This window comes from Bufo gargarizans, chromosome 4 (assembly GCF_014858855.1).
Source record: "Bufo gargarizans isolate SCDJY-AF-19 chromosome 4, ASM1485885v1, whole genome shotgun sequence".
NCBI lineage: Eukaryota > Metazoa > Chordata > Amphibia > Anura > Bufonidae > Bufo > Bufo gargarizans.
Genome location: NC_058083.1, coordinates 190,642,007 through 190,714,095, shown reverse-complemented (window position 1 = coordinate 190,714,095; position 72,089 = coordinate 190,642,007). Strand labels below are relative to the sequence as shown.

Here is a 72,089-nt window from a genome sequence, read left to right as displayed (position 1 = left end):
GGAGCTGGCCGTGACACAGCTGCCTTGGCGACCTCTTGCTCCTCCTCTGCCTTGGCCTTGGGCTTCCACTTGTTCCCCTGTGACATTTGGGAATGCTCTCAGTAGCGCGTCTACCAACGTGCGCTTGTACTCGCGCATCTTCCTATCACGCTCCAGTGCAGGAAGTAAGGTGGGCACATTGTCTTTGTAGCGTGGATCCAGCAGGGTGGCAACCCAGTAGTCCGCACAGGTTAAAATGTGGGCAACTCTGCTGTCGTTGCGCAGGCACTGCAGCATGTAGTCGCTCATGTGTGCCAGGCTGCCCAGGGGTAAGGACAAGCTGTCCTCTGTGGGAGGCGTATCGTCATCGTCCTGCCTTTCCCCCCAGCCACGCACCAGTGATGGACCCGAGCTGCGTTGGGTGCCACCCCGCTGTGACCATGCTTCATCCTCATCCTCCTCCACCTCCTCCTCATCCTCGTCCTCCTCGTCCTCCAGTAGTGGGCCCTGGCTGGCCACATTTGTACCTGGCCTCTGCTGTTGCAAAAAACCTCCCTCTGAGTCACTTCGAAGAGACTGGCCTGAAAGTGCTAAAAATGACCCCTCTTCCTCATCCTCCTCCTCCTCCTCCTGGGCCACCTCCTGTTCCATCATCGCCCTAAGTGTTTTCTCAAGGAGACATAGAAGTGGTATTGTAACGCTGATAACGGTGTCATCGCCACTGGCCATGTTGGTGGAGTACTCGAAACAGCGCAACAGGGCACACAGGTCTCGCATGGAGGCCCAGTCATTGGTGGTGAAGTGGTGCTGTTCTGTAGTGCGACTGACCCGTGCGTGCTGCAGCTGAAACTCCACTATGGCCTGCTGCTGCTCGCACAGTCTGTCCAGCATGTGCAAGGTGGAGTTCCACCTGGTGGGCACGTCGCATATGAGGCGGTGAGCGGGAAGGCCGAAGTTACGCTGTAGCGCAGACAGGCGAGCAGCGGCAGGATGTGAACGCCGGAAGCGCGAACAGACGGCCCGCACTTTATGCAGCAGCTCTGACATGTCGGGGTAGTTGTGAATGAACTTCTGCACCACCAAATTCAGCACATGCGCCAAGCAAGGGATGTGCGTCAAATTGGCTAGTCCCAGAGCTGCAACGAGATTTCGCCCATTATCACACACCACCAGGCCGGGCTTGAGGCTCACCGGCAGCAACCACTCGTCGGTCTGTTGTTCAATACCCCGCCACAACTCCTGTGCGGTGTGGGGCCTGTCCCCCAAACATATGAGTTTCAGAATGGCCTGCTGACGTTTACCCCGGGCTGTGCTGAAGTTGGTGGTGAAGGTGTGTGGCTGACTGGATGAGCAGGTGGAAGAAGAGGAGGAGGAAGCCGAGAAGGAGGAGGTGGCAACAGGAGGCAAAGAATGTTGCCCTGCGATCCTTGGCGGCGGCAGGACGTGCGCCAAACAGCTCTCCGCCTGGGGCCCAGCTGCCACTACATTTACCCAGTGTGCAGTTAGGGAGATATAGCGTCCCTGGCCGTGCTTACTGGTCCACGTATCTGTGGTTAGGTGGACCTTGCTACAGATGGCGTTGCGCAGTGCACACTTGATTTTATCGGATACTTGGTTGTGCAGGGAAGGCACGGCTCTCTTGGAGAAGTAGTGCCGGCTGGGAACAACATACTGTGGGACAGCAAGCGACATGAGCTGTTTGAAGCTGTCTGTGTCCACCAGCCTAAATGACAGCATTTCATAGGCCAGTAGTTTAGAAATGCTGGCATTCAGGGCCAGGGATCGAGGGTGGCTAGGTGGGAATTTACGCTTTCTATCAAATGTTTGTGAGATGGAGAGCTGAACGCTGGCGTGTGACATGGTTGAGACGCTTGGTGACGGAGGTGGTGGTGGTGGTGTTGGTGGTACATCCCCTGTTTGCTGGGCGGCAGGTGCCAACGTTCCTCCAGAGGCGGAGGAAGAGGCCGAGGCGGCAGCAGCAGAATAGGCCGAGGCGGCAGCAGCAGAAGAGGTAGCAGGGGGAGCCTGAGTGACTTCCTTGGTTTTAAGGTGTTTACTCCACTGCAGTTCATGCTTTGCATGCAGGTGCCTGGTCATGCAGGTTGTGCTCAGGTTCAGAACGTTAATGCCTCGCTTCAGGCTCTGATGGCACAGCGTGCAAACCACTCGGGTCTTGTCGTCAGCACATTGTTTGAAGAAGTGCCATGCCAGGGAACTCCTTGAAGCTGCCTTTGGGGTGCTCGGTCCCAGATGGCGGCGGTCAGTAGCAGGCGGAGTCTCTTGGCGGCGGGTGTTCTGCTTTTGCCCACTGCTCCCTCTTTTGCTACGCTGTTGGCTCGGTCTCACCACTGCCTCTTCCTCCGAACTGTGAAAGTCAGTGGCACGACCTTCATTCCATGTGGGGTCTAGGACCTCATCGTCCCCTGCATCGTCTTCCACCCAGTCTTGATCCCTGACCTCCTGTTCAGTCTGCACACTGCAGAAAGACGCAGCAGTTGGCACCTGTGTTTCGTCATCATCAGAGACATGCTGAGGTGGTATTCCCATGTCCTCATCATCAGGAAACATAAGTGGTTGTGCGTCAGTGCATTCTATGTCTTTCACCGCTGGGGAAGGGCTAGGTGGATGCCCTTGGGAAACCCTGCCAGCGGAGTCTTCAAACAGCATAAGAGACTGCTGCATAACTTGAGGCTGAGACAGTTTCCCTGGTATGCATGGGGGTGATGTGACAGACTGATGGGGTTGGTTTTCAGGCGCCATCTGTGCGCTTTCTGCAGAAGACTGGGTGGGAGATAATGTGAACGTGCTGGATCCACTGTCGGCCACCCAATTGACTAATGCCTGTACCTGCTCAGGCCTTACCATCCTTAGAACGGCATTGGGCCCCACCATATATCGCTGTAAATTCTGGCGGCTACTGGGACCTGAGGTAGTTGGTACACTAGGACGTGTGGATGTGGCAGAACGGCCACGTCCTCTCCCAGCACCAGAGGGTCCACTAACACCACCACGACCATGTCCACGTCCGCGTCCCTTACTAGATGTTTTTCTCATTGTTATGGTTCACCACAACAACAAATATATTATTTGGCCCAATGTATTGTATTCAAATTCAGCGGGATATAAATTTGAGGCCTAGTATTTAGGCGCTGGGTGACCGGTATGGATTTAGTGACAGAATTAGACTTGGAAATGCACAGAAGCGTGTGTGTGAAGTTATTCTGAATGACCCTATGTGCACCTTCAATATTATATACCCTTTTAGGGATAGATTTCAAATAGCTCTGATATAGCAGAAACCACTAAATTATGAAATTGCTAAATTGGGAATTGTACTTCAACCCAGAACAAAAATGTGCTTTGACGGACACTAAATATCTTGCCCAGCAACAACAGTACAGCGGTGGGTAACGAGAGATTTAGAGGGATTTAAATTTGAGGCCTAGTATTTAGGCGCTGGGTCACCGGTATGGATTTAGTGACAGAATTAGACTTGGAAATGCACAGAAGCGTGTGTGTGAAGTTATTCTGAATGACCCTATGTGCACCTTCAATATTATATACCCTTTTAGGGATAGATTTCAAATAGCTCTGATATAGCAGAAACCACTAAATTATGAAATTGCTAAATTGGGAATTGTACTTCAACCCAGAACAAAAAATGTGCTTTGACGGACACTAAATATCTTGCCCAGCAACAACAGTACAGCGGTGGGTAACGAGAGATTTAGAGGGATTTAAATTTGAGGCCTAGTATTTAGGCGCTGGGTGACAGGTATGGGTTTAGTGACAGAATTAGACTTGAAAATACACAGTAGCGGGTGTGTGTGAAGTTATTCTGAATGACCCAATGTGCACCTTCAATATTATATACCCTTTTTGGGATAGATTTCAAATAGCTCTGATATAGCAGGAACCACTAAATTATGAAATTGCTAAATTGGGAATTGTACTTCAACCCAGAACAAAAAATGTGCTTTGACGGACACTAAATATCTTGCCCAGCAACAACAGTACAGCGGTGGGTAACGAGAGATTTAGAGGGATTTAAATTTGAGGCCTAGTATTTAGGCGCTGGGTCACCGGTATGGATTTAGTGACAGAATTAGACTTGGAAATGCACAGAAGCGTGTGTGTGAAGTTATTCTGAATGACCCTATGTGCACCTTCAATATTATATACCCTTTTTGGGATAGATTTCAAATAGCTCTGATATAGCAGAAACCACTAAATTATGAAATTGCTAAATTGGGAATTGTACTTCAACCCAGAACAAAAAATGTGCTTTGACGGACACTAAATATCTTGCCCAGCAACAACAGTACAGTGGTGGGTAACGAGAGATTTAGAGGGATTTAAATTTGAGGCCTAGTATTTAGGCGCTGGGTCACCGGTATGGATTTAGTGACAGAATTAGACTTGGAAATGCACAGAAGCGTGTGTGTGAAGTTATTCTGAATGACCCTATGTGCACCTTCAATATTATATACCCTTTTAGGGATAGATTTCAAATAGCTCTGATATAGCAGAAACCACTAAATTATGAAATTGCTAAATTGGGAATTGTACTTCAACCCAGAACAAAAAATGTGCTTTGACGGACACTAAATATCTTGCCCAGCAACAACAGTACACCGGTGGGTAACGAGAGATTTAGAGGGAATTAAATTTGAGGCCTAGTATTTAGGCGCTGGGTCACCGGTATGGATTTAGTGACAGAATTAGACTTGGAAATACACAGTAGCGGGTGTGTGTGAAGTTATTCTGAATGACCCTATGTGCACCTTCAATATTATATACCCTTTTAGGGATAGATTTCAAATAGCTCTGATATAGCAGAAACCACTAAATTATGAAATTGCTAAATTGGGAATTGTACTTCAACCCAGAACAAAAAATGTGCTTTGACGGACACTAAATATCTTGCCCAGCAACAACAGTACAGCGGTGGGTAACGAGAGATTTAGAGGGAATTAAATTTGAGGCCTAGTATTTAGGCGCTGGGTCACCGGTATGGATTTAGTGACAGAATTAGACTTGGAAATGCACAGAAGCGTGTGTGTGAAGTTATTCTGAATGACCCTATGTGCACCTTCAATATTATATACCCTTTTTGGGATAGATTTCAAATAGCTCTGATATAGCAGGAACCACTAAATTATGAAATTGCTAAATTGGGAATTGTACTTCAACCCAGAACAAAAAATGTGCTTTGACGGGCACTAAATAACTTTCCCAGCTACAACAGGACAACGGTAACGAGAGATTTAGAGGGATTTAAATTTGAGGCCTAGTATTTAGGCGCTGGGTGACAGGTATGGGTTTAGTGACAGAATTAGACTTGGAAATACACAGTAGCGGGTGTGTGTGAAGTTATTCTGAATGACCCTATGTGCACCTTCAATATTATATACCCTTTTAGGGATAGATTTCAAATAGCTCTGATATAGCAGAAACCACTAAATTATGAAATTGCTAAATTGGGAATTGTACTTCAACCCAGAACAAAAAATGTGCTTTGACGGACACTAAATATCTTGCCCAGCAACAACAGTACACCGGTGGGTAACGAGAGATTTAGAGGGAATTAAATTTGAGGCCTAGTATTTAGGCGCTGGGTCACCGGTATGGATTTAGTGACAGAATTAGACTTGGAAATACACAGTAGCGGGTGTGTGTGAAGTTATTCTGAATGACCCTATGTGCACCTTCAATATTATATACCCTTTTAGGGATAGATTTCAAATAGCTCTGATATAGCAGAAACCACTAAATTATGAAATTGCTAAATTGGGAATTGTACTTCAACCCAGAACAAAAAATGTGCTTTGACGGACACTAAATAACTTGCCCAGCAACAACAGTACAGCGGTGGGTAACGAGAGATTTAGAGGGAATTAAATTTGAGGCCTAGTATTTAGGCGCTGGGTCACCGGTATGGATTTAGTGACAGAATTAGACTTGGAAATACACAGTAGCGGGTGTGTGTGAAGTTATTCTGAATGACCCTATGTGCACCTTCAATATTATATACCCTTTTTGGGATAGATTTCAAATAGCTCTGATATAGCAGAAACCACTAAATTATGAAATTGCTAAATTGGGAATTGTACTTCAACCCAGAACAAAAAATGTGCTTTGACGGACACTAAATATCTTGCCCAGCAACAACAGTACAGCGGTGGGTAACGAGAGATTTAGAGGGAATTAAATTTGAGGCCTAGTATTTAGGCGCTGGGTCACCGGTATGGATTTAGTGACAGAATTAGACTTGGAAATACACAGTAGCGGGTGTGTGTGAAGTTACTCTGAATGACCCTATGTGCACCTTCAATATTATATACCCTTTTTGGGATAGATTTCAAAGAGCTCTGATATAGCAGGAACCACTAAATTATGAAATTGCTAAATTGGGAATTGTATTTCAACCCAGAACAAGAAATGTGCTTGAACGGACACTAAATAACTCGCCCAGCTACAGCACTAGGGACAGATTTAGCTGGATATAAATTTGAGGCCTAGTATTTAGGCGCTGGGTGACCGGTATGGATTTAGTGACAGAATTAGACTGGGATATGGCCAAAAAATGAACAGACTATTGCTGGTTAAATGCACTTGGTGTGACAGCTTCACCCTGATGTAGGCTTTAGCCAAAAAACAACCACACCATTGAGGGTTAAATGCACTTGGTGACAGGCGCAGCTTGCCCCTGATTTTGTATATGGCCAAAAAATGAACAGACTATTGCTGGTTAAATGCACTTGGTGTGACAGCTTCACCCTGATGTAGGCTTTAGCCAAAAAACAACCACACCATTGAGGGTTAAATGCACTTGGTGACAGGCGCAGCTTGCCCCTGATTTTGTATATGGCCAAAAAATGAACAGACTATTGCTGGTTAAATGCACTTGGTGTGACAGCTTCACCCTGATGTAGGCTTTAGCCAAAAAACAACCACACCATTGAGGGTTAAATGCACTTGGTGACAGGCGCAGCTTGCCCCTGATTTTGTATATGGCCAAAAAATGAACAGACTATTGCTGGTTAAATGCACTTGGTGTGACAGCTTCACCCTGATGTAGGCTTTAGCCAAAAAACAACCACACCATTGAGGGTTAAATGCACTTGGTCGCAGCTTGTGCTGGCGCACCACAAGACACAAAATGGCCGCCGATCACCCCAGAAAAATGAGACTGACAAACGGTCTGTGCAGCCTAAAAACAGTGAGCAATTGAGGATCAGCAGCTCAATGATCCACAGCTGCAGATCGATCAGTTAATCAAGTCCTTTGGAGGAGTTAATCTGCCTAATCTCGCCCTACTGTCGCAGCCGCAACCTCTCCCTACGCTAATCAGAGCAGAGTGACGGGCGGCGCTATGTGACTCCAGCTTAAATAGAGGCTGGGTCACATGGTGCTCTGGCCAATCACAGCCATGCCAATAGTAGGCATGGCTGTGATGGCCTCTTGGGGCAAGTAGTATGACGCTTGTTGATTGGCTGCTTTGCAGCCTTTCAAAAAGCGCCAAGAAAGCGTCACAAAAGCGCGAAGAAAGCGACGAACACCGAACCCGAACCCGGACTTTTACGAAAATGTCCGGGTTCGGGTCCGTGTCACGGACACCCCAAAATTCGGTACGAACCCGAACTATACAGTTCGAGTTCGCTCATCCCTAGTCTTGTATCTGCACCGATAATGCAAATGCTTGTATCTCTTCATAACGGATCTGTTTGCATTATTCATAAAAAAAAAAAAGTCTAAGTCAAAATGGATCCGTCTTGACTTGCATTGAAAGTCAATGGGGGACGGATCCATTTTCAATTGCACCATATTGTGTCAGTGAAAATCATTTCCGTCACAGGGGCTTAATACCGGAAGAAAACAAATCAGTTTTTTCATAATGCATTCTGAATGGAGAGCATTCCGTTCAGGATGTATCAGTTCAGTCCCTCTTACGTTTTTTGGACGGAGAAAATAGACAGCATGCTGCAGTTTTCTCTCCGGCCAAAAATACTGATCACTTGCCGGCATTAAAGGATTTTGTGTATAGAGCTGAGAACATGGGTTGCTAGATGGCCACTAGCACATCCGCAATATCCAGTCCCCATAGCTCTGTGTGCTTTTATAGTGTATAAAAAACGATTTGATACATATGCAAATTAACCTAAGATGAGTCAGAGCTTGAAAATATGACTCTTCTCTGGTCACACAAGTAAGATATGACTCTTTTATGTTAATTTGCATATGGATCAAATCGTTTTTTTCACACAATAAAAGCACACAGAGCTATGGGGACTGGGTATTGCGGATGTGCTAGCGGCGATCTAGCAACCCATGTCCTCAGCTCTATACACAAAATCCTGGTGACAGGTTCCCTTTAATGCCGGCAAGTGATCAGTATTTTTGGCCGGAGAGAAAACTGCAGCACTAAAAAGGTACCTAGGTAGAAGGTATGGTACCCTCTCCAGAGGCCCTTGACTGATTTCGAGAAGTTAATACAATCGCCACTCATCGCTGCTAAAAAAGTTTCAAAACTCTACCCGGTGGTGGGAGGCGAGGGTGAACTTCGGAAGCCAATTTACATCAGAGAGTGGGAGAAAGAATTAGATAGGACTATAACAAATACTGAAATGAGGCATATATTGAGATGCTCTCACGGCTTCTCCCGCTGCATTCGCCTACAGGAGAGTCACTATAAGCTCCTGCAGGGCTCCAGATGGCGACCAAAATGGTCGCCAATGCGACTAAGAATTTACAAATGGCGACAAGACTTTTTAGTCTTGTCGCCATTTGCGACTAGACCCTCCGCGGCAGCTCTGCAGTAGAACAGCGGCGGGCACAGGAGCTGATAGTTCTCTGCCCCGCCGCCGCCGATGTTCTCAGTCTGAGTCAGCTCGGTCACAGCACACAGAGACGCTGGCAGCAGGGAGGGGAGGGGCTCGGGAGCAGTGTAATCTGATCCTAGAGTGGAAGCTGCTTCTGCCAGCCCCTCCCCTCCCCGCCCACCAACCAATCAGAGCTGAGGCAAGGTAAGCACTAGCAGCTCTGAGTCACTGACACAAGTACAGGGAGAAAGAATCGAATGAGTCACAGGTGAAAAGAACTAAAGATCCGACTTGTGACTCATTCGATTCTTTCTTAGACTCCCTGTACAGTGTGCTTCCCCCCCCCCCCCCACCAACACCCCAGTATAAGAAACATTGGTGGCACAGTGTGCCGCCCCCCCCCCTACTAAGGTTTGGAGCCCTTGGAGAGCCTTGACGTAGATGGATCCTAGCCAAACGGTAGCGATGTCACCTATATTTGTGACGTAGTTACCCAGTAGCAGCCCCCCCTCTTCTTCCCTTCTCCCCCCCCCCCCCTATCTATCTCTGTTTTCTGCCTTCTTCTTTTATTTTTGCTTCTCTTATTCTCCTTCTTCTTCTATTAAGTGTTTCCATGGTACTGCAAAATATATGAGACCAGTTCAGAGAACGCTGGAGGCGGTCCTAATATACACTTATCTAGCAAAGACTGGTACTATTTCAACTTGAATGCTGACATTTCCATGTATTGTTACCTTTTGTTCTCATCTATGTATCATCCTAATGCTTCTTTGTTACGTGATTATACAAAGAAAATTGAAAAATAAAGAATATATATAAAAAAAAAGGTACCTAGGTACAGGTTACGTAGAGCTTAGATTAGGCAGGGATACTCAGGGAAAGTTTAGGGGAAAAAAAGTTTTATTTTTGCATCCCCCTGATCAGGTGTTTGGGGTCCACAGCACACTCAGCTGTGTGACCCTAGACCCCCCTCCCCCCAGGGGTGCTGAAGCTTGTTCCCCTTCACCCCCTCCACACACACTTTTGGGGGAGCAAGCACTTTTTTTTTTTTGTGTGCGTGCCCTGACTGTGGCCGGCACTCTTAGCGCATCGCCCACCCCAACGCTGATCAGTGAGTTTGAATCTTTTTTTTTTTTTTCTGTTTTAGGTTTAGGTTTTTGTATACGCGAACACCTGTGCCCCCACGCACACTAAATAAAGTTTTCCACACACGCGCTGCGCACACACACTCCCCTATGGCCCGCCAGACGTTCTTGGCCAAGGAGGCATACGCCCTTCTTTCCTCACACTCAGAGCCCCAGTGAGGATGAGGAGGACCCCACTTTGCTCTTGTCATCCGTGTCCTCCTCATCGTCTAGTGATGATGAGCCCCCAAGGCGGCAGAGCAAGGGGACCCCCATGAGCAAGGGGACCCTGTGGCCCACACTAGTACAAGCAGCTCTGGGGCTCGTACTAGTTTTCCGGCCCACAAGATAAGTCCACCGGAACCCCCTACTGGTGAACTTGAATGGTGTACCCCAGAGGATTTTGAGCCTGTGATTCCTGATTTTGTTAGCTAATCAGGCACCCACTGCTAGATGGGGGTTACCTCCTGTACGTGGATAACTTTTATACTAGTATCCCCTTGTTCCAGTCCCTTGCCGCCAGATACACGTCCGCTTGTAGGACCGTGTGGAAATATCAACGCGGCCTCACTACCCTCCCCCTCCAGGCACCTATCCCCAAGAGTGAGACCCGTGCCCTTACCAGTGGAAACCTGTTGCTGGTCAGATATAAGGACACAAGAGGGATGTCCTTGTACTGTCCACAAATCACGGTAACGGCATCACCCCTGTCCTTGTGCGAGGTACCGCCGGAACGGTCCTCAAGCCTGATTGTTTCGTCGACTACAATCGGTATATGGGAGGAGTTGATCTCTGATCAAGTCCTCAAGCCTTATAGCGCCATGCTCAAAACCCGGGCATGGTACAAAAAAGTTGCGGTCTACTTGGTACAGGTTGCCTTGTACAACTCTTTTGTGCTGTCCCGGAGCGCTGGCAACACAGGGAAATTCCTGCAGTTCTATGAGGCAGTCCTCAAGGCCCTGATCTTTTCTGATCGGGAAAGAGCACCTTGGGAACTGGAGGCGCCCAGATCGTCCCTGGCCAACACTTTCCAGGTGTGGTCCCCCATACTGGAAAGAAGGGACGGTCCCCAACAAAGTGCAGTGTGTGTCACAGGAGAGGGATACAGAAGGACACCACCACTCAGTGTGACACGTGCCTCGATCATCCGGGCCTCTGCATTGACGGTTGCTTTAGGGAGTACAACACTTCCATGGAGTATTCAATTTATAATCCCCTTCCCCAATTTTAATTCTATTTGGCCACAGACAATCGCCCAAAAGAAAAAAACTATAGCTCTCTCATGACCTAACCCCTCAGGTGAACACAGTCAAAAAAATTCCTTTTTTTTTTTTGTCACCTTACATCACAAAAAGTGTAATAGCAAGCAATCAAAAAGTCATATGCACCCCAAAATAGTGCAACTAAAACCGTCCTCTCATCCTGCAAAAAAAAAAATGAGCCCCTACTTAAGACAATAGGCTAAAAACTAAAAAAAAATTACTGACTATGGAGATACTAAAATGCTTTTTTTTTTTTTTGTTTAAAAAAGGATTTTATAGTGTAAAACCTAAATGCATTTTAAAAAGTAGACCTATTAGGTATTGCCACGTCCGTACGAATCTGCTCTATAAAGATATTACATGGCCTAACCCCTCAAATGAACACAGTCAAAAACAAAAAAAAGTGCCAAAACAGCTTTTTTTGGCCTAATTTTCAATTTTAATCCATTTTTTCCATTAACAAAACAAGGGTTAACAATCAAATAAAACTCTATTTATTGCCCTGATTCTGTAGTTTTCAGAAACACCCCATATGTGCTCGTAAAATGCTGTATGGCCAAACGGCGGGGCGCAGAAGGAAAGAAACGCCATATGGTTTTTGGAACGCAGATTTTGCTGGACTGGTTTTTTGGACACCATGTCCCATTTGAAGCCCCCCTGATGCACCCCTAGAGTAGAAACTCCTTAAGAAATCTAAGAAACTACACCACACAAGGTATTCAAAACTGATTTTAATAACTTTTTTTAACCCTTTAGGTGTTCCACAAGAGTTATTGGCAAATGGAGATGACATTTCAGAATTTCTATTTTTTTGTAACCTTACCTCACAAAAATTTAATATAGAGCAACCAAAAATCATATGTACCCTCAAAATAGTCCCAACTAAACTGCCACCTTATCCCGTTGTTTTCAAAATGGGGTCACTTTTTTGGAGTTTCTACTCTAGGGGTGCATCAGGGGGGCTTCAAATAGGACATGGTGTAAATAAACCAGTCCAGCAAAATCTTCCTTCCAGAAACCATATGGTGTTCCTTTCCTTCTGCACCCTGCCGTGTGCCCGTACAGTAGTTTACGACCGCATATGGGGTGTTTCTATAAACTACAGAATCAGGGCAATAAATATTGAGTTTAGTTTGGCTGTTAACCCTTGCTTTGTTACTGGAAAAAATGGATTAAAGTGGACAATTTGCCAAACAAATTGAAATTCTGAAATTTCATCTCCATTTGTCAATAACTCTTGTGGAACACCTAGAGGGTTAACAAAGTTTGTAAAATCAGTTTTGAATACCTTGAGGGGTGTAGTTTCCAAAATGGGGTCATTTTTGGGTGGTTTCTATTATGTAAGCCTCACAAAGTGACTTCAGACCTGAACTGGTCCTTAAAAAGTGGGTTTTGGAAAATTTCAAGATTTGCTTCTAAACTACTAAGCCTTGTAACGTCCTCAAAAAATAAAATGGCATTCCCAAAATGATCCAAACATGAAGTAGACATATGGGGAATGTAAAGTAATAACTATTTTTGGAGCTATTACTATGTATTATAGAAGTAGAGACATGTAAACATTGAAATTTGCATATTTTTGTAAAATTTATTTGTTTTTTGGTCACATATTGTACATCATGACACTGGTAAAAAAAAAAAAAAAAAATCTCGGAATGGCCTAGATAAACGTTTTTCAAGTTATTCATACATAAAGTGACACTGGTCAGATTTGCAAAAAATGACCTGGTCCTTAAGGGGTTAAGGAAAGGCTTCTTATGGGTTAAATAATAAAATAAGTAAATACTCACTTTACCTCCTCTTCCACCACTCCTGACAATTCACGGTTCCCGTCTGTCTCTACTTCTTGATCTCCTCAGTGTGCAGGACAAGACTGCTCAGCCAGTGATTAGCAGAACCGTGAATTGTTTTTTTAATTTGCGCAGTGTGGGGACTTTGTAAGTTATGTCAATATGACAACTCTTTTAAAAGATATCCGGTCAGTTTAAAGGGGTTGTCTCACTTCAGTAAGTGGCATTTATCATGTAGAGGAAGTTAATACAAGCCACTTACTAATGTATTGTTATTATCCATATTGCTTCCTTTGCTGGATGGATTCATTTTTCCATCACATACATTTCTCGTTTCCATGATTATGACCACCCTGCCATCCATCAGTGATGGTCATGCTTGCAAAATATATGGGTCCTTGCATTTTTTTTGTCCTAGAGAGCAGAGACCTTGTCTAAAACCTTCCTGGACACCTGATGTACCTGTGTGCCAAATTTCGTGATTCTAAATGCGACGGTGCGGACGCACACACTTGCACATGCACACACATACACATACACACTATGCTTTTCCTCCAATTGTGCTCCTTTCCAGGGTAATTCAGAAAGTAAGGAAGGAGAAGGAAAGGGTAATTTTTATTGCCCCATTTTGGCCAAGGAGGGTATGTTTCACCTGGCTTAGGAACCTGTCCCTAGCGGATCTTTTATTCTTTCCAGAGAGATCATTTTATTATTTCAGGGTCCTCTATTTCATCCTTAAATCTAAATCTAACGACCGGGATCTTGAAAGGCAGTTCCTTAAATCCCAAGGCCTTTCAGTTTAGGTTATTTCACCCTTCAGGTGAGTAGGAAAAGCATTACATCAGACTTCTATATTAGAGTGTGGATGGCCTTTTTAGGGTTTGTTAATGGGGAAGTAAACATTTATTCCTCCAAACATTCCAGTAATCCTAGATTTTTTACAAGTAGGCTTTAATTAGGGCTTAGACCTAGTACGCTGAAAGTTCAGTTCTCAGCATTAAGTGCTCCCTTTGATGTAAGGTTGGCGATACATGGGTTAAGAGGTTTAAGTCATGTGTGCGATTACCTCCTTCATTTAAGCTTAGATTCCCACAGTGAGATTTCAATTTTGTCCTATCTAGTCTTTCTCAACCCCCATTTGAGCCACTAGAATCAATTTCAATTAAAACGTTTCCATTTAAGACAGGCTTTTTAGTAGTCATTATTTCTTCAAGAATGGGGATTTGTGTTCTCTGTTTTTCCCCTTATACATTTCTTGATGACTGTTCAACCAGACTCGGCAGTGGCGTACATACAGAAGTAAGGGCCCCATAGCAAGGATCAAACCAGTCCCCCTTCCTCCCCCCCAAAAAAAAACCAGAAGGGTTTCTGCCTAAACCCCTTTCAGTGACCCTTTGGCCATTTTTCCACTGCTTCATTTGCTAAAAGTTGTTCCTTTAGAGGGTAGAGTCCTGACCAAGAGAATCTGGCAGGTATTTATCTTCTGCTCTGTCTGTCTTCTGCTTGGTATGGTCCTGACTAGCTGAGGAGGAATTTAGCTTCTCCTGGTCTCTGGATATGTACTCACAGCTACTGCTTCTTCCTGGAGGCTGTAGGTGGCTGCTTTTCTTGTCAACCAGCTGAGGCTGATGGCTCAGGCTGGGAAGAGTGATCTTTGCCTCAGCCGAGGCTGGATCCTAGGTTGGGATCCCTGTCTCTGGGAGCTCCCACCAACACGGCCTTCCCCAAGCAGGGGGGCTGGTACACTAACTAACTGTAACTTCCTTTCCTCCCCATGAGGCAGGATGTGGGAACATTCCACACCTCCCCAAAGAGGGGGGAGCCAGACTGGAATGTACTATTCCAGTCTAGATATGCTAAACTGAACTAAACACATTGCTGTCGCCTCCTGGTGAACATGAAAATCACAGCAAATTTATGAAACTGGTATAGAAAATGCACATAATGGAGAATGCAGTGTTAGATTACACAATATGACAATAAATATACACCTGACATGTTGTAGCAGGGAAAAAGAGTTTAGTAACATACTCTGGGATGTTACACCCTCCATTCATTTTCTATGGGGCCGGTGAAAATAGCACGCACTGGCTCGGCTATTTCCGTCAGCCCCATAGAAATGAATGGGAGTGGGGGCCGCACATGCGTGGTACGCTCCCATGCACTTCTATGGGGAGTTGGCTTGGTGGTGGCCGGACGGAATCCTCCAGCCACCACCTTGCGGGGCTCTGTTCTCTGAAATAGGTGCGGGTCCCAGCGGTGGAACATTGTGTTATGCCCCCATTGTCTATGATGACACAACCCCTTTAATTCCTGCATCCATTTCAGAGTTCTGATATGAAGGTTGCAACCTGCAACTAGTTTTAGACTTTCTCATGTGGATGTGGTTTTCCTAGCAATATATGTTTGATATGAGGTTTGTGTGCCGTCACTAGCAGTGTTCCCTCTAAGCCTTGGCCGCTGCTGAGCGCGGTCGACTTAGAGATGGGCAATGCTTAGTCAAAGGTGGGCGATAGGACAGGCAAACAAGAAGGGGCAGTATTATAGTAGTTATATTACTGCACATAGCAGAATTATAGCAGTTATATTCCTGTACATAGGAGCAGTATTATAGTAGTTATATTCTTGTACATAGGAGCAGTATTATAGTAGTTATATCCTTGTACATAGGAGCAGTATTATAGTAGTTATATTCCTGTATATAGGGAGCAGTATTATAGTAGTTATATTCCTGTACATAGGAGGCAGTATTATAGTAGTTATATTCTTGTACATAGGAAGCAGTATTATAGTAGTTATATTCTTGTACATAGGAGGCAGTATTATAGTAGTTATATTCTTGTACATAGATGCAGTATTATAGTAGTTATATTCTTGTACATAGGAGCAGTATTATAGTAGTTATATTCTTGTACATAGATGCAGTATTATAGTAGTTATATTCTTGTACATAGGAGGCGGTATTATAGTAGTTATATTCTTGTACATAGGAGGCAGTATTATAGTAGGTATATTCTAGTACATAGGAGGAAGTAGTATAGTAGTTATATTCTTGTACATAGGAGGCAGTAGTATAGTAGTTATATTCTTCTACATAGGAGACAGTATTATAGTAGTTATATACTTGTACAAGGATGTAGTATTATAGTAGGTATATTCTAGTACATAGGAGGAAGTAGTATAGTAGTTATATTCTTGTACAATGGAGCAGTATTATAGTAATTATATTCTTGTACATAGGAGCAGTATTATAGTAATTATATTCTTGTACATAGATGCAGTATTATAGTAGTTATATTCTTGTACATAGGAGGCGGTATTATAGTAGTTATATTCTTGTACATAGGAGGCGGTATTATAGTAGTTATATTTTTGTACATAGGAGGCGGTATTATAGTAGTTATATTCTTGTACATAGGAGGCGGTATTATAGTAGTTATATTCTTGTACATAGAGGCAGTATTATATAAGTAACAATTATTATTTTGCACTTGGTTATATGATGGTGAACATAAAATATGCCTTTGTCCTTCATTGAGTGAATAGTTTCTTTAACACTATAAAGACAACATTGTGGTCTCATTTGAACTTTTACTTTTCTTTGCTGCAGCTTCTTCTGTATTGCAGAAGAAGAAGGTGCTGCACAGCCAGGCTGCAACCTATGTGGTATGTGCTGTGGAGATTGCCTACTGTACCCTACATAGTGGTAAGGTCGTGCTTTCTCCCTCCAGCTACATACCATGCTGAGGGCAGAGTGAGGCACTGGGATATGAAGGGACTGGTAATGTTGTGTGGGAGACATGCAGTGAAAGCCTGAAGCCCTCCTCACTTTGCAAACATAAAATGATAAATTTCTCATTCAAAGGGCTGTGCAGTGTCCTGTTCAACTAAATGTAACATGAAGCTCTGTAATTACCCTGCACTCTGCTCCCGCGTGATCTATGGGAACACTCAGGGAGATTTTAATGTCTTCACTTTGCAGGCGGCGTCTTACCCAGTCCCTGACACAGCAGGGTAAAACCACTTTAGCCTCCCTCAGGTTAAAAGACAGCTCCACCTCCACATTACCTTGCCCTGCTGCTTCGTGCTGCTCAGTCCTCCTCTCCTCTTCCGGTCAGAAAAAGGAGGAGCTGCAGCAGTAGCGCAGAAATATGTGGAGGCGGCGCCGCACACTGAACGTATTGCTGAAGAAGTCATCATCATGATGACTGCAGGTGCCGCTGAGCGGACATTATAAAGTGGTGAGCGGGGGCACAATAATTGATGCGCGGCCGCGCACCCGCGCACCTTAGAGGGAACACTGGTCACTAGCCCTCGTGTCCGTACTGCTTCTCTCTTCTACAGCTTATAGGATATATTCTCCCCTGTGCAGACTTGCGCTGATGCTGTGCAATGTGTGTGATCACTCCCCCTCCCCCCACAGAGTCCTATATAAGTTCTGTACACTCGTGCAGCCTGAGTGTGAGATCACTTCTTGAGTGGGTTCTCTCCTCTCTCTACAAAGCCATGTGATATCTACCACCTCCCTTCTGATATCTCTTATCACTGAGAAAATGGACGGGAGATCAGAAAGGAGTGGTTTGAGTGTAAAGAGAGCACCGATGATGCCAAACTCCTAATCTGCGTATTAGTAGAAAAAATATCATAAGGCCTCTTTCACACTTGCGTTGTCCGGATCCGGCGTGTACTCCACTTGCCGGAATTACACGCCGGATCCAGAAAAACGCAAGTGTACTAAAAGTATTTGAAGACGGATCCGTCTTCAAAATGCGTTCAGTGTTACTATGGCAGCCAGGACGCTTTTAAAGTCCTGGTTGCCATAGTAGGAGCGGGGGAGCGGTATACTTACAGTCCGCGTGGCTCCGGGGGCGCTCCAGAGTGACGTCAGAGCGCCCCATGCGCATGGATGACGTGCCATGCGATCACGTGATCCATGCGCTTGGGGCGCCCTGACGTCACTCTGGAGCGCCCCGGGAGCCGCACGGACGGTAAGTATGCTGCTCCCCCGCTCCCCGCTACACTTTACCATGGCTGCCAGGACTTTAGCGTCCCGGCAGCCATGGTAACCATTCAGAAAAAGCTAAACGTCGGATCCGGCAATGCGCCGAAACGACGTTTAGCTTAAGGCCGGATCCGGATCAATGCCTTTCTTCAGGATTTTTGGCCGGAGCAAAAAGCGCAGCATGCTGCGGTATTTTCTCCGGCCAAAAAACGTTCCGTTCTGGAACTGAAGACATCCTGATGCATCCTGAACGGATTTCACTCCATTCAGAATGCATTAGGATAAAACTGATCAGGATTCTTCCGGCATAGAGCCCCGACGACGGAACTCTATGCCGGAAGAAAAGAACGCAGGTGTGAAAGAGCACTGACTCTGAAAAAGAGCTTCAGATCAACAAAAGAAAAACATCACCTTAATCAGGTGAACTACAGCTTTATGTCTATGGAAACAGTTGGAAAAGGAGGTCATCGGTGACAGGGTGTGTCCAGTACAAGCTGGCTTGCACTCCACTGTTTCTATAATTCCCATTGTAATGAATGACACCTATGCATACAGCGCTGGGAGTTACAGTAGCAGCTATTTGCATAGCTCCCTTTAGCTAGACTGGGAGCTACAGAAACAGCAGAGTAATGCTCGAATGTTTTCATGAGCCCAGCCGTCTGGGGCCAGCACTTATTCCCATCTTGCACGTCTCCACGATAAGATGGGACAACCCCTTTAAGGCTCATTCACACTGTTCTTATGGGGTCCAAAGGAGCATCACACAAAGAGAAAACTTCTGTTAACCTCAGTACAGCAGAGGGCTCCTGCACCACTATGGAAATCCTATTACGGCCATGTGCATTATCCTCTAAATAAAATTCTTATTAAATGTGAAAACGCAATTTCTTAATAAATATCTCATGAATGCCTCTGTTATCTTTTTTCACACTTCTCTTAGATTTCTGCAGAAATCTTCTTCTGTTGTGACCTCTGCTTCAAACCGTGCCTATGCAACTGAGCCTGAAGGGGTACGTATTCCAAGTACATTGAAATAAAGGCACTCCTCTCTGTAGCATTTGATTTTGGATCTCCCAGAAATGTAAGAAGTTTTACATTCCGTATATTCTTTAGGGCTCACGCGCGGAACCATTGGCTGTTTTGCGGTCTGTGTGCATTCTGCATTTTGCGTAACGCAACAGCTGGCCCCTAATAGAACAGTCCAATCCTTGTTCATGATGCGGACAAGAATAGGACATGTTGTATAATTTTTCATATGGCACGGAACGGATGTGTGCGGATGCGGACAGCACATGGAGCATAGTTTGCGACCCCGTTGGGTCCGCATCCCCCCCCCCCCCACATGAGCCCTTAATGCATTTTAGATTTATAAATTAAATTTGCCTTGATGCTGAAATTATTATACTTCTATATGTACAGTGGTTAGTACATATGCTCAGCACTGATGTAATTTCTCCTGATGTGCAAATATCCCATATACTCTAGAAAACAATCTGATTTGATAATATCCAGGCTTGGTCTCTGTACATACAGATGTTTGCTTCATCTTTGCAGGGTAATAAGGCAGTGCTTGTCACAGGATGTGATTCAGGTTTTGGATTTTCATTGGCAAAGCATCTCCACGACAAAGGATTCACTGTGTTTGCAGGATGCTTGTTGAAGGTATGTCACCATAAGGGTACACTCATGGGTGGCAGATGTGGTGCAGAAACGTCTGTGCCCATTACATATCAACTGATTAACCATTGAGTCAGACCAGAATAAGGAATTATACCTCTTTCGGCTCACTATCAATTTAAAGTGATTGTTGGCTGAATCCTTAAGGTTTACACTGACTGTTGGGCAGATTATCGGGGACAAACGGTCCTACAAACACTCATTCCCCATAGTCGTCCTGTCTAAAGGTGCTGCAGATCATCGTTTGTGCAGACACCTAAATGATCGTTTCTGGGCCGCAGATCATGCTGTGTAAAACAGGGATCTGCTACCCAGAAACAATGCAGCTGTATGAGGAAGAGCGATCGTACTAGACATGGCTCATCTTCATACTGTGGAGGAGATCACAACATGTAAATGCAGCTCTTCACCTCCACTAATGAGCCGATGACTGTCGAGAAAGAACACTTTCTTCCTGACAATTGTGTTCTGGTTCGGTGCATGTAAATGCAACATTAGACTGTTCCGATTCAGATATTACTGATTCAGCTAGAAGATCTGCAGGGAGAGTCCGTTCCCTCAGAGAGGCAATATGTCAATCAGAATACCTCCATGTACTGTTTAAGAGCAAGGACCCCTGTCCCTGGTCTGGTTGATGACCTGAGTTGTAATTCAAGGCTCTTTAAAGGCGCTTTTATACGTAGTGGAAAAAAAATCAGTTACAGCTTTCACTGCTAAACAGTACAGTATATGTGGATTTTGTTCACCATGGATTTCACCCCACTACATTAAAAGGGGTGACACATCCAACAGTAAAACGTTGACGCACAGCAAATTAAAATCCACTTTGCAGATTAATTTCAAAATGTGTGGATGAAATTTGGTAAAATCTCATCCACTTCGCTGCAAATGTCTTTCATTGAAGGTTTTACCCTGGAAGATATGGACTCTAGGTAGCGCTAGAGAGACAGTGTTTTTTTTTTTTTTCCTGGAGAGTAGCCATTTTAGGGTACATCTACACTCCCCATACAAAAAAAGCAACGAAAACCACATCCATTACATGTGGATTTTGCAACAGGAAAGGGGGAAGTAAATTGACATGCTGCGCGTTTTCAATTTACACTGCAGTTTTTGTACACAGCGTGTGGTTGAGATTTCTTAAAATTACATCCACTTTGCTGGTACTGTTACAATGATGCAGATTTACTGACGGAAATCTGCAAGGGCAAATCTGCTGCTCTTCAGTCGCATGTGAACTCAGCCTTTAGACAAGTTGTCCTTTGCCAAGTCTGACTTTTCTGGACCTCTGTACTAAACTAATTTTGCAGAAAGTACAGCTCTTTTCAAGGTGTATATGTCGCAGGGAAATGATGAAAATGGAGATTTGGATGTACCTAAGGTAGATAGAGGCCCATTAGATAGAAATAACATTGTGGGGATCGTATTAGATATAAAAAATAATTTATACCAAATTGGTACCTCAGTTGGAATTTTCATCATTTCCCTGCGACATATACACCGGGATACACAAAGAAAAAACCCACTAGTTTTGAAGTAATGCCAGGGAGCCGTTTATAGGAAATAAAACAACAGCAAATCGTCAAGTAGCTGCAGTGGCTGACTGTGTTGTAGGTTGTACCAGAGATTGACAGCTGTGCTGTGACATGTCTGTGTAGATTCGTACTCGTATATTGTCAGTATCACTACAACACGTACTTATGTGGCTTCTGCCAATGGTTCGTTTGTGACATGATCACATCTACAACATAGCAACACTTGCTAAATAATAAAGTAATTGTGTGAAATATCAATAGCAATATTACAGAACAGGGAAATAACACAAGATCAACAGATCTGATGAGTCTTATACTCTGCACAAGATAATTGATGTAACACTTGGAGGCAGACAACCTTGTGATTTTGTGTGCAGTAATTTTTCTCTGTATTTTAATAACTTATTGGTATTCTTTCTTCGCTGCAGTTTATTGCTGGTAAGATATGTCCTTTTTTTTTGGATGGGGTGACTTTCATGGCAGATTTACTAAGCCTGGTGTTTCATATGCCAGTCTTAAAAAGATGTGCCAAACTTATTAAAGAGGCCTCGCTGAAAACTAGGCTTCTCTGTTTTTGAGGCAGAAACTGAAATGTGGAGCTTTCAGCTCTAATTTACACTAGTTTCTGGTGTAAATGATAGCAAATCTGTTGGGCACCATTTTTGTAAAATATAAGTGTTGCAAGGTGCAGATACAGTATGCACATGAATTTCCAGCTTTTTTTTTTAAATAGCAATGGCATAAAACTATTAGGCCCCTTTCACACGGGCTAGTTTTTTGTGCGGGCGCAATACGTGAGGTGAACGCATTGCACCCGCACTGAATCTAAACCAATTCACTTCAGTTGGGCTGTGCAGATGAGCAGTGATTTTTCACGCATCACTTGTGCGTTACATGAAAATCACAGCATGTTCTATATTCAGCGTTTTTCACACAACACAGGCCCCATAGAAATGAATGGGTCTGCGTGAAAATCGCAATTAAGTGCGGATGGGGTGCGATTTTCACTCATGGTTGCTAGGAGATGATAGGGTTGAAATCAACCCCGGGCCCCATTAAAGTCTATTCCCTGGTTATAACGAAAAATAATAGCATTCTTAATACAGAATGCTTACTAAAATGTGGATTAAGGGGTTAAAAAAATAAAATAAATTAACTTGCCTCATCCCATTGATCGCACAGCCGGCATCGTCTTCTTGCCTCTTCTTTCAGGACCTGCAGAAGGACCTTTGATGACGTCACGTGGTGAGCGCGGTGACGTCAGCGCAGGTCCTGCTGAATGAAGATAGAAGATAGTCATCATAGGTTCTTTTGCAGGTCCTGAAAGAAGAAGAAAGATGATTATGCCAGCTGCGCGAACAACAGGATGGGGCGAGTTAATTTTTTTTATTTTTTAACCCCTCAATCCATATTTTAGTAAGCATTCTGTATTAAGAATGCTAATATTTTCCCTTTATAAGCATGTTATAAGGTAAAATTAATAGAACACCTAACCCAAACCCGAACTTCAGTGAAGAGGTTCGGGTCTGGGTACCACATTCAGGTTTTTTTTCTCGTGGAAAAAAACTGAACATCGGAACGCAATCGCAGTCAAAACTGACTGCAATTGCGTGCCTACTCGCACGGTTTTCCTGCAATGCACACACAACGCATCTGGAGCAAATCTGGAACACGTGTGTGTGAAAGAGGCCTGGTAACATGGGACTAAGCATCCTTTTCCAGAGGCCACTCTTACGGAAACAATCGAGCAGGCCAGGGCTCTGCTGTTTCCATAATTTAAATTGTAGTGAATAGGGTCTATGCCAGCAGAGCAAGCTACACTGTTTCTGTAACTCGCTTCTGACAACCCCTTTAAAGCAGTAGGAGTTTATGGGAATGTCTAATACAAGAAACAGAAATTAATAGTTAGGAGACAATGTGGTTGTCCAGTAAATCACATTGGATTTCAGTCTTAATCGTTTTAGCCCAAAATAAGTGTAAGCACTGGCCTGGTAGACTGCCATGGACAACACCTGCAAATGTTCTGTGCTGTAAGGGTACTGCCACGCTTAGTGGGTCCACTCGAGATTTTACAGATTGAAAACCCGCATCACAAGTCAGTTTATGGTGCGGATTTTCTCCTCAGTGTGTGGATGAGATTTCTAAAATCTCATTAATTTGGCATGTACTGCAGATGCTGCAAATTTTCCACTTGAAATTCTTCTGTGGAAACGCCACACCGTATACACCATGTGTGGCCGTACCCTTATGGTCGTTCATAGCTCCAGAGTACCCAGTTGTAACTGCAGCTTATAATATTGCAACCATAGGACAAAGGAGATACTGGTGTGAAGGAGCTGGACAGCATGAATAGTGATAGGATGAAGACCATACAGTTGAATGTTGTGAAGGATGAAGAAGTGAACAGAGCGGTGGAGATTATAAAAGAAAACTTGAAAGACTCGCAAAAGGGTGAGTGCATGATCATATACTGCATGCCTATACTAAATGTTGTATGAACATTGCAGTCCAAATGAAACTCGGAATTGAAATGTTTTGGTGCTCAATGAAGTGATACAATGGTTATTGGCCTGCAGCTATCTTATGTGTATAGATGGTCTTATGCCATATAAAGATGATCTATCAGACACTTTTGTCTACTTTTACAAGCCTTATCGATTGTCGTACCTTAAAGGGTTATTCACATCTCAGTCATTGGGGGTATATCATTAGGATATGCCCCCATTGTCTGATAAGTGCGGGTCCCTATGCTTAGAACAGAGCTTGTCAAGTCCCAGAGGGGCAATCCTATAGGAGCGCCAAAAATAGTCAGCCCCATAGAAGTAAATGGAGCGGTGGCCGCTCTTGCGTGGTGTGCCTCCCATTCGTTTCAATGGGACTTCCAAAAGGAATAGGAATTAATGGAGAGAGGCCGTGCATTCACTATGCCCCCGAGATGGGAATAATCCTTTAACTCAAACCCCTTTCCCACTAACACATATAATTTTTTTATTTTTTTGCGCAAATTAATCCAGAGTTGTGACGCCTTCAGTTTGGTAACTCACGGCCAATGTCTTCTGATCCCAAAAGGCTAAACATATTCCACTATTGTTCTATATCTTAGTTGAACTTTCCTTGTTAATAATGCTTTGCATACAGTAAGCACATTCATTAATGAAATAAGAAATGAATCCCAGCACACCGGGTCTGTAGGTGTTGGCTGTAGGTTCCCTCCCCAGTCATCTCTGCTGGGATACTTCTGAATTAAGAAGTGTGCATGCTTTTTGATTGATTTTACCACCTAGTTCTTCTTAGATCATATTCCCAGAGCATGTTTTATGATTGATAAATTTACTTGGGCACATCAAATATCTTGCTTTTGTCCAGGACTATGGGGCCTAGTAAACAATGCTGGAATATCTACATTTGGAGAAGTGGAGTTCACCAGTATGGAGACTTACAAAGAAGTTGCTGAAGTGAATTTGTGGGGCACTGTCCGAACTACCAAAGCCTGTCTCCCTCTGATTCGAAGAGCTAAAGGTAACAAGGTCTTGTGTGGCTATGTGCAGGGCTGCCACTGCTGTATAGAGCCCAGAGCTTCATTGTGTATACTGGGGAATCTGGGCATATCCTGCAACAGCATGGCTCATTTTCACTTCCTTCCGGCCCTGCTAGTGCTGCTGGTGGAGGAAACTGGAGAGGAGAAACCCCTGCGGTAATCCATGCAGGGAAAGACTCTAACTTTTCATATGTTGTAGTGAAGCACATGTAGTGTCTCTGCCTACTCAGACACTCAGGCTGGTGAGTAGGGCTTATTTCTGTGTGTGTGAGTGGCTGGTTGGAGTAGGCAGTCCTCCTCCTGGCAGGTTCTGGGTTCTGGATGCAACCTTCTCCCTACTTATACTTCTTCCTTAGTACTGTCCCGTGTTTATAAAAATCTGTGTACACAAGTCAGGAGGTTTAACCCTTTCACTGACTGTCTGCAGCTGAACAAATGATGGGTTTAGAGAGGCAGTGAAATGGTTACATTTCCTGACTTGAATAAATATTTTTTATACACCTAGGACAATGTCTGGAGGAGTCAGCACAGCATTGATGTTTCCTCTGCCTATCCTTTGGTGCTGTCTTACACCCATCCCTGCTAGTACCTGTAAAAATCCACCCCAAAGCATACCACAGCAGAAGAGAGGGATCAGGCCAGTTACTCTGGAGTAGAATTACGTTTTGTAGGCGAGCTGTTATATTACATGTTTTTTTTATTTTTATTTTTTTAACATAGTGAGGGACATTTATCAAGTCTGATGTTCCCATTCACCATCTTGATACCCTTTGCGCCGAACTAAGATGTACTTAATTTATTAATGCATCTCAGGCAGTCTGTTCTCCAGAAACTGAAGTCTACGTCAGCCAGAGGCTAGCGTGTACTACAGCTTCTGGTGTAAGTTATAGTAACTCTGGCTAAACAAATTTTCTCGCCCCTTTTTCATTGGGGGACACAGAGACCTTGGGTATAGCTATGTCCTCTAGGAGGCGTTGACACTAGTAAAAGCTGTTGGCTCCTCCCCTGGCAGCTATACCCCCTCCAGCCTGGAGAGAGAGCTTCAGTTTTTTTCTAGTGTCAATAGGAGGCAAGACCTCCCTGCTCTGCAGGGATCTCCTGAAGATTTTATTTTTTTCCTTCCTTTTCAGATGGGACAACAGTGGTCGCCTCGCCTCCCTGTTCTCCCGGGGTCGAGTTGCGCCAGTGCCGATTCCGCACTGCTGCCTCCCCCACAGAAGACAAAGTGGAACAGGGCAGCCTCGCTCCCCTGCATCCCGCCAGCCAAGGGGTCACCTAGGTCCGCCAAAGAGAAGACCCTCCCGCCATACCAGACGCCTGCCACTCCGGTGCCAGCTGCTGAGGAGGTGACCCTGCTGGAGAAGGTGACCTTGAGGGTCCACTTAGGGAGGGTGAAGAGAAGAGGATGAGAGAGGTGAGTACATGGGACTAGGTGAGTATGAAGCCCTCTTCCCCCTCCCTCCATCTTTGAAAGTCTGGGTCGCCCTATGGTTAACGGCCAGGGGGCTTTATTCAACTATGACAAGACCCCTAAAGAGAGAAGGGGTTAATCCGGCGGGCGCCATGCGACACGCGGTCCCCCTCTCACTTGCCCTCTAGGCCGACTGCTTCCGGCTCATAGAGGGTTAATGTATCTTCTCCCCGGGCACCTCCGGCGAAAGACTGGAGCGCAGTCCGTCTCCATATTTCTGGCGGCAGTATCCTTCATTTTATTCTTTCGGGAGCAGGCGTCAAGCACGCAGCTCCGAAAGGGTTAATGCCCCTGGCCGATCGCAGGACATCTGACCCCTTGCGGTAGTCTCGCGCCGCGGGGCACTTAACATGGACCTCCGGCTGTCACGATTCCGGCCGCGGGGTGAACATCCCGGTCCTCCGGGCGCCGCTGAAAATTTAGGCCCCGGCTTCTCTTGGGGCCTATAGGCTTCCTTCCCCTGTTGTCATCCCGGCCGCGGTGCGGCTTCTCAGGCGGGATGTGTGTCGCGCTCCGCTCCGGGTTCCTCCACCCTCCGGCTGACTTACAGTACAGAGGGGGAGGGTCCGGGGTGGCTGAGCATCGGAACTTTAGGCCCTGGTTTCGCGACCTGCTAGGCCGCGACCCAGAGGGGGAGGGTGGCGGGCTGGCGCGAATTCTTCCCGCCTAGCTGCCGCTGCCCCGCCCCCATCAGCACCGCCCCTGGACTTAAAGTCGTTTTGGTTAACCCTTCCCGGCCAGCCACTTCTGTTGGGCCAGCTCCGGATTATCAGGGGTTAGATGGCCTGGAAAAATTGCTTATTGCACTGTTAACCCCTTCCTGCCTCTTATCCACTTGAGGCTAGGCAGACCAGTTTAAAAAAAAAAAAAAAAAAAAAAATGAAGCTGGAAATAAATGTCTACCTCCATTCAGGCCCTACTCCCCTCAGTCATGTCCACTCTGACTGTGCGGCACAAAAATGGGCCCGTGTCCTGCCCCGGACATGTGACGACCTCTCTTACCGTAGTTTCCCACTCCGCCCTCTGGGCCGTTTGGTTGATAATCCTCCACCTGCGTAGACCAGTGGAGGACCTCTGACAGTTCCCAACCCACCCTCAGGGGGAGCTTGGTTGATTCTTTTCCACCGGTGCAATACAGTTGAGGACCGCTGCAATTACCAATCCACCCTCCGGGGTCGTTGGTTCATAATTCTCCACCTGTTCAATACAGCGGAGAGCCTCTGGAACTCCCATTCCACCCTCCGGGGTCGTTTGGTTGATAATTCTCCACCTGTTCAATACAGTGGAGAGCCTCCGCAATTCCCAAGTCACCCTCCGGGGTCGTTTGGTTGATAATTCTCCACCGGCTCAATACAGCGGAGAACCTCTGGAATTCCCATTCCACCCTCCGGGGTCGTTTGGTTGATAGTTCTCCACCTGTTCAATACAGCGGAGAGCCTCCGCAATTCCCAATCCACCCTCCGGGGTTGTTTGGTTGATAATTCTCCGCCTGCTCAATACAGCGGAGAACCTCTGGAATTCCCATTCCACCCTCTGGGGTCGTTTGGTTGATAACTCTCCACCTTCTCAACTCACAGGAGGACAGCTGAAGTATTCCCGTAATTCTCCACCTGCGCAATTCAGTTAAGGATCTCTGCGGGATCCCAATCCGTCCTCCGGTGCCGTTTGGTCGATATTCTCTACCTGAGCCATACTGTGGAGAACCTCTGGAATTCCCAATCCACCCCATGGGGTCGTTTGGTTGATAATTCCCCACCTGCGCGATTCCAGTGGGGGAAAACTGGAAATTCCCAATCCACCCTCTAGGGTTGTTGGGTTGATAATTCTCCGCAGGTTCCTTTTGTATTCAGGACCTCTGTTCCCAATCCACCCCCAGGTAGTTTGGTTGATAAGCCCCCAACTGCGCAGTCCATGACTGCTAGGGGCGATTTTCTAATGCGTATACCTGCGCGCAAGCGGACCACAGCAGGTCGTCTTCTCCTCGATATCTCCACACCCCCTCCCTTCCTCCCAGGGTCACGCTCAGGTGCACCCTCTCTCACGGGAGTGGGTCCGCCCAAGGGAGGGGGGGGTGAGGAGAATCACTGATTCGGGCCTTGACGTGAATCCGAATCAATCTCCTTAGGTTGCGTCTACGGTGGCCAGTAGCACTCGTCGTGGGCATTACCCCCTTCCTTAGGCGGTATAATTGCACTACTACGATACGGTTTTCACCTTTATACTTTGTCCCCTGCCATAGGTGGACTAGGTACAATAACACTATTTTCAGTGCATTCCCCCTTCTGTAGGTGGCGGAATTGTACCTCCACTGGGTTCAGTACCTGCCGTATTCATTAGCTCCTTCCATTGGTGGAGTGATTCCATTCTCACTGGTTACAAGGGGTACTGTATACATTACCTCCTTTCTCGGGTGCTAATTGCTCTCCCACAGGGTACAGGATTGCCATATGCACTAGTTCTCACCGTGGGTATTAACCCCCCTTCTTGGTGGGGTGTCTGCCTGTGGCACCAGTTTGGATACGGTCCGACTGTCGCACTATCCTTCCTTAGGCGGAGTGTTGCGCGTCACTGTTCTTACTACTTGCCTTAGCCTCTTTCGCTAGTGATCACTAGCGGGGGAGTATCTGTACATCTTCAGATTCTGCAATTCAACTGCGCCACGGCTCTAGGTGCCTGCGCTTATTTCATTAGGGGGCGTGGCAACAGTCGGTACTTGACGGTGCTCGGTACGCTTACTCTAGTACTATATGAGTCCCGCCAGTGCATACGGTGGCTATTCCTCATTGTGTTCCTTTGGAGCTGGTTTTGGGCAGGATTATAACTCCTGCCCAAAACCACTTGTGTCCTAGAGACTCCCATCTCTATGGGTTTCCATTGTCCCAGTCGGTAACGGTATTGTTCGCATCAGTAGTGGTGCGTACACCATTGCACATATATGGTGATTACGTGCCAACGGGCCAAGTGTTACACTGACTCCTTACTCTCTTCCACCATTCCTGATGTGGGAAGTGTTTGGGTTGGCACTCTGGTTTAGCTTTGCAGCCTGTTCAGCCTGTGCGGGTACTAGCGTTCGCAGTCGCTACAGTGGGGCATTCTATCAGGTAGGGGTTCTACCCTGACGCTTGCTGGGCAGTTGTTCCTGTTCAGCGCCCTTCCCGGGTGGAGCGTTTAAAGTTAGCTCTCCTTCCCTGGGGCGGTATGGTACCGTGGCTTCTACCGGATTCCTCTACGGTATGGGGGTCCTGTAGTAGCCGTTGCGTAATCTGGCTCCTCCTGTACGGCTCCTTCGTCAGTTGACGGATTCTTCTGTCTCCGTATTCGGTGGCGTACGCTGCATAGGCTCCTCCTTTGGCGGAGTATGGCATCACTGCTATCATCCGGTGGCTACTTCTGTGTACTGCTGGTCTCGGATGGGGAACGGGCTTCGTCCTTCCCCCTTTCTCTTTCCGTTCTTCCTTCCCTGGCTCGGGGTTCACGGCCATTCCGCAAACCTTGGTGGTTCCTCTGTTGCTACTCCCCCTCATCTATGTGATGCAGGGTTTTTGGTTCTGTGGTTTTTTCTTTTTCTTTCGGTCTCGTTCCGGACCGACTGTTGGCCTGTGACGTTTCCTATATTCCTCCTTCTACAGGTGACTCCTACCGTTGGTCCTGGGCGCGCTACCAGTGTGTACCACTACCTCTCTTGATACTTGACTGGTGTCGGCATGTCTGTCCGATGTAGTCATACCTTTTCACTGCGCATTCCGTGGCTAGACTAATGAGACTCCCCACGCCAGGATGTGCGGGGGTGCTGTCGCGTCTGTTGATGGAGTTTTGTTCCTGGAACGGGACACCCCTTCTATTCTTCCTCCTTGAGGCAGAAGTTTTTCTCTCTAATCTTGGTTTGGTTGTTTGCTTCCGTCAAGCGGTTTTGCTACACCGTCGATACACGGTCGCTAACGGAATTCTTCCGTCACTGATTCTCATATCGTCACTACTTTTGGCTATCCAATGTGTTGATTCCTGGCTTGCGGTTGGACATGCCTCATTCAGGCAGCTTCTCAGTCTCCCGTCAAACCTGGTCGGCTCGGGGGGACATTGGTGGACCACTTCCGTTTCCGTGGAGCGCTTCCCCTTAGCAGGGGTGGATCCGGGGTTTTTTGCTTGGGCTTTAGTTCTTGGCTGGGTAGGTTCGGCACTGTGTGGCCTTCCAGCGTCCTCTGACCCACCCGGGGTCCACAATTCCTTCCTACAGGGAATGGCCATACGGTTCCTCCATGCCGTCCTCCTTTTACCGCCTTGGGATCAGACCTTGGTCTTTTTAGCACTCCGGAATTCTCCCCTTGAACCTGTCCTGGTTCTGCCAGGGGTAGGAGCTTCCCTGGGGCCGTTCTTCCTTTCTCCCGACGGTGGTCTCTGATTTTCATCTCAATGAAGAATCTGGCCTTCCATCACTGCGTCCCTCCCCTTCACACCCTAGGGAAAGGGAGTTGGGTCATTTGGCCGTTGTCAGGGCTCTGACTGTTTATTTGCCAGCCTCCAGTTCCTTCCGGCGTCCGTGCTCGCCTTTGTTTTTGTCTTTCCGGAGGGTCCTCGCATAACATTGGCGGCCTCCAGGGTGTCAATTGCACGTCTGCATTTGTTTGAACTTTCTGTCCCCGGGGCAGGGTTCCACCCTTCAGTGTTGCGGCTCCTTTCACCAGAGGGGTTAGCGCTCTTGGGCTCGGATGGTTCAAGGTTCAGCCGTGCAGTTGTGCGGGGCGGCTACTGCCCTCCTTCCGCTCATTCACAAAAATTTGCCAGGTGCATACTTATGCATCAGCGGGCACCGCCTCTGGAAGCTTGGTCTTGCAGGCAGCAGTTCTCAGTTGCCTGCAGGGGCGCTGGTTCCATGGGTCTGTCTTTCTTTCCCCCCCCTTGTGGACTGCTCTTGGACGTCCCAAGGTCTCTGTGTCCCCCAATGAATATGGGCGAGAAAAGGAGATTTTTGTATAACTTACCAGTAAAATCTCTTTCTCGCTCTTCATTGGGGGACACAGCACCCACCCAGTATTGTTGTTTGGTCACAGTCGTGGCAGTTGATGGTTTGAGCCCGTTGGGTCCTTTGCCATGGTTGGTGTTCCGTGTTTTTTCTTAGCTTGCTTCTCCTACTGCTTCTCACAAATTGAAGCTCTCTCTCCAGGCTGGAGGGGGTATAGCTGCCAGGGGAGGAGCCAACAGCTTTTACTAGTGTCAACGCCTCCTAGAGGACATAGCTATACCCAAGGTCTCTGTGTCCCCCAATGAAGAGCGAGAAAGAGATTTTACTGGTAAGTTATACAAAAATCTCCTTATTGCGCAGATATGGCACAAGCCATAATTTTCGACTTTTTACAGCACTGTTGTGGCGTACAGTCATTAGTAAATACCCCTTAGTATTTTTATTTTTTTTAACTTTGGAGTATGAAGCTCTGTGAATACATTTAGATGATCAGTATTAGTTTAAACATCTCATCATGTAAATATTCACCTTTGTCAAATCACAAGTCCACAGAGATAAGTGAGAAGACAACGTCAGTAGAGGTCCCGCCAATCGCTAGAACAAAGCGACTGTAGTGATCCTCCAGTGAGTGTTGCCTTTTGGTGCCTAACTGCTTTCTGAGGCTAGGTGTACAAGTTGAGGTCACTGTGCAGTTTTCCGCAGTTTCCTCTGCTTGGAACTCCTGATAAAGAGACAGAATAAAGTCAACGACTGTTCACACTGTTCTGGTGGACTGAAGCTGTCCTTGTATTATATGATGACCTTTCATTTGAATGTACCGTAATCTATAGCGTGCAGATGGAGAGATAATTGGTATGCGAGAGGGGCCCTAACAGTTTAAAATTATCGGGCCCTGGAATTACTGATGGTGACCCTGGCTATGTGTAGTGAGAAATAAGTAACATGTTTGCCTTTTTAAAATGGTCAATAAAGTCCCTAACTGGAGATATTACATATAGCAGCCTGGAATATTCGTGGCAGCCTAAAGCCAGCCTACATTTTTGATAGTAGTCTGTCCCCCAACAGAGTTGGGAGGCCCCCATACCCATTAGATGGTCATCTGGTTAGGGCCACAGTAAACTATTATTTTAGTAATCTAGTATTCTACCGATTAATTTTTATGATTAATCGAGTACTCTAATAAGAAAAAATGAATTAATAGACTGTTTTCCTTTTATATAAAACTCATCAGACCCCAACACCGTTCGTTCCTCCCTATGTGATCAGCCCAAGTGGATCAGTTCCCACCAGTGCCATCAGCTCCACTCTCCCCCAGTGCCATCAGCTTGCCCCCCTAAGTGCCAGTCCGAGTGATGAACCAGACGGCAGTGGTCCAGAGTGCCCCGGACAGCAGGAGGTAAGTTATCCAACCATAGAGCATGACTCAGTGACCTATATTACAGAGAAGAAGCGGTGACCCCCCCCCCCCCCCCCCCCCGACATGTGTCAGTCTTTACTGTAGTTCTGGCATTCTGTTCATGTGTTCATGAAGGCACTCTCTCTCAGGTTCAGTCACAATCAGCCTGTGATGAGGACTTCACCCCTGAGCACTGATTTATGGGGGGCTCCCTATAGTAGTTTCCATTCCTATTATTGCTGAGCCTGCAGATCACACCCCAGTGTTTATTACATACCCCCCCCCCCCCCCCCTCCATGCTGATTGCCCTTCTCCAGACTCTTCAGCCTTTTGCTAATCGTCCCATTGACTGCGGAGTGCTAGTGCCGCTTGCTCGCAATCCCGCCTGAGCTCAGCAGTAATGAAGCTCGCAAGTGCGCATCGCCTGCAGTCCCCACCCACCCGGATCCTCCTTGTCCGCACCATGTCACCCCAGATCTCTGCAGTGTGCTCATGGCAGCGTCCTCACTCCTACTTTGCTGTTTCTTGCCGTGAGGTTGTGGACATGGAGTGGCCAGTACTTACCTTTCCTGAGGGGGTGCCACTCCACAGCTCCTCCGTCGTCTTCTATGTCCCGCTGCACTGCCTTGCTGAAGTCGCACAGCGTTGGGTTATAGTGCACGTATGCACGCACTATGTCCTGACGATGTTTCAGAATAAAGTGCAGCACATGGGCCGGTGGGTGACCACGGAACAGTAAGAAATGGCAAGAGCTTCACTCCCGCTCTGTGGTGACATGACACAAACGAATCCTCTATGCCAAAAATTTGCATCAAGGAATTTTTGTGTAGAATTACTCGATTCAATTGAGTAACAGTTTCAGCCCTACATCTGGTCCTGTCGAATGTGTACACAGACAGCATTAAAAATGCTTGAAACGCATGTCTTTTTTTTTATTTTTTTTAAATCAAGCGTTGAAAAAATGTGTGTGTGAAGCAGTCAGTGGCATGCTAACCATGGAGAAAGGCCACATGACTGCTATGGGGCACAGGTGGGAGGCACAGTGCTGAACTTCATCTTTTCCCAACATAAATCTATTGTATTTTCCCACATCCACCACTAGGGAGAGCTCAGTGCAAAGATTTTTACAGCTTCCATTTAACTGGTATAAATTCCTATGCACTGAGCTCCCTTTAGTGGTGGCTGCAGACAGACAATTTTTTTTATGATCTAAAGTGGAGATTTATTATTTGTATTTATGTCAATTGTCTAGAGTAAACACATTGAGAAATATGGGGGAAGATTTTTGAAAACTGGTGTAAATGAAATCTGGCCATGGCAATGAGTCAAATTCCACCTTTCGTGTTTCAGAGTTCTTTTGGAAAATAAAAGGTGGAATCTGATTGGTTGATATGGGCAACTAGGACAGTCATTTACACTAGTTTTGATAAATCATCAGGCAGAACACAACTTTTTTTTTTTCTCTGCTTAATCTGTGTTCAGTCCCAGAAGTTGCCCTTAAGACAGGTTACAAAGTCACAAACAGGAATAAGCGCTATTAGCACCATATTGCTTTATGTCCAGACATCTGTGCCTATTACTTTACAAAAATGGAACTTCAGCCTGTGTAATCTAAAGATGCCACTACAGTCAAAAAAGTGTAGAGTTCAAATCGGCTGGTTAAAGGGTTTTTTCTAGGGCCAACATATTGATAGCCTGTCCGTAAGATTGAACATCAGTATGGGATCAGTGTGGGTTTGACATCCAGCACCGCCACCCATCAGCTGTTTGTGGCAGCCGCAGGTTCCAGAAAAAAACTCTGTACAGAGCCATTACACCACAGCTCCATACACTGCTCTGTGCAGTGGCTGTTCTTGGGTACTGAAATGAATGCTCCTATTTAAAGTGAATGGGGGGCCGAGCTGCAGTACCCAAGAATGTTCACTACACTGTGCAGAGCTGTGATGTTCCAGGTCCATACTCTGTTTACTTCCAGAACCTGGGGGTGCCAGAGGTCAGAACCCTACCAATCTCATATTGATTACATATCTTACTGGAAGGTCATCAATATGTTACAAAGACAAAAAGTCATAGAGTACAACACTTCCTTCCTTTTATAAGTAGTCTTTTATTCAGTAAACACAATAACACATACTAGCAATGTTTCGGCCTGTAAGTGAACGGGTGATCCTCTGTCTCCCGATCACAACCGTGTAAGGCTAATCAAGTTACATTGTATTTGATGGATTTACAGGTGAAACTAAAAAAAAATAGAATATCGTGTAAAAGTACATTTATTTTAGTAATGCAAATTATGTTTCAATGGGGAATTTATTGATGAAAACATAAAAAATATTGAGTCAGTACAGAATAATTCAAGTATTAAACATAAATATACTTCTTAAGGAATAACAATACATGTTGACATTCCTATTGCAACATATAATTTAGCGTAATTAGTGCAATATCTGCATCTTATAGAGCTAAGACAGAGTACAATCTCAGAAGGTGGATCTAGTGGTAAACATTTCATCATGCCACTACCAATCATGGAGTAATGCAGTAACGTAAGTCTGAGGAGGGAGAGGAAGATAGCCAAGGTTCCCAGAATTTTTCAAGGTGGAGAAAGTATCCATCCGGATGGCCGACAATCTTTTATATAATAAGATTCTGTTGATCCTGTCCAATACCGCTTGATAGCTAAGTGTAGGCGATCTCCATTTATGAGCAATATGTATTCTAGCCGCTAGTAGTATAAACTGTGATAGCTTAAATTTGGGGTATCGAAGCCATGTTGGCTTATCACCTAGTAGGCATAGCTGGGGAGATGTCGGATAGGTACAACCTAGAGTGGAAGATAAAAGGCTGCTAATCTGGTTCCAAAATCTCCTAACTACTGGACAAGTCCACCAAATGTGGAGCATTGTACCAATATCTTCACATCCCCTAAAGCATCTAGGAGAAACTTCGGGGTAGATATGATGTAGTCTGGATGGGACTAGATAGGTTCTGTGCCAAATTTTTATGGAAGTTGTAGTTTGCCATGATCCTTTAGTGAGTGTCTGTGAACGTTGGTGCCATCTGGATGAAGAATAGCTCTCGTGCAGATCCTCCTCCCAAGCCCTCATGTAAGGAAGCTTAGCTCCCTCCTGGGGTGCTTTAAGTATTCCATAAATCTGAGACAGTAGGCCCTGCTTGCATATTGAGTAGGTGAAAAACCGTTCAAACTGAGTGAAATCAACAGACTGATTATCAGTAGAAAGTGAGTGTAGGAAGGAGAAAATCTGCCTGGCTAAAAACAGTTCCCGAACAGGGGGAGAGTATTTGTCTACAAATTCTGACAGAGAAAGCAATTTACCCCTAGCTAGGAACCTGTAGAGGGTGCACAGCTTGTTAGAGGCCCACCAATCCATGGAGGGTATTTGGGTGCCTGGGAGGAAAGCAGGATTACCCACTAGATATGTTAGCGGTGAGATTTTGGACTGCAATGAGAACTTAAATCTAACTGACCTCCATAAAAAAAGGGAAAAATGTGTTAGTATGGCATTAGTGCGAATGACATCTGGGAGTGGAAGGTTAGACCAAGTCAGGGCTCTCCAGGTGAATGGGGCTATCAAAGACTGTTCTAATGGAATCCAAAGTGGAAGTGTTTTTGGGTCTAAGTGAGTTAAGAACAGTTGAGCCAATCTGGCTGCCTTGTAATATTTTATAAGATCTGGGACTGATAGACCTCCATGGGATTTGTGGCGGCACATCGTTGCCCTAGCAATTCGGGAACACTTGTTAGCCCAAATGAATTTCATAATGACAGCCTGGAGAGCTCTTAGGTCCCTGCTAACAACTGGAACAGGCAATGACCGAAATAGATAGGAGTCTAGGAAGGACTACCATTCGTATGATATTGATCCTACCAGGATACAGGTAATGTATTCCAAGCCATAAGATTTTAATCTTGCGGTACAGTGGGACAAAGTTGGTTTTATAGACCGAATCAATTGAGGTGGACAGTGGTATCCCTAGGTATGGGATATGATGAGGTCTGTGTTGAAACGGGAAGTTTTGTAGACTAAGGGGTTTTGTGTGGGGTTTAACATTACATAATAGGAGTTCCGATTTAGTATGGTTCATTTTGAGTCCAGAGACTAATGAGTCCAGTACCTTCATTAGTGAGGGAAAGGATATGACCGGGTTGGTAATGGACAACAAAATATAATCTGCAAAAAGGCTCAACTTATACTCTTTCCCTCCAACCAAGATGCCAGTAATATCTTTACTCTCTTTCAGAAGGTAAAGTAAGGGAGTTTGCTGATGACCAACCTCGTCAATTTAGCCTCTAAAGCAAGTAATGTTGAGTTCCTTTCCTTTTTCAACCTAGATGCTAACTTATTAGTCTCCCTCTCATGTAGGCCTTGTGTGTTAGCCATAGCATCATGGGGTCGATATCGGGCGTGGTATTTTCGGTAAAGAAGTGTCTCAAATCGTCTTGAAGCTGATCCCATATGGCCGGTCGTGTTAGCAAGGATTCGTTCAGTCTCCAGGAATATGGAATGCTGAATTTGTTTGAGGATATAATCTCCGCCAAGACCATGTCATGATCAGACCAAGATGAGACAATGTTCCTGGAGTAGGAAATATGTGGAATGCATTTAGTAGACACCAGTATCATGTCAATGCGGATATACACTCTGAGCCGGTGAGTAGTAAGTGTAACCTCTCTGCGAGCCATTGTGCTCTCTCCAAGAATCAGCCACTGATAAAGATTCCAGGACCCTACGTATCTTGGTTGAGTTGGCGCATGAGCGGGGCTGGCCCGGAGGGGAGGAGCGGTCCAGTGTAGGGTTAATAACAAAATTGAAGTCTCCGCACCATAGAAGTTTATGATAGGAGAGAAATTCAATAATATGTCCCACATCCTGAAAGAAGACAGTAGGGTCTGTTGTTGGAGCATATACATTGACAATGCATAAGGTTTCTTCCTTGTATGTGCCCACTATTATTACATATCTCCCATTGGAGTCAACTATGGTTCTGGGTCGGCACAAATGGGAAGGAGTTTTTAAGCAAGGTAATCACCCCCCTGCTTTTGGTATGGTACGTGGAGGAAAAATATCTAGTGTAGTGTTGGTGGAAATATTTTCGATGTGATGACGGGGTAAAATGTGATTCCTGTAGGCATATAACAGCTGGTAGGTGTTTTAGGTATGTGGCGAAGGCTGTCTTGCGTTTTCTGGGGGAATTAAATCCCCATACATTATGGGTTAGTAACTTACACATAAAATAATCATATGCAGTCGATTACAATTGCACTGACAATGCATAAGACTATAAAAGCAATAGCGAATGTCCCCATGAATAACCATTGGTTCAAGAAACCTTAATAAAGCGCTTACGAGCACTACAAAACAAACAGTATGGCTGAGCCTAACGTGGTCAGCGAATAGAAGCAGGTTAGTGGAAGCAAGACGGTGCCCAATAGGGGCAGACGGCTCCATTCCAATCAACCCAAAATGAGTGGGCCACATGAAAATCCGTTACGCCGAATCCCTGTAGTGAAATATAGAACAACTGCACAAAAACTGGGACCAAAGGACCTCCAAGTAGCTAACAAAAGAGAGGTGGTACTTGCGTCCGGAACAGTAGTTTAGTTCCAAGTAAAGGAGGAGTCAGTCACCAACCCCTTGATCTCAGATGACCGCCGACCTGGTCGCACGGGGTGAAGAGGATGGCACCTTGGTCCAGACTCTGGCCGGCCTTTTGTGGTCTCGTTGGGGCGGCTGTGACCTCAGAGCGTTCAATTGGGATTCCCGCCCGTTGCAGAACATCCATTCCTTCCTCTGGAGTATGAACCGTATGCGAACGGGAGTTTAGCTGGAAGGTCAGGTTAAAAGGAAAACCCCATCTATAGCGAATCTGCGCATTTTTCAGGGCATACGTTACTGGTCGCATTTCTCTGCGCTTGCGGAGTGTGGATGGTGTTAAGTCCGCGTATAAGTGGACTGATGAGGGTAGTCCCGGCAATTCAGGTCGGTTGCATGCAGCTGCCAACACCTGATCTCTCACCTCAGGATAGTGAAATTTGAGAACAATGTCCCGTGGAAGGTCCGCTGATCTGGGTTTACCCAGGGCCCTATGAACTCTGTCCATCCGCAGCTGTGATGGTTCAGCCTGGGGTAAGAGCCCCAAATAGCGTGGTCATGGTGGCCTGTAGATCCTGGAACGATTCAGGGAGGCCTCTGACCCTCAGATTCCCTCTTCTGGATCTGTTCTCCAGGTCTTCTATTTTAAGTTCCAGGGCTGCCAATTGAGCTGCGTGCGAGTTGATCTCCTCCCGGTCAGCGCTAATGGTGTCTGATATGTCGTCAGTCCGGGACTCTAACTCAGAGACCCGGTTCCCAAAGTCCTGTATTTGGCGGGAAAACTCTTTCACCGCCTGTGAGAGCTCCGCTTTAAACAGGGAGGCTATGTTTTTATATAGAGTAGCCTGACCTGGATCTGTGAGGTTTGCGCTCGATGGCTGTCCTCCCTCTGAGGACGAAGCAGGACTAGCCGGAGGTGAGAAGGGGTTTTTGTTCCTCCCTTTGTTGCGGGTCATCTTCAGTGTCCCCTGCATTCGATTTTATGGGCTGATGGAGCCGTGAGGACGGCGCTAATGTGGGATTTCTTCGGCGAGAGGAGCGGAGCTTACCAAGACATGTCTTCCCGGCAAGCCGCGCGCATGCGCCTCCCTAGTAATGCAAATTAAAAGGAATTGCATTAATGCAGCTTAAAGTTAGAATTTTGTGAAAAGGTTCAATATTCTAGGCTCAAAGTGTCACACTCTAGTCAGCTAATTAATCCATACCCCCTGAGCAAAGGGTACCTCAAAAGTGTCTTTGGGGTTTCATAAGCTGTAAGACATAATCATCCAAATTATAACAAATAAAGGCTTGAAATATCTCGCTTTGCATGTAATGAGTCTATCTCATATATTAGTTTCACATTTTAAGTTGCATTACTGAAATAAATGAACTTTGCACGATATTATAATTTTTCACCTGTACTATAATAGTGTTCATTTTTTTTAACCCCTTCCCAACTAGCACTGTACATGTACAGTGCTGTGGGAATTTAGTTTCCGACCAGCACCGTAATAGTACGGCGAGCTGATAAGACGTGGACAGAGAACCGGTCCCCTGTGGTATCCGCCGGCTTCCCGCAATTCGATTGCAGGGTGACGATAACTGCTTAGGCAGTCAAAGACCTTACAAAGGTCTGGGTGCCTGCACGCTACACAGGCCTATGAGGCACAGCCACAAGGCTGGGTCTCAAAGACAACTGTCAGTGTAATACTGACAGTCACAACACAATGCATTACAATCCACTGTGTATTGTAAAAGGGATCAAACGTTCAAAAGTTGAAGTGCCCTAGACATGTTAAGTTTTGCCAAGTCCATTATGACCTACTGTATAATATGACATGATCAACCAATCGGGTGAATGCCATAGAAAAAAATAACTGCAATTTTTTTTGGTCAACTTGCTTCACAAAATGCGTAATATTGAGCGATCAAAACATATGTACCCCAAAATAGTACTAACACTGTTACCTCAACCCGCAAATAAACGAGCCCCCATACAAGGCTATCTCCTAAAAAATAAAGTCTCTCAGGAAATGGTGATGAAAATTTAATTAAATTTTTTTATTTAAAAAAAAGTGGCAAAACACAATAAAACTATATAAAATTGGTATCTCTGTAATCATACTGAACAGCGGAATAAACGTAACATGTCATTTTTCATGTATGCCGCCACAAATTCAAAAAAGCAATGGCATAATTGCTGCCTTTTCTTTATTTTGCTTCCTAAAAAGTGATCAATCTAATATATAAAGCTGAGTGTGTGTGTGTGTGTGTGTGTGTCTGTCCTCTAAAGGAATCCGTACCATTGCATTTACAATCACGAATGTTGGCACACAGGTACATCAGGTGTCTGGGAAGGTTTTAGACCAGGTCTCAGCTCTCTAGGACATAACGTTCCTGAGATGTTCCCAAAAAATGCATTAGCCAATAGAAGCTTGGTCACATTACCCTTGTCAGCCAATAGAAGCTCGCTGGCCGTTAGCCTCCACATACAGTTTTACTCCAGGTTTCCATAACAACCCAGCTGTTTTTCGTCACTGCTGTAGGTGAGCTTTAAAGGAAAACTGTCACCAGGATAATCGCCATTGAAGTGACGCCATGGCCTAATAGCACTTAGTACCTTTATTTCCAGATGTGCCTTTGTTCCAGCAATAGATGTTTTTATCTTCTGAAAATCCAGTTTATTTGGTATGCAAATGAGCCAGTATGGTGCCCAGAGGGGCGTCACTCTTGTAGGAAGGAGCCCAGACACGCTCCCTGCCACAATGTGTCAACCCTCAAATGACTAACTTAAAACCCCGCCCCTAGGTCCTGCTAAGCCACGTCTCTGATCTGGTTAGGCCATGCTAACTCCAACTCCTTAGCCGACAGGGATTGAAAAAATGAAGTGAAAAATCAACTTCTGTCCGCTGCAGGGGTGGGAGGGAGGGTGACTTTCTCCCTGCAGCTCACATTTAGACAGCACAGTGCTGCTGTCCAAGAATGAGCTGTTCAAAAGGACATCCTTGTGTCCGTCCAGGCCCTGCGCCAGACGGAGGACAGGGAGTCTGAAAGCTGGACTGTCCCGCCTAAAACTGGACCTCTGGCCACCCTAGGGGCAGGCTGCTGGGAAGGTCACAGTTAAGGGGATGGTCCGCTATGGAGGTCAGTGTTAAGGGGCAGATTGCTTTAAAGGCCACTGTTAAGGGCGCGGGCCCCTGTGGAGGTCACTGTCAAGGGGGTGGTATGCTATGAAACTCCCTGTTAAAGGGGAAGGTTGCTGTGGAGGCTCAATTTTAAGGGATGGGGCACTGTGGGAGGGGGGATCAGTGTTAAGGGGCGGGGTGCTATAGATGTCACTGTTATAGTGGATAGTGTTGATATCTTTTAACGACACACACAAACATTAAATGAAATAGATTAAATATACCCAAACAATGCCGGGTCCTTCAGTTAGTGTCGTATATACCCCAATCCATCAGAATCTGCCCTGCAAAAGCCAAAAAGTGGTCTTTCCCTTGTTAACCCTGCAGTGTGCGCAAACAGCAGTTTGTCTACATTTATGGCATTTTAGTACCTAGTAAAACCCGCCTATCATTGCAAGTAGTGTAGTGTATGTCTCAGATGGCACTGAAATGCTATGCACATTATCTATCTGCTGCACATTAATTTCTTCTAAATACCTGTGGCATCAAAATGTTCACTCCACCCTTTAATACCTTGATGGGCGGAGTTTACAAAACTGGGTCACTTTTCAGGGGTTCCATTTATTATTTCACTCCAAATCCTTTACAGTATTAGGCTACTTTCACACTTGCGTTCGGGGCTCAGCTTGTGAGTTCCATTTGAAGGCTCTCACAAGCGGCCCCGAACAAATCCGTCCAGCCCCAATGCATTCTGAGTGGATGCGGATCCGCTCAGAATGCCTCAGTCTGGCACCGTTTGACCTCCGTTCCACTCAGCAGGCGGACACCCGAACACAGCTTGCAGCGTTCGGGTGTCCGCCTGGCCGTGCGGAGCCAAACGGATCCGTCCAGACTTACAATGTAAGTCAATGGGGACGGATCCGTTTGACGTTGGCACAATATTGTGCAATTTCAAACTGATCCGTCCCCCATTGACTTTCAATGCAAAGTATGGACGGATCCGTCTGACTAACTTTCAGACTTAGAATTTTTTCTGAAAGATAATGCAGACTGATCCGTTCTGAACGGATCCCATTGTTTGCATTATAGGAGCGGATCCGTCTGTGCAGACACCAGACGGATCCGCTCCGAACGCAAGTGTGAAAGTAGCCTAAGCAATGTAACTCATCACATTTAGCCTCAAAATCACATGGTGCTCCTATACTCTTGAGCAAATGTCTAGGAAAAATTGGGGCCAAATGTTTTTAACAGCAGTGAACACAGCATATTAATAAGAGTGCTTCGTTTTCATACTGGCACATGATAGGCACAACATATTGGGCAATGAAATGCCATATCTGTGGAAAAATTGCAATTTTCACTTTGCATCATCTGCTTTGCATTAGTTTTTGCAAAACACCTATGGGGTCAAAATGCTCGCTAAATACCTGGTAGGGTGTAGTTTCCGAAATTATTAGGGCTGCATGTAGGGTGTTGGAGAGTTTTCTAGACATGTTCTGTGTGTGACCTGTGCAAAGGTCATTGTACAAAGAAAGAATAGATAAGTTACAACAATCAAATATTGTGAATGGTGGATCCTGTCTCATCTATACACAGAGGTGATATCATTACATGCAGGATTAGAATGACAGATAAGCAGGTAACTGCAGTAATGTGATCTGTGCAGACCAAGAAGTGGCGCCTTTTATTTTGTGGCCAGTACAAAAACGGCATGACTTTATGTTTTTTGTCTAAATATAGATATTGACATGGAAAAATAAAAAATAACTTCATCAAAAATGATTAAATATTAAAAATATGTTAAAGTGATTTTACGAGACTACTTAAAGGGATTGTCCGCTTTTTACTATTGATCACCTATCCTGGGGATAGGTCATCAATATCACATTGGTGGGGTCCTTCACCTGGCATCCATGCTGATCAGCTGTTTTTAGAAAAAGCAGCACTTGTACCAGCACTGTGTTCTCTTCTCTGTTTATCTGCTCTGTCCTGTTCACTTGAACAGATGGGCGCTGTCCCATAGAAGTTAATGGAGACGCCATAGTTGTAATTACACCTGCTCACCGTATCCTGAGGGCAGGTCATCAGTTGTAAAAATCTGACAACCCCTTTAAATACTGATGACCTATCCTCTGGATAGGTCATTAGTATGTGATCGTTGGGGGTCTGACACCTGTGACCCTCTACCCCCCTTCAGCGGTTCGAGAAGGCAGCAGGGCTTGCATGTAAATTATATATATATATATATATATATATATATATATATATATATATATATATATATATATATATATATATATAATTTTTTATATAACATTATTTTTTTTCAATAAATAAATGTAATACACATCGATCCAAATTTATCACCAACCTAAGGAATAATTGTCACAAGTAAACAATGTCAGAATGGCTTGGATAAGTAAGTATTCCAAAGTTATTTGCACAAAGTGACACATAATAGGCTGTCAGGCAGGTAAAAGGTGGAAAGCATATAGCATGTGAGATATCTGTACATCATTGCTTCACAAAGGCCCTATCTGTATATTGGGGCAGAAACGTTGCCAATAGACTACAATAAAAGGAAATGCTCTCCCTTTTAGGCTTGTACTGTTACTTTTAAATAATGACACATTTTAAAATGTTCTCTAATGTGATTTGTTATCTGTGTTACAGGCCGTGTAGTAAATATAAGCAGTATGATGGGTCGCATGGCAAACACTGCGCGTTCTCCTTACTGTATCACCAAATTTGGGGTAGAGGCCTTTTCAGATTGCTTACGGTATGAGATGCATCCCCTTGGAGTGCAGGTGAGTGTGATTGAACCAGGGAACTTCATCGCAGCCACCAGCTTATACAGCCAAGGAAAAATAAAAGAAATTGCTGAAAAGATGTGGAAAGACTTACCAGAAACCGTGAAGAACGATTATGGAAGAAAGTACTTTGACGATAAAATTGCCAAGATGCACACATATTGTAATAGTGGTTCAACAGACACCTCTTCTGTCATTAATGCAATTACCCATGCTCTCACCTCTCCAACTCCCTATACACGCTACCATCCCATGGACTACTACTGGTGGATCAGGATGCAGATCATGACACACCTACCGGGGGCCATATCTGATAGGATTTACATCTTTTAGATATTTTTTGTCAATTTATGGTCGAGACAATGACACCATATTACCTACCTTTACTACCTTAAATCATGTAATCACTTTCAGAATGTTGTATTTTTTGAGGCCCTGATCATACTTGCGCCAAACGTTCCAAAAGCATGTTCTAATGTTCCTGATCAAAACGACAGATTGTATGACTGGTCTGGCAGAGTGGTCTCTAAGGTTTTTTTTCTTTTTTATCCAAGACAATTTTTCATCCCCTCTTAACCATTCATGAAACATGACTTTTGTACTATACATGCATTACTGATGAAGAAGATTAGTGCCTGGCACAGTGTGTGGTTCTCATGTACATTGGTCCCATGGTGAGATTTTTTATTTTTTTGCTTTTTACTCCCCAGTTTTTAGGGCATCAGCTAATATGGGCCTTAGGAAGTGTAGTGGCTGTTATTAGCAGGCACTTGTCTAGCACCCTTATAGACTGAAACTACAGGCACCCTTCACACCAGGAAGCAAAGAACATGTTTAATGTTGGCAGCCTGAAATGGGGAGATAGGCAGAAACTGACATGTGACCTCTGCTGAACGACTGCTTTATTAACTTTCATTCCTCACATTATAACAATTCTGGAGCATCTTTTCATTTAATTGTATGATGTGCCGTTCCTCCATAATCCAGACGATTATGAATGAATTGCCATCAGTCTGTAATTAAGGTCCACCTGGGTGCTACCAGTTGGGGTTGTGTACCTGCACATGTCTGACACTATCCAATCAGTGATGCCAGTGGTAGACTGTGCAGTGACTCCCAACTGTTAACATCTGATTGGACCTTTATTACAGACTTCTATTAGGAATAATAGAGGAATGACAACCTAGAGATATATGAATAAATTCTCCAATGCTCCAGAATTATTACATGGCAACCTGCACATGGTGGCTGGCGAACGCAAATAAGATCCGCACAAATTTCTGTGTAGATTTATGTGTGTTTCTGCAGCATATCCACACTAAAATCTGCAATCTCTAATTGCAGTTTTTGGTGCGGATTTGATGCTCTTTTGCTGTAGATCTCTCCCTTCCATTGAAAAAGGCTAAATCCGCAGCTAAAACCACAAACATAATTGACATGCTCTTAAATTTTAAAACTGCAATGCAGGTCAATTTCTGCACAGAAAAAAATCTGCAAAATGTACATGAGATTAGTGTAATCTCATACATTTTACTGGTACTGTAATACTGAGTTTTTTTTGTAAATCCATGCTGAAAAAAACACACATATTCCGCAGTGTGTGCAGGTGCAAGTACTTGCTAAAACAAACATGTAAGGAGAGGTGGCTACTGCTGACCAATGTATTTGTGAGATGATTTTATGGAACCTACTAATATGACCTGTTGTTAAAATTGTGTACCATTTGTTTCTTAATTTTAATGAGGTATGCTGCATTGTTTACAAAGTCTTTTGTGCGGTCCACACAGGTCTTGTCCATAAGATGGCTGCTGATGGAGGGTCATGTGACCAGGCAAATCCCTCAGTCTCCTCCATGCAAATACACTGCACCTGCCATCTGTACTTCTTCTGTTGGAAGTTTAGTGCAGATGCAATGTGTCTGAATGGAGACATCACATGGAGGTGATTTGCCTGGTCACATGACCCTCCATCAACGACCATCTTATGGACAATAGGAAGGATCGGGAAGATCGTCACTCTAGTAATATACCGCATGGGACAAAAGCGAACTCCAGAACCAATGTAAAGGAATCCCAGCAGACCAGAGTTTCTTCAATCAATATTCTTAGTATATATTCCATAAGTAGGTACAATAAAGGACGCGTTTTGGCCCGTCCAGCCTTCATCAGCAAGCATAGTTACACTATGCTTGCTGATGAAGGCTGGACGGGCCGAAACGCGTCCTTTATTGTACCTACTTATGGGATATATACTAAGAATATTGATTGAAGAAACTCTGGTCTGCTGGGATTCCTTTACATCTTATGGACAAGACCTCTGTGTGGACCGCACAAAAGACTCTGTAAGCAAGGGAGTATATACCTTATTAAATCTAGAAAATGCTGCAGAATTGTAACAAAGACTATATTAGTGTTATATAATTCTGACACTTTGGTCAACAATACCCAGAAAGTGGCCAACTGCTTTAAGTAGAACAGTTTGGTAAGGTGTTTCTGGGCTCCTGGAAAACCCTTTTAAGGCCTGTACATTATGTTCCACACAAATAGTTTGTAACTAGTAAAACTAGTAAATCTACCGGCTTACTAAAATTGTCCTGTTTGCCTTGTTTGATGCTGCCAAAAATGTGTTAGCGTTTAGTTTTTATTCAAAGCAAATAGCCGTTCTACTTGTAAAGGAATAGAAATACTGTACTCTTCAGCCTTCTGTGTTATGTCCAAGTCACACCAGTGTCTGAATAGCATAATACCTTAGAAAACTTTCAACAGAGTACTTCAGATACAGAGAAGAATTATGTGACAGGTGGTCTAATCTTTAAATATTCTTATTATAACAACAATTTTTGGGCATTCTGCATACTTTGAAGGACGCCTACCTCAACAGCAAAGTTTTGTATATTTATATTATATTTAAAAAAAAATGAAAAATGTATAGCAGGCCATGCATGGGACTCCTTTAGAATTTACATTAGTATCACCTGATAATACTTGATTCTCTTCCAGTTTTCATACAGAATGTGTTGTCATTACCATGGAGTTGTGGAAGCATTTTCATGGCTGCTACAGTATATACACTATACATGGCATCTGATTGGCACATGCTGTACAATACTATTTCTTGGCTGAGGGTTTCTAGAACAATATTTTCAATGCTTTGTATTAGTAGTAATATATTTTTGCCTCATATGAAGACGCTACTAATACATTACAAGAGATCTCATGTTTTGTAGCACATTCTGCCTGTTATTTTATAGACTTTATATTGGTGTACATTGTATATTATTTTGCAATAAGAGTACCAGTGTCATATAAAAAATATTTTGGCAACCAAAATATATTGTTTCTTTTATCTTAATTCACTAGGGTTTCCTTAGTATATACTTATTACCATGAATTTATTACACTGATAATGATAACTGGAATGTCTCCAAACCAGAAACAGTTCTTAAAGGGGTTTTCCACACTCCTGATATTAATGACAACCTCAAGATAGATAATTAATATCCAATCAGTGAGGGTCCGACACGCCTCATCCCCACCCATCTGTTCCCTGCAGTCTCTGGCTCTAAAACTAGCGCTTTGAATGGAACAGGAAGCACAGCTCTGTTCAAAGCGTAGTGGTTGTTCTATGGTACTGCAGCTGAGCTCCCACAGTAACCAGGCACGGCCATTTCACTTTGAACAGAGCTGTGCTTCCTGTTCAATTCAAAGTGCTAGTTTCAGCGTCAGAGGCTGCAGGAAACAGATGAAGGCTGGGGAGGCGGCATGTCTGTCCCTCACCAATTGGATATTTATTGACCTTGAGGATAAGTAATTTATATCAGGAGCCTGGTAAACTCCTTTAACCCCTCAACAGTCATATTAAATTGGAAAAACACTCCCAAAAATGTCACTTTTTCATTGTAGATTATGAATTTGTCTCAAGCAAATCTAGTTCACACATCTCAGAGGACACAAATGTGTTTTTTAACCACTTAGTGACATAACTAATTTTAGCCGTAAGGATCAGTAACAATCTGTGTTCCAGCGGTCATGGCTTTATTATTTATTTATTTTTCTTGAATTTAGCAGGATAAGATTATTATTATTATTATTTTTTAGAAACCGTTTTCGGGTTCATTAAATAAATTGTTATTTTTAGGAGGAAGATAAAAAACATGGCAATTTTAACATTTATTTTGTGTAAATTATATTTTTGCGGCATTCGCGGTGTGGTATAAATAACATATCTTTATTCTGTGAGTCAGTACGATCAGTCAGTATGACAGCGGTAAACCGGTGTCAATGATATACCGCGGTATTAAGAAACAGCGATATGGCAATATTGCGGTTTCCAAATAACTGCGGTATTTAGTGATGTCATAGGAGCAGTCATATGCGCGCTGACCGTTCCTAAATCTGTGTCAGTCAGCCCCTACATCGTGAATATGCGTACCATACATAACACATTAGTTCCTGCAGTGGCCACCCCCTTCTCCTCCTCGCTCCCATATTCAAGTCTCCGCCCACTGGCTGAGCACAGGAGTGAGGCGGACAAAGTCGGTAAGCAATCCATGTCCATGCCAAGATGGGAGAAGAGAAGTGAGAGACCCTAACGGCCCGGGTATCATAAATAAAGGTTATACTGTCTGTCTATGTCTTCTACGGCCCGAAACATGTAGACCTGCTTTCTTGTACCTGGATTTTATACTTATGTGATTATTGAATAAAGCCTTTGGATTACCACAATTACAAGCTGGACAAAATCCCTTTTTTCTTTATACAGTATATAATGTCTCCTTGTGACCCACTGCCTGCCCAACCTACCCATACAGTGTGTAATGTCTCCTTGTGGCCCTCTGTCTGCCTAGCGGCCATCCCATATGGTTATTAATGTCTCCTTGTCACCCACTGCCCAGCAGCCAGCTCATACAGTATATAATGTCTCCTTGTCACCCACTGCCTGCCCAGCCTACCCATACAGTGTGTAATGTCTCCTTGTGGCCTGCTGCCTGCCCAGTGACCAGCCCATGCAGTATATAAACAAATTGACAGCACTCCAAAGTTGCAGGTGAAGTATTGTGTGATTTATTCAGCCGAACATAATTTTATGCAATGTTTCGGGCTATATGTAACCCTTCATCAGGCCCAATAGATGTGAGCAGGTGATTAAGGACCTGTACAGACGAGCACTCTGTGAAAAGCCAGCAATTAGATGAGTGCTGTGATCAACCGTATTTGAAAGCCCACACAGTATATAATGTCTCCTTGTGCCCCACTGCCTGCCCATGCAGTATATAATGTCTCCTCGTGGCCCATTGCCTGCCGAGCGACCAGCCCATGCAGTATATAATGTCTCCTTGTGCCCCGCTGTTTGCCCATAGAGTATATAATGTCTCCTTGTGCCCCGCTGCCTGCCCATGCAGTATATAATGTCTCCTTGTGGCCCATTGCCTGCCGAACGACCAGCCCATGCAGTATATAATGTCTCCTTGTAGTACCCATACTGTATAATATCTCCTTGTGGCCCCAAGTTTTTATTTTTTCTAAATGGGTATTTATCATTATTGTGGGAATATTTTTTGATATATACGATTATGAGGTTGTCAAAAAAAAATAAAAAATGTTTTCTCTTCTCCCTGCAGAATCAGATCCACCACTGTCCCCTCATTTTCCAGGCTGTCTGAGATTACAGTCAACTGAAGGGGAAGGGCTGCTTTAGCTCTTCATTTCCATATGGACAATCTAGGATTTAAAAGGCCAGAATGGCCGCATTATCTCCTCTACATCAGGAGTTATAGGGGGGTCATTTACGAACAGAAATACGCTGCTTTTGTGGCATATATCTGGCACAGATTGTCGCACTCCAAGTTGCATTAGAATCTTGACTTCTTCCCCGCTCTCGCCAAGTCTAAAAAAGGGGACTTGGTTTGGGTGGGGAAGGCTGACAGGCCCGTCTCATTCATCATTTTCTACGCCTGGAATCTGTCTTGCATTTAAAATTGACAGTGGATATGCCAAAGTTATTTAGATGCCAGCACCTCTACATAACTTCGGCAAACCAGCACCAGGGGCTTATTAAGACAGGCGTCTAAAATGCTGGTCTTAATAAATGTGCCCCATAGTTGTTAGAAATTGGGTCACTGGTGAAAGCAGCTGAAACCTGCCATCACTTTCAGCTGCTATCACACTTGATGGTTTTCTAACAGCTATATCTCCTGATACAGAGGAGATTATGCAGTGAATCTGGTCTTGCTTTAAAGCCCAGGCTATCAGCTTTCAAACCAACCACTACCATTATCAAGCTTTAGATATTAGTGGTTAAAGCAGACCCAGCACAACTGCCTGAACTTTTTGTGCCTTTTTTCAAAGTCCAAGCATAGCAAGGGCAAAACCGTTAACGGATTAAGCTGGCCTTAGAAATGATCTTTTTATTTGCTGACACTGATGATTTTGAGTAGTTCAGCCAATCCTCTATTTTGTTTGGTGTCCTCCTCTCAGCCAGGGGTATTTACTACATATGCATGCTCCACTCAGGCATGCATATGCTTGGGGAAATCGGGAGAGAGATCATATGTATGCCCAGCTTTTGGCTTTGTTCGCACATTGACTTAAAATCTGATGTGCATTTTTGCAGCAGAAACCTGAGCCTGACACTTGGAATTCTACCACATATATGCATCAGTTGTGCAGATCATCTGCACTCACACGAGGTTGAGCCTCAGTATTATTGGGGAAAATAACATGCTTGTTACTAGCATTAAAATAATAAAATACATTTTTACCATTTGTTGCTTCCATGTAGTCCCCATCATGGTGCTGCTTGTCCCACTCTGGCAGGTGAAAATATATTCCGTTCTTACTTCCTCTGCAGAAGCAGTATTCCCAGTTATAGGGCCATGCCGCTGAAGAGTCTTTGGTCCTTCCTTGACAAGCACATTGGCTGCTCTAGCAGAGGATCACAGTGTAGAGAGTAGACCTGGCTGTGGAGAGAATGACTGAGCAAGGGTGCCCAGCTGATAGACATGCACATTGGTATACACTTTGAACACCAGGTGACACCATAGTATGTAAGTAAATGTCATAACTCGTCTGGATCATTTTTTAACTGCATATAAATGTCAACTATTATTTAAGATCTGTACTATGAATATAATACTTAATGGTAGGCCAATCCCTTTTAACCACATAAGTTTTCCCGATCTCAGCTCCGACTTTGGGAAAAATACTTAACTGTTCATCCCGAGCACAGCTTGGGCAGAAGAGGAAGGGCGAGGCTGCTTTAGCTGTTCATATCTCTGGATTAGTAGCCACTAGAGACATGAGCCTAGTCTTGTTTGAAAGCTGACATCAACAGCTGTTAGAAATAAGGTTGGGAATAAATGCGGTGCTTTTACTGCCATCCCAATTTCTAACAGCAATTATCTTCCCATGTATTGAAGATAATGTAATTCTGATATTGTCTGAAAGCTTGGAATGCCAGATTTCAAACAAGACAAATCTGTAGCTATAGCTGCTACGTATTAAGAGATATGAGCAGCTGAAGCTGACCCCTCTATTCAGGCTGGCAGAGGGAGGTGGGGGGAATTGGGGAGCTGAGAGCCTGCAGAAAAAAATTATAAAAAATATATAAAAATGTTGTATTACCTGTAAACTCTGTAAAATAAATTCCACAAAATGTTAAATTGTTGTTTTTTCCCTCCTAAAAATAAAATGTTTAATACACTACATATACTCTAAAATGGTTTGTAAAAAAATTACAACTAATTCCACAAATTAAAAAACACAAAGTGGAAAACTGTTACTTTGTTCTTAAGGCTCACTCAAATTAGTTAAGTCACTAAGGGGTTAAAAATTGTGTCCCCTGAGTTGTGCACCAACAAGATTACTTCAGACCCTTATTGAAAATCTACATTAAATGACATTTTTGGGAGGGTTTTTCCAATTTTAACCACTTAGTGACCAGCTGTATGCGTTTTTACAGCGGTCATTAAGGGGCCTTAGGCTGGGATGCTGCTTTTTCACGGCGTCCCAGTCTAAGCGCTGTACAGGCCCCCCCGGGAGCAGGGGCTCTGCTCTCACTTAAGAGCCACTCTCCTGCTCTTACAGATTATCAGGAGTGCCAATTCGGACTGTTTTAACACTTTACATGCTGGGGGAAATGGAGCTTGCCTTTTGTAAAGTGGTGTCTTCTATCGGCACCCTGCAAATGCGATCGCAGGGTGCCAATGTGTGTAAAAGATGGCTGGGGTCTGATATAAGCCACTATACTGAAAAATGAGCGCCATAAAACTTATAACGCAAAAACTCAGTGACCATATTACTGTTTTTCCCATCTCCCTCCCAGAAAGAGTTAATAAAAGGTAATCAGAAAGTTGTGTAACCCAAAATAGTGCTATTAAAACTACAACTTGTCCTGCAAAAAAGCAAGCCCTCAAGCAGCTATATAGATGTAGAAAAAAAAATAAAAGTTATAGCTCTTGGAAGGCGATGATGAAAAAAGGAAGAAAAACGCTTGGTCAGTAAGACCCAAGACAGGCTGGTTACTAAGGGGTTAATGTGATTGTCAGGAGGTTAAATGTCCTCAATATGGAATTATTGAAAATCCTGTTTGACAACGAACTACCAATATATAATTGTACATTGCAACTATAGCACCAGTTAGTTCAGCTATGCAGGTTCAATGAGTTTCTAGGTATGCGATATCACCATTATAGTAATTAGAGATGGTGACCAAATACTCATATTATAGGACAGATATACCAAGGGGAACACCCCAATTCAGATAGAACTACAAACTAATGACTAGTCTTTTGAGCACTTTTAGTTTCCTTTTTGACCTTGTGTTGGTTTTAGGATAGTACAAAATAAAGTACATAAATGACGTCTTCGGTTTTTCAGTTGATCATCAGTAGTATCACTTCTTTCTCAGTAGGAATCTCTGGAGACATGACTTAACCAAAGTATTCTCCATTTGCTTCCATCTGTTTTAATTTAATGCTCCACTCACTTAACATAATGTTACCAGAGCAACGATCATTCAGTCTCCCTTTATAGCTTTGTAAAGCTTGAGCCTGAGATTTGTAAATCTAATACAACAGACCTTTTCCACTTGTACATCACACTAGAAAAGAATTAAATTAACGTGCAATAGATTCAGGTATGCTTGATTGACCTATGATTTTACAATCGTTATGTATTATTGTCTGTCTTTTTAGTAAATATGCTTTTATTATATAACGCATATCCAGAATTGTGTGCTTTGTTTCTCATATTATACTTTCTCTTTTTTTATCTAGTTGGAGTCTGAAAGAATATCTTGTGCACATCACTTATAAATCTATAAATCTCTTCTAGCGTGTGATAATGACTTATGTCATATACAAATGCTTGAGTATCTCCCGCAGCCCTATAGAGTTGAATTAATCAGCTTCTGCACACATGTCTTTCACTCTTTTCTCTCTGGGGAACACAGACCCCCGTTTTAGTGATCTTCAGGGCCCCAGTGGATAGAGGATACATTGTAACGGAACAACCCTGTTAAGAGGACCTGTTTATTCGGGCCATAAGGCCTAACGCAGACATTTAACCTCATTTAAGCAGTGAAGACGTAGGAGCACTCTTGAGATAGGGAAGCTGTTATATGCCAGTGATAATTGAAAGCCTCAGGCAGGCTCGAATACCTTTCTCTGGCATATTCCAATACAGGCCTGTAAATTACAGCACTGTATTGGAGTACAGTGAATGGTGTGTTCTGTGATAGATAAATACAGAATACAATTGTCAGTCTGATTGCTGGTTATAGTCCCCTAAGGTGACTTAAAACAAGTAAAAATATAAATAAAAAAAATATATATACAGTCCTGATCAAAAGTTTAAGACCACTTGAAAAATGGCAAAAAATCATATTTAGCATGGCTGGATCTTAAGAAGGTTCCAAGTAGAGCTTCAACATGCAACAAGAAGAAAAGGGAGTGAGACAAAACATGTTTTGAGCATTCAATTTTATGAAAACAACAAATAAACTGAAACGGGCTGTTTTTCAGCTGATCAAAAGTTTAGGACCACATCTCCCCCAAAAAAAACTAAACCCCCCCCCCCCCCCCCAAAACAGAAATCCAAACATGAACTCAGTAATGAGTAGCTCCACCGTTATTGTTTATCACTTCAAAAATTTGTTTCGGCATGCTTGATGCAAGCGTTTCCATGAAGCGAGTGGGAACGTTTCTCCAAGTGGTGAAGACAGCCGCACGAAGGCCATCTACTGTCTGGAACTGTTGTCCATTTTTGTAAACTTCCCTTGCCATCGATCCCCAAAGGTTCTCAATTGAATTTAGATCAGGGGAACACGCAGGATGGGCCAAAAGAGTGATGTTATTCTCCTGTAAGAAGTCCCTTGTCCTGCGGACATTGTGTACTGTAGCGTTGTCCTGTTGAAAAACCCAGTCGTTGCCACACAGACGAGGGCCCTTAGTCATGAGGAATGCTCTCTACAACATCTGGACATAGCGATTGACGCCCCTGCACTTCCTGAAGCTCCATTGTTCCACTAAAGGAAAAAGCACCCCAGACCATTATGGCACCCCCTCCACTGTGGAGCGTAGAAAACATCTCAGGTGGGATCTGCTTGTTATGCCAGTAACGTTGGAAACCATCAGGACCATCAAGGTTAAATTTTTTTCTCATCAGAGAATAAAACTTTCTTCCACCTTTGAATGTCCCATGTTTGGTGCTCCCTTGCAAAGTCCAAACGAGCAGTTCTGTGGCGTTCAAGGAGACGAGGTCTTTGAAGACATTTTTTGTTTTTGAAGCCCATCAGTCTCAGATGCCGTCTGATGGTTATGGGGCTGCAGTCAGCACCAGTAAGGGCCTTAATTTGGGTCGAGGATCGTCCAGTGTCTTGACGGACAGCCAATTGGATCCTCCGGCTCAGTGCTGCAAAATTTTTTTGGGGTCTTCCACTTTACTTTTTTGTTCCATAACCCTCAGGATCATTAAAGAAATTCCAAATGACTGTCTTACTGCGTCCCACCTCAGCAGCGATGGCGCACTGGGAGAGACCCTGCTTATGCTGTTCAACAACCCGACCACGTTGAAAAAGGGAGAGTTTTTTTGCCTTTGCCATCACAACATGTGACTACATGACAGAAAATGACAATGAATCCACATCTTTGCACAGATTTGTCCTTTTAAAGGCATGTGGTCCTAAAATTTGGATCAGCTGAAAAACAGCCTGTTTTGGTTTAATTGTTATTTTCAATTAATTGAATGCTCAAAAAATGTTTTGTCTCACTTTAATTTATTCTTGTTGCATGTTGAAGCTCTAGTTGGAACCTTGTTAAGATCCCACAATGTAAAATATGATTTTTTTGCTATTAAACTTTTGATCAGGACTGTATAACCGTTCAAATCACCCCCTTTCCCCCAAATAAAAATAAAAAACAACATGGGCATCGCCACATCCAAAAGCACTTGTATTATGAAAATATTTATCCCATTTGGCGAATGGTGTAACTGAAGAAAAAAAAAAATCAAAAAGGCCAATTCACCATTGTTACTTTATCTCCCCAATACAATTAAATAAAAAGTAATCAAAAGGTCACACACAATCCAAAATGGTATAACTGAAAATTTCAGAATGCTCTGCAAAAAATTGGGCCTCAAACAGCTCCATAGATATACATATAAAAAGTTATAGGGGTTAGACTAAGGCAATGAAAAGAGAAGAATTTTTTTTTTACATATTAAAACAAGAAAAACGGTATAATAGTGGTATCGTAATCATACTAACCTGGAGAATGAAGGTAATCGGTCAATTTTACCACAAGGTGAACACAATAAATATAAAACCCATAAAACTGCAGAATTCCATTTTAAACAAGCCCTCATACGGCTATGAGAACAGAAAAATAAAGTCACGGTTCTGGGAAGGTGGGGAGTGAAAAACTGAAAATAGCAGGGACCGGGTGTGGGGAAGGGGAGAGTGTGCAGGGATTCTGGGGCGAGGCTTAGGGGGTGCTAGTCGGCGCTGACTGATTCACACGCATAACAAAACACAAGGTGCATATTAATATATATAACGACTATATAAACTGACTAGGGTCTCTGCTGCACTGTACCGTATTTTTCGCCCTATAAGATGCACCTAGGTTTTAGAGGAGAACAATAAGAAAAAAATATTTTTCATTACACCTCAGGTCAGACCAGCAATCAGACCCCCAATTTTAATCGACCTCTGCTGACAGCCCTAATCAGACCCCAATGTCAATTAGACCTTAGATCAGACCCCCAATGCCTCAGATCAACCCCCCAACCTTCAGCCATCTATCAGCCCCCAGCCCTGATGTCAACCATCAACCCCCCCATGTCAGCCATCAGCCCTCATGTCAGCTCATGTCAGCCATCAGCCCCCAGCCCTTATGTCAGCCATTAGCCATATGTCAGCCCCCAGCCATTATGTCAGCCATAAGCCCCCCCATGTCAGCCATCAGCGCAAAAAACAAACACTTACCTCTCCTGCTCCTGGACGCCACTGCTCCTCACCAACGCGATCCTCTTCTTCCTGCTGTCACAGAGCGCCCTCATGCTGTGCGCAGCCCTGCACCGCCGAGGACCAGGAAGCGGTGAGTACAGATCCTTCACCGCTTCCTGGTCCTCCTGTACTAATGAAGAGCTTCTATAATGAAAGCGCGGTTGGGGACCGCTGCTCTAGGGGTTAAGCTAAAGAAGAAATGTGCAATCATTGTGTTTTACGCAGTAAGCACATGTTCTGTGTAGTGATGAGTGAATCAATTCATCTCATATTAAGCAATGTTTGAGATCCCAGTAAGCAAAAATATGTAAATCAATTGCTTCTTTTTTATATGAAATGTCTTTTCATCTGTTTAAGGCCTTAGTCACACAGTGTCAGTGTTTGGTCAGTGATTTCCATCAGCAATTGTAAGCCATAACCAGCAGTGGAGCCTATACAGAGATAAGGTATAATGGAAACTTGTTCAATTTTTTTTGCGGTGTGTATAAGCTTCAATGGGTCTGGATCCATCGCGGCAGCCACACAGATGGTCCCCAATGCACGGAATGGCCGAACAATGGTTGTGTGCAAGAAGCCTTAGTGGAAGGGATCGAAGCCTCCCGGGCCCAACATCATCATCATCATTTACGCCAGAATTAGCCGAAATCAACGCTAGCCCATATCTGGTGCAGATTTCATCTTGTGACACACCTCTTAATAAAAGTTAAGAGGTTTGTGGGATATAAACAAAAAAATGGAAAACTTGAAAAAAAACAACTGGAAAATTCTGCTGGAGCATCTTGTACTTCAAAGCATTTTCATAACCAATTAAAAGTTTGGGTGAATCTCCAGGTAAAAAATAAAATGCAGTTTTAGAATGGAGAAGGGCTGATCTGGTCTCTGCATTACCGTTACATTCTTTGGATTTCTGCTTCTTCAGTGATAGCAGTCATGACTGTTGAACTGGAACATTTAGTTTTATGAAGTATGCTTTATTGGACTCATTCTCTGCTGTGTTCTGCAATTATTCACAGTGCTTGTGATGTGTGGAATCTGAGGTGACTCTGTACTAGGAACTGACCACTTGAAACTGGAATTTATAGCCCCTTATTCCAGGACGTAGCTGGGAGGAAGGCGCAGGTGGCACAGTGGAGGGGCACAAGATGAAGCAAATTATTTACAGTACATTCATTTCCCACCTCCACCCTTCCTCTCACTTGCCCTGCTCTCCCTCCTCCAGTCCAGCTTTGGTCCCTGCATCCCCCTCTCCAGTAAAGTAGTACTAGCAGTTCAAAGGCATAGTCGAGATAGACATGAGGGGGAGAGCAATCCAGAGTGCACATGTGCTTCTGGATGATCTAACTATGTGCAGGAAAGGTAAGTGTGTGTAAATGGATATATGTGTATTGTACATACATATGTGTAGGTGCATATATAATGTGTATGCATATGTACTTGGTGTAAAGTGTGCATACGTGTGTTATTACAAATATATGTTTGTACATTGTAGTGGTACTAATTGTGTGTATGGTTAGGGGTACTATTTATTTATATATGGTATACTAGTGCTATTTTTAGAAAAGCTGCACTACTTCTATTCCCTGTTCACATCACACTATCGTCCTTTGGAATGTACACCAGGAAAACTGTACACCTCAGGAAAAAAACTATGACTTATCACACTGTATAGACTTACACACAATAGTGAAAAAAAGGCCAATAAAAAGGGACACACTGGTCAGTTTTTCGATGCCATTTTTGAACCACGTGTGCATCCATTTTCTGTTCATCTGTTAGTTTTTATTGACTGTTTTGAATCAGTTTTTCAGGCTGTAAAAAATGGCCATGAAAAACCGATGAATTTAATTTGCTTTTTTTAATAAAATCCCAATCCCTGCAGTTCCCCCAGTATACATAATGTCCTTCATAGTGGTCCTCAGCTGTCAAAAAACTAAAATAAATGCAAGGTTAACCTTGTTTTACTGTAGAACTTTCAGTGGAATATGTTTTTCCATAGATTTGTAGTGGCATACAGATGTATACTGGCCTAACAGAGACCAAGAAGACACTCTTTTAGCCTCTTGTCAGGAAAATAGTCATATGAACATACTTGGCTTGTGCATCGAGAGTTCTTTTTGGTGTACATGTTAAATGTACTGTACATAAGTATTAATCTGAACAGGCCTATTTAAAGGATGTCTGTCACCAGCAACCTCTATATCTAACTATTTGAATTGAAATTTAATTGTATTTCATAAAGTTCTATTTCTGTTTTGTTGATCTGAGGCTCCACTACCAAGTTATGATAATTTTACAAACTGGATTCAAAAAAAGTTGGGACACTATACAAATCGTGAATAAAAACTGAATGCAATGATGTGGAGGTGCCAACTTCTAATATTTTATTCAGAATAGAACATAAATCACGGAACAAAAGTTTAAACTGAGAAAATGTACCATTTTAAGGGAAAAATATGTTGAATCAGAATTTAATGGTGTCAACAAATCCCAAAAAAGTTGGGACAAGGCCATTTTCACCACTGTGTGGCATCTCCCCTTCTTCTTACAACACTCAACAGACGTCTGGGGACCGAGGAGACCAGTTTCTCAAGTTTAGAAATAGGAATGCTCTCCCATTCTTGTCTAATACAGGCCTCTAAATGTTCAATCGTCTTGGGCCTTCTTTGTTGCACCTTCCTCTTTATGATGCACCAAATGTTCTCTATAGGTAAAAGATCTGGACTGCAGACTGGCCATTTCAGTACCCGGATCCTTCTCCTACGCAGCCATGATGTTGTGATTGATGCAGAATGTGGTCTGGCATTATCTTGTTGAAAAATGCAGGGTCTTCCCTGAAAGAGATAACGTCTGGATGGGAGCATATGTTGTTCTAGAACCTGAATATATTTTTCTGCATTGATGGTGCCTTTCCAGAAATGCAAGCTGCCCATGCCACACGCACTCATGCAACCCCATACCATCAGAGATGCAGGCTTCTGAACTGAGCGTTGATAACAACTTGGGTTGTCCTTGTCCTCTTTGGTCCGGATGACATGGCGTCCCGGATTTCCAAAAAGAACTTCGAATCATGACTCGTCTGACCACAGAACAGTCTTCCATTTTGCCACACTCCATTTTAAATTATCCCTGGCCCAGTGAAAACGCCTGAGCTTGTGGATCTTGCTTAGAAATGGCTTCTTCTTTGCACTGTAGAGTTTCAGCTGGCAACGGCGGATGGCACGGTGGATTGTGTTCACTGACAATGGTTTCTGGAAGTATTCCTGAGCCCATTCTGTGATTTCCTTTACAGTAGCATTCCTGTTTGTGGTGCAGTGTCGTTTAAGGGCACGGAGATCACGGGCATCCAGTATGGTTTTACGGCCTTGACCCTTACGCACAGAGATTGTTCCAGATTCTCTGAATCTTCGGATGATGTTATGCACAGTTGATGATGATAGATGCAAAGTCTTTGCAATTTTTCGCTGGGTAACACCTTTCTGATATTGCTCCACTATCTTTCTGTGCAACATTGTGGGAATTGGTGATCCTCTACCCATCTTGGCTTCTGAGAGACACTGCCACTCCGAGAAGCTCTTTTTATACCCAATCATGTAGCCAATTGACCTAATTAGTGTTAATTGGTCTTCCAGCTCTTCGTTATGCTCAAATTTACTTTTTCTAGCCTCTTATTGCTACTTGTCCTAACTTTTTTGGGATTTGTTAACACCGTGAAAATTTGAATCAACGTATTTTTCCTTTAAAATGATACATTTACTCGGATTAAACGTTTGATCTGTCATCTACGTTCTGTTACAAATAAAATATTGACATTTGCCATCTCCACATCGTTGCATTCAGTTTTTATTCACAATTTGTTTAGTGTCCCAACTTTTTGGGAATTCGGTTTGTACCTAAAATGCAGATTAGAAGCTGGTGCAACAAGAGCGTCACTGTTGCTCTCGTTGCACCCAAATTATGCTGAACGCCATGAGGAAAGCCACAGAAAGAAGGGACGCATGGGTGCAACGAGAAAAACGGGGCTTTATATGGGTTGTCCGGGTTCAGAGTTAAACCGGGACATATCCCTTGTTTTCACCCAGGCAGCCCTTCTCACATGTAATGCTCCAATGCTCTCCTTTGCCCTGCGCTCAATCGCGCAGGACAAAGGCTTTTTCTGGAGATCCATTGTGATAAAGCCCGCTCAATATTGCTGGTGAAGTCACCAGGCTCACTGCTAGGCAGAAGCCTCCACCTAGCTTTATCCATGGAGAGCTCGGTGATGTCACCGGCACTAATGGGTGGGCTTTAGCGCTAACCTGGCCTGTAAAACGGCCAGGGCATCACTAAAGCCCGCCCATTAGTGCCGATGACCTCACTGGGAACACTGCTAGACAGATGCCTCTGCCTAGCAGTGTAAAAATGTAAGTAAACAGCCCTTGTCCTGCACAATACAGCATGCTCCGATGCTCATATCAGAGGGCCTGCCTGGGTGAAAATGGAGATATGTCCAGGTTCAGCTCTGAACCCTGTCAACCCCTTTTAATCGGGTAAACTACAGGATGGCGACAGATTCCCTCGTAAGTTATGTTTATTATATTTAATGAGTTGCCTAAACCGAGTTAGTTATTCCAGTTACTCCAGGAATTCCGCTGGAATCCCACTAATCACGAAAACGGGACTCCTGTACCTCTGTTCTGAAGTAGTAGGAAAATGAGTGTGCGTCCTGCTTCTCCATTCATTCCCTATAAGACTGCTCAAATGGCAAAGCTCTGCACTTGGCTGTCTCTGGAGCCCTGTCACATCTGTGACAGGTGTCAGAAGGTCTGAAAGATTATCTACGCATTAGTGATCTAACAGCCTCTTTTGGTTTCACTTTGTCTGCATGTTGCTGGTATGTCCACACCACCTGTTCAGGTGTGGATCATGTGACCTTTACCTCGCCCTATTTAGTCTGACTTTACCCATCACTCCTTGCTTGAGATAGCTTCATTTGGTGAGTGTGGTTCTTGTTGGAGTCCTGTTCATCCATCATCCTCAGAGGTTAAGTGTTCCGCTTGTTGTGTTTTGTATTCCCCCCCTCCGGTTGTTTACTAGGCCTCAGTGAGACGCTAGTTCCTTTACCAGGGAAGGAACTGGCGGTCTCTGCCCCGTCATTATCTTTAGGGCATCTGAGGGTCACCAGGGTTTTCTAGGTTCCTGTGTATGGGTATCTCTACCATCGTGAGGTGCCCATATGGATGGGAGTTAGGGCCAGGAGCAGGGTTTTATAGGTGGTGGCCCTTTTCCTTCCCTAGTGGTGGGGCCTAGTGTCTTTCCACTTGCTTCTTGTTGTATTTTGGTGTTCTCCCCTACTACATCCGTGACGAGCCCCACAGAGATGAATGGTGTGGCAGCACACATGCACGACCTGCCACTCCATTCATTTGCAGTTATAGTACTGTTGTTCTGTCGATCAGTAAGGTTTCCCCTATGTAGTGGGTAGTGGATAACCTTTAGTAACCGGAATATCCCTAGGTGTTGTGTGCAGACAAGGTGGTGGGTGGGCCACATAGTAAATCTTTGCCCCTGCTAAAAATAAAAAATTGCTACAGCTCTGCCTGATTTGCCCATTCACCTGTAAGCAGCAAATCTACTTGACTGGAAACCATCTGAATGTCTTTATTAGTCACCATTCTAGTCAACAGCTGTGCTTTTCTGTTTGAAGGACATCCCAAAATATACTACATTTCAGTCACTGTAAGCATAATTATTCATGCATTTGTCTGAAAATAAATACTAGTGTCGGCATCCGATTTCCTTAAGCCTCATCATATTTCCCCATCAGTTTTCCAGGGCGGCTAAAGCTGTCCCACTTCCAAGTTTTGATAGAGACCTAGTATATGTACTGTACACATGAAAGGCAAGAAAAGTCCTATTTGGATTTCAGTGACATTGTGGTGCTAATTTATTCATGTCATACTCACAGACCTGGCACATATGAACTTCTGCAGCACTTCCTTTCTCATAATGAAACCAGGCTGCTAGAATTATTTTTTTTTTTTTCAAATAGTTTCTGGAATTCTAGTAAAACATGATGAAAATAATCATTTGGATGTTTTATCTTATACTTTATTGGGGATCTAGGCATTGGCCAGAAGGAACTCCCTTTTAGGCTACATGAACACGACCGTCTGTGTTTTTTGGTCCGCAAATTGCGGATCCCCCCCAAAGAACGGATGACATTCATATGCCATCAGATTTTTTTATTTTTTATTTTTTGCGGATCTATTGTAACAATGACTAAAACGGACAAGAATAGGACATGTTCAATTTTTTTTGCGGGGCTACGGAATGGACATACTGATGCAGACAGCACACTGTGTGCTGTCTGCATTTTTTGTGGACCCATTGAAATGAATGGGTCCGCATCCTATGCGCAAAAAAAACGTAACGGACACAGAAACAAACAATGTTCGTGTGCATGTAGCCTTATCTATATCTGATCCAAAGACATACTGATAGGGACCTTTAGATTGTGAGCCCTATTGGGGACAGTGGGATGCTAATGTCTGTAAAGCGCTGCGGAATATAGTAGCGCTATATAAAATAAATAAATACTCAGAAGGAGAGTGGGTGTCTTCAAATGTTAAGTAGATAAGGCAGGGACATTCACCAGAAAAATGAGCAATACAACAGAATGCACTCCAAATCTTAAAGATGACGATTGCAGCATACTTTGGAACTTGAGAGAAGACACATATTATTATGTTACAATGGGCTGACTGTTCTTTTACCATCCTCGGCATTTAAGAGCTTAGGGAAACATCAATGACATGAAATTGCTTTGTATTGTTCCTTGTCTAGCCGCAGGATAATCCTTGGTGTTATAGTCAGGATTTATTAAAACATCATGAATTACACTGCTGTTCTGACATATCTTCTTATTCTGGGCAGTGGTTTTTGCCACATGAACCACATATTGGCATCTCTCCACAGATTCAGGTCAATTGCCTTTAAAGCTGAGACAATACATATTTAGACATTCTTAGAAATGTAATTTAGTCTATTATTTCCACAATTACAGTGCTTTTTAGTTATTTAAAGCATATACATTCTACAATTTAACCTGTTGGGGGCACATGACATACCGGTACGTCATGTGTAGTTCGAATCAGCGCGGCGGGCGGTGATCAGAACTGGGTGCCTGCTGAAATCAATCAGCAGGCACCCTGGGACAATGCGCGGGGGGGTCCTGTGTCAATTCAGACATGCGGTTTGATGCGTTTCCGGGTTATTCGGGTCTCTGGTGACCCGATAACCCGGAACAGGATGGTGATCGGTGGTGTGATAATACACCACCAATCACCATCCTGCGATCCTGAGAGGTCATGGTGACAAGCAGTTTTTTTTTTCATCGTACGCTGACTGTGTCCAGCACTTTTAGCGTCCGGCCACTGTTAGCGCATTGCACACCCCACCGCTGATCAGCTTCGGACGGCCAATCTTTTGAATCTTTATTTAGTATTTAATTTTTTCAAATTTTTTTTTTTCTGTTAGTTTTAGGGATAAGTACGTGAACACACACGCACACTAAATAAAGATTTCCACGCACATTCCCCTATGGCCCGCCGGATGTTCTCGGTCAAGGAGGCATACGCCTAGCCTGCCTCTGACTCCAAGAGCCCCAGTGAGGCCGAGGATGACCCCACTTTCCTTTTGTCATCCGCGTCCTCCTCATCATCTAGCGATGATGATGAGCCCCCAAGGCGGTGGAAACGCCAGGCAGAGCAAGGGGGCCTCCATGCCAGGGACCCTGTGGCCCACACTAGTATGAGAAGCTCTGGGGCTCGTACTAGGTTTCCGGACCACCAGTTAAGTCCACTGGAGCCCCCTACCGGTGAACTTGTATGGTGTACCCCAGAGCATTTTGAGCCTGTGATTCCTGATTTTGTTGGCCAACCAGGAATCTAGATTCGCTGAATATGACTATTTTTAGTCTTTTTTTCAGTGACCACTTTGTGAATCTGATGGTGGAGCAAACAAACTTGTACGCCCAACAGTTCATTGCGCAACCCCCGGGCTCCTTTTTGGCTAGGGCCAGTGGCTGGACTCCGGTCAGTGCAGCGAGATGAGGACATTTTGGGGCCTCGTGCTGCACATGGGCCTAGTCAAAAAACCCAGTGTCAGGCATTACTGGAGTGGGGACGTCCTCTACCAGACCCCACTTTACAGTGGTACGGCCATGACACGTACCCGGTTTGAGGTCATCCGGAAGTGCCTGCATTATGCAGATAATGCAGCATGTCCCCCCCAAGGTGATCCTGCCTATGACCGCCTGTGCAAAATCAGGCCGGTCATCGATAATTTTGGGGCCAAATTCTTTGAGGCCTATGTACCTGGAAGGGAGGTCGCAGTTGATGAGTTTCTCATTGCTTTCAAGAGGAGACTTATTTTCCGCCAGTATGTTTCCTGTAAGCGGGCGAGGTATGGCGTGAAGCTGTACAAACTTTGTGAGAGTACCTCAAGGGTACACTTACAAGTTTTGTGTGTACGAGGGGCGAGATGCCCATATTCAACCCACAGAATGTCCTCCCAGTCTGGGTGATGGCGGGAAACTTGTGTGGGACCTTATGCACCCACTGCTAGATAAGTGTTACCACCTGTACGTGGATAACTTTTATACTAGTATCCCCTTGTTCCAGTCCCTCGCCGCCAGATCCACGTCCGCTTGTGGGACCGTGCGGAAAAATCAACGTGGCCTCCCTACCCACCCTCTCCAGGCACCTATCCCCAGGGGTGAGACCCGTGCCCTTACCTGTGGAAACCTGTTGCTGGTCAGATATAAGGACAAGAGGGATGTCCTTGTACTGTCCGCAATTCACGCTAACGGCATCACCCTGTGCAAGGTACCGTGGCAACAGTCCTCAAGCCCGATAGTATCGTCAACTACAATCAGTATATGGAAGGAGTTGATCTCTCTGATCAAGTCCTCGAGCCATATAATGCCATGCGCAAAACCTGTTGCGGTCTACTTGGTGCAGGTTGCCTTGTACAACTCTTTTGTGCTGTCCTCAAGGCCCTGATGTTTTCTGACTGGGAAAGAGCAGGCCGGAGTACCTTGGGAACTGGAGGCTCTCAGATCGTCCCTGGCTAACACTTTCCAGGTGTGGTTCCCCCATACTGGAAAGAAGGGACGGACCCAAAAAAGGTGCAGAGTGTGTCACTCAGTGTGACACGTGCCCCGATGATCCGGGCCTCTGCATTATTGGTTGCTTCAAGGAGTAACACACTTCCATGGAGTACTAAATTTATAATCCCCCTTCCCCAATTTTAATTCCATTTAGCCACTGACAATGTAAAACTAAAATAAATAAAAAAAATATTAGGTATTGCCGCGTCTAAGAATCTGCTCTATAAAAATACCCCATGACCTAACCCCTCAGATGAACACGGTCGTCAAAAAAATAAAATAAAAACTGCAAAAAAAAGAATTTTTTTTTGTCACCTTACATCACAAAAAGTGTAATAGCAAGCGCTCAAAAAGTCATATGCCCTCCAAATTAGTGCCAATAAAACTGTCCTCTCATCCTGCAAAAAATTTGCCCCTACCTAAGATAATCGGCTAAAAACAAAAAAAAATCAGACTCTTAGATTATGGAGATACTAAAATGTTTTTTTGGTTTGTTTATAAAAGGATAATATAGTGCTCTTTTCCCTCTACGCCCTACCGTGTGCCCGTACAGTAGTTTACGGCCACATATGGGGTGTTTCTGCAGAGTACAAAATCAGGGCAATAAATATAGAGTTTTGTTTGGCTGTTAACCCTTGAAATGTTACCGGAAAAAAATGGATTAAAATGGAAAATTTGCCCCAAAAATCGAAATTCTGAAATTTTATCTCCATTTGCCATTAACTCTTGTGGAACACCTAAAGTGTTAACGACGTTTGTAAAATCAGTTTTGAATACCTTGAGGGGTGTAGTTTCTAGAATGGGGTGATTTTTGGGTGGTTTCTATTATGTAAGCCTCACAAAGTGACTTCAGACCTGAACTGGTCCTTTAAAAAGTGGGTTTTGGAAAATTTCTGAAAAATCTCAAGATTTGCTTCTAAATTTCTAAGTCTTGTAGCGTCCCTAAAAAATAAAATGGCATTCCCAAAATTATCCTTCAAAAAATTTTGGTAAAAAGCTTTTTTTTTTTTACTCCATTTTGCCAGTGTCATAAAGTACAATATGTGACGAAAAAACAATCTCAGAATGGCCTGGATAAGTAAAAGCGTTATAAAGTTATCACCACATAAAGTGACACTGGTCAAATTTGCAAAAAATTGCCTGGTCCTTAAGGGGTTAAACATTTGGCCTCATGCACACGACTGTGCCGTTTTTTGCGGTCCGCAAACCGCAGATCCGCAAAAAACTGAAGGCGCCCGTGTTGCCTTCTGCAAAGCACGGACAAGAATAGGACATGTTATATTTTTTTAGCGGAACGGAGCCACGGATGCGGACAGCACACTCAGTGCTGTCTGCATCTTTTGCGGCCCTGTTGAAATGAATGGGTCCGCATCTAAGCCGCCAAAACGGCGGCTAGGATGCGGACCCAAACACCGGTGTGCATGAGGCCTTTCTTTAAGGATCTGTTTTAACTATTTTTTTTTTTTTATAGGCAATAGCACATGTCATAAGCACACATTAAAGAGCATCTGTCACCATGATAAACCTTATAAACCACAGGACCTTGCGACTTTCCATTTTTGTTTTTTACTCGCTGCTTTCCTGGAGCCATAACTTTTTTATTTTTCCGTTCACATAGCTGTATGGGGCTAGTTTTTCCCTGACAAGTTATACTTTCTAATGGCACTATTTAATATTGCATATGACATAGTGGGAAGCTGGAAATATAGTAAAACTGATGGGTTCCCTACATTCTCTGGGATTACAGCAATACCATGTTTATGTAGTTTTTCTTGTGTTTAAAAAAAAAAAAAACTTGGAAGAAATGTATTATTGTCATATTCTGACCTCCAAAACTTTTTTTATATGGCTGTGTTCGGGACGATCTGTAGTTTTTATTGATACCATTTTGGAGTGTGTGTGTGACTTTTTCATCGCACACAATGCCGTAAAATCGTCTATTCGAGTGGAGGGGAAGCCCTGCATTTACATTCAGTTATCTACACAGTATGAGGATGAGCGATGGCTGCTGCCAACCCAAACGTTGGGCTGTGTAAACACGGCTTAGACTACTTTTACACTAGCGTTTTTTGCTGATCCGTCATGGATCTGCAAAAACGCTTCCGTTACAATAATACAACCGCATGAATCCATCTTGAATGGATCCGGTTGTATTATGGCTTCTAGAACCATGACCGATCCGTCTTGAACACCATTGAAATTCATGGGGGATGGATCTGTTTTCTATTGTGCCAGATTGTGTCAGAGAAAACGGATTCGTCCCCATTGATTTAAATTGTGTGCCAGGACGGATCCGTTTGGGTCCGCTCGTCAGGCAGACAGTAAAATGCTGCAGTGTTTTGGTGTCAGCCTCTTTAGCGGAATGGAGACTAAACGGAGGCAAACTGATGCATTCTGAGCGGATCCTTTCCCATTCAGATTGCATTAGGGCAAAACTGATCCGTTTTGGACCGCTTGTGAGAGCCCTGAACGGATCTTACAAATGAAAAGCCGAAACGCCAGTGTGAAAGTAGCCTTAAGGTACAGGGCACAAGGAAGGTGACTGGTTACAAGGAAGACAATTCTAAATAATATGTTCGGAGAACTCAGCAGGATACAATTCAGAAGAGCAGATCAATTCCTCATGCAGAGAAGAGATAATCTTCACCTCTGAGGTGACATTCAATTTACAATTAACCTGAATGCCAGCTTACAGTAAACCAGTACACATGTAAAAGTGATTAACCGTTTCATGACTATGGCTTTTGAGACTACATGATGCCATAATGTATTTTGTAAACTTGATGTTTTAGTTGTGTTGGCATTTTTAAACCATATTACTGTATGAAAGTGATGAGTGCAACATCCATACAGTGTACAAGTTGTCAAGAGTGCAGTCAAATGTAGCATTTTGCTTAAGATGTGACATGATGTGTGTCTATTAAATAATGAGAACGTACTTCTGCGGAAAAAAAAATAGTACTTGTAGTAGAATATATAGTAGAAATTTGGCATTGAAGAAAGTTGACATGTCACATCGACCAGTCATTGCAAGCAAGCCATTTTATTGTGCATTGGTAAAATGTGTACTTCAAAAATCAAACAACACATTAATGTGAATTATTTTTCTATAATTGAACTAGGTGGCAAATTAATATTTTTAGCTGTTAATCGAAGCTTATGGGTGTCACGTGCAGGTAAGTGAGTGGTACAAAATATTTAAGGAAGATCAAGAGGATGCCCAAATGAAACTGATAAAACTGTTTGATATTGTTCAAAATAACTTCTGACTGAGTATCTGAATGATGGAAGAAATTGTGAAAAAAAACGAAAGGTAAATTTTGCACAATGATCTTAAAGTGGTTTTCCGGGTGATGTGTTGCTTAAAATGGAAGCAGAAGCAGATTGAAAACCTGAACAATCTGTACTAATCAGTTCCCTGAAACTGCTCCTCTATTCCTTGCTCCTTTACAGTTCCTGGACAGGCTGGTACAGCCAGTGGGCAGTGCAAGCCATTTCCTGCGTTTTGAGTCTGGGACCAGGAAATAGAGGAGAGCAGGACCAGAGCAGTGGCTGGGCAACAGCAATAGTATGATATCTGTGTGGTGGGTAAAGATTTTTTATTTTATTTTTTAAAAGGGTTTTCTGAGATTTTTATACTAATGATCTATTGTATGGATAGGTCATCAGTGTCTGATCAGTGGGGGTCTGACACTGTCATGGTCTTACCTTCTTGCTGTTCTCCTTCGTTTGACATGTGCTGGCGGCCATCTTGGTTTCTGGGTTTCTTGTAGCCTCCCACCCTGCGGCTTCTCCTTCCCACTGGGAGGAGCTGGATGCCTAGCTCATATATATAGGAGGTCTGTGGCTTCAGTTCCTTGCTTGGTCCTCCTGTGTTCACATGCTTCTAAGACTGCTGCTGCTTCTGGTTCCTGATCCTGGTTTCGTCTGACTACCCTGCTGGTTCCTGATCCAGGCTTCGTCTGACTACCCTTCTGGTTCCTGACCTCTGGCCTCGCAAGACCCTGCTTCGGTTTAGCCATCCGTTTGGACTTCTGCCTTACAGCTTGATTTTCAATAAAGCCTTCTTATTTCCACTTATCTCTTGTTGTACGTCTGGTTCATGGTTCCATGACATTAGGACCAAGCCATGAATTCTGACGGTACAGGGCCATCCTCGCTACCTACGCTGGTTGCCAGACTTGATCAGCAGGATCACCTGTTGGGTCGGTTCGCTGTGGCGTTGCAAACCCTGCTTGAACGCACGGCTCATTTAGCTTCCGTTGCCAATGGGTCGCTTGTCGCTCCTGGGCCCGCTCCTACTGCCGCTCCAGTTGTTGCGCCAGAGTCTACCCCGACACCTGTTGCTGCGCCTGCGGTGTTTCGGGGTATGACCGGTTCTGCCCCCCTTCCACAGCGCTTTGGGGGAGAGCCAACTCAGTGCCGAGGTTTCCTTAACCAGGTGGGCATTTATTTCGAGTTGCTGCCACATGCCTTTCCTACTGAGAGATCAAAGGTGGGCTTCTTGATCTCGCTGCTCTCGGACAAGGCCTTGGCCTGGGCCAGCCCTTTATGGGAGAACAACAATCCGGTGGTTGCCGAGTTTTCCGGTTTTGTTGCTTCTCTTCGGAAGGTATTCGATGTGCCGGCTCGTGCTGCCTCTGCTGCGAAGCTCCTTATGTCCATCAGACAGGGTTCACGATCCGTAGCTGAATACGCCATTGAGTTTCGTACCCTGGCAGCAGAGGTGGGCTGGAATAATGAGGCTCTGGTCGCTGCTTTCTCTCATGGTCTCTCGGATGCCTTGAAGGATGAGGTTGCAGCTAAGGACCTACCAGTGGAGCTCGAGTCTCTTATTTCTTTCCTGATTTTGATTGACACCAGACTCAGGGAGAGACCTTCCTTTAAGGAGAGCCTGCGGAGGTCTTCTAACAGATTGGCGCCTACGTTTGCTGTCCCACCCGTGCCTCCCTCTCCTCCCACGCCTCCTGGGGATGACTTGTCTGGGGGTGAACCCATGCAGCTGGGGTTTGCTCGCCTGTCCGAGGGGGAGAGGGTACTCCGGAGACGCGAGGGCCGATGCATGTACTGTGGTCTCGGTGGGCATTTTCGGTTGGCATGCCGGAACCGTCCGGGAAACGCTCGCACCTGAGATCCTGTCGGGGGCAGATCTTGGGTGGAGTCTCCTCGTCCCCGGTTTCCCGTGTTGACAAACCACTGATTACTGTTGTCCTCTCCTGGGTCGGGGGCTCGGTGACGACCCAGGCGTTGGTGGACTCTGGTGCTGGTGGTTTGTTCATTGATAGTGTGTTCGCTGCCGCCAATTCCATTCCTCTGCAGCCTCGAGGTTCCCCACTGGCTCTTGAGGCGATAGACGGCAGACCCCTTCTGCCGCCACACGTGACTCAGGAGACCCTTCTAGTGGGGATGGCCATTGGTGCCGTTCACAGAGAGTCGGTCTGTCTCCAGGTTATTTCGTCTCCACACTACTCGGTGGTCTTGGGGTACCCCTGGCTCCAGAAGCATAATCCGACTTTTGATTGGAGATCGGCCCAGATCCTCTCGTGGTCACCGCAGTGTGGGGCTAGTTGCATCCATGGGCCTGTCAAGTTGCTGTGTACTTCCTCGGACTCTCTGTTGCCTCCTGAATACGAGGAGTACCGGGATGTATTCGATAAGGTGCGTGCGGTTGCCCTACCTCCGCACCGCCCATACGATTGTGCCATAGAGTTACAATCTGGTGCCGTTCCTCCTCGTGGCAAAGTCTATCCACTGTCTGTAGCGGAGAATGAGGCCATGGAGGAGTACGTGAGGGAGGCGCTTTCACGCGGACACATTCGCAAATCCTCGTCCCCGGCAGGGGCTGGATTTTTCTTTGTGAAAAAGAAGGGCGGTGAGTTGAGGCCTTGCATCGATTACAGGGGTCTCAATCACATCACGATCAAGAACGCTTACCCGATACCCTTGATTTCCGAGCTGTTCGATCGCCTCAAAGGGGCCACGGTCTTTACCAAACTCGACCTGAGGGCGGCATATAACCTGGTAAGGATCAAGGCGGGCGATGAGTGGAAGACCGCGTTTAACACCAGGACCGGTCATTATGAATCCTTGGTTATGCCCTTTGGGTTGTGCAATGCGCCCGCAGTCTTCCAGGAATTCATCAACGATGTTTTCCGTTACCTGTTGCAGCAGTGTGTGGTGGTCTATTTGGATGACATCTTGGTATATTCTGAATCCATGGAGGCCCACATTCTGGATGTCAGACGAGTGTTGCAACGGTTACGAGAGAACAAGCTGTTCGGTAAGCTTGAGAAATGCGAATTTCACCGATCCCAGGTAACCTTCTTAGGTTACATCATTTCCGCTGAGG

General features: G+C 44.4%; 1 protein-coding gene across 1 annotated transcript; it reads left to right on the top strand.

The window, feature by feature from the left end:
• Positions 1-16,875: 16,875 nt before the first annotated feature.
• Positions 16,876-44,418, top strand: BDH1 (3-hydroxybutyrate dehydrogenase 1). The gene is made up of 6 exons (XM_044291072.1): positions 16,876-16,991; positions 18,920-18,989; positions 19,534-19,641; positions 23,498-23,639; positions 24,555-24,707; positions 43,949-44,418. Exons 1-6 carry the CDS (start codon positions 16,876-16,878, stop codon positions 44,416-44,418), a joined length of 1,059 nt encoding a protein of 352 aa, XP_044147007.1.
• Positions 44,419-72,089: the final 27,671 nt, after the last annotated feature.

Bases quoted from the DNA above. Each gene is read 5' to 3' on its own strand.
- BDH1 (XM_044291072.1), top strand. From the start codon at position 16,876: ATGAAGCTCTGTAATTACCCTGCACTCTGCTCCCGCGTGATCTATGGG. The intron at 19,642-23,497 runs GTATGTCACCAT...TTGCAACCATAG, and splicing joins TTGCAGGATGCTTGTTGAAG to GACAAAGGAGATACTGGTGT. The intron at 24,708-43,948 runs GTAACAAGGTCT...TCTGTGTTACAG, and splicing joins TCTGATTCGAAGAGCTAAAG to GCCGTGTAGTAAATATAAGC.